Source organism: Juglans regia, chromosome 13, assembly GCF_001411555.2.
Source record: "Juglans regia cultivar Chandler chromosome 13, Walnut 2.0, whole genome shotgun sequence".
NCBI lineage: Eukaryota > Viridiplantae > Streptophyta > Magnoliopsida > Fagales > Juglandaceae > Juglans > Juglans regia.
In genome coordinates, this window is record NC_049913.1 from 28,606,163 (window position 1) to 28,678,251 (window position 72,089).

The window sequence follows — 72,089 nt, forward strand, 5'->3', positions numbered from 1 at the left end:
GCTTGGCCCAAATGGCCTTATGCCTTCCTGATACTTGGGCTTGGGCCAAGGCTATCATACCAAGTCTTGCACTCCTATGAGGCTTGTTTTAGAGCTTCTAAGAATTGGCCTATAAATGTCCTAAGGTTCTAAAGGTCTTAATAGAATCACTATTGACTTGCTTTTCTAATCCTTCAAGCTTAATAAGTTGGGACTAATACATTCACTTTTACTAAGTTAGATCTAATGGCCTTATGTCCTTTTCATTGGGCCTATTTTCTAGTGTCTTCCAAGATAGACTTAAAACTTTATATCTCCCAAGTTGGGCCAAAAGCTTTTTAACATCTTAACCTTAGCCCATCACTTCCTTAGTGCATTAGGGCCCTAAAGTCTTATTGTCTCTCATAATCCTTTATACCCAAAAAGTTTGGGCTCTTAATAAACCACTCTATGGGCCTTCTCCAAATTCATCAAATATTTAACCCAAATTACTTAGCCCATTAAGATGGAAAAATCTCTAATATGTCACTTGTCATTGTAACATTGGCCTCTTGGCACTTTTCCTCAAAATTAATAAAGCACTAAAAATTCTTCAAAATAATATTACTAACCAATCAAACTCCAAAATTTCCTTTTTCCTCAAAATCAATATTGCACTAGAATCTTCTAATAATTCTTCTAAACCCAAAATATATGGTCCTCTTACCAACTCAAATATCCAACTTGTTCTTATTCTCAAATAGCTCAACTTCTAATTAACTAGGATTAAGGCTACTAAGATCAAGACCTAAGGAGCTCTTTAGGCAGGGTGTTACAGTTGGCTGCCAAGTGAATCATGGAGGTGCAGCTCAAAAAGGTAATGCAAGGGAGGTGGTTGCCGAGTGAAGGGTTCTTGGATGCCTTTCAGTTTTTGGTGCTTTCTATGGGTGGTGAAGCTTGGTCAAATGCTCATGATGGTCATGGGGCCTCTTGGGGATTGGGTGGTGCTGGAGGTGGCGTGGGGTGGTGGCTCAGCCAGGGCAGGTGGGTGGTTGAAACTCAACCCAACCGATTCCCATTCAACTAGTGGTGCAATTCGATTTTGGTGAAGGACTTGGTTTTTGAAACCAAGTTCATCCAAAGCTTGTTCTGGGTTTAAAGGGGCTATAAGAGGTGTCTAAGGACCATATTACCCCTGAGAAAAAGGCACAAAAATATTAGACTTAAGGGCAAAACAGTCCATACACTCAAAGGACATACATATGTGCCCATCGGTGTAGTTTTGGGGTTTGATATATCATTTCCTCTAATGACATGTATGAGCATTTATCTAGAGTTTTAATATGGTCTAAAAGTGATGTAATTGAATAATAATAAAAAATTGTAGATCAAAAGGTTAAGGAAAGATTAAGAACGAAATTAAGTTTGAAAGCATGGTTTAAAGATCACTAATAATATTGGGTAAGTTGATTAATGGTCTTAATCAATTTTAAAACTTAATTTGGGTACTTAGGGTATGACATGGGCTTAAGGAAACCCATGGTATGTTGCATTGGACTTTCAATTGGAAGTGTAAAAATGGAAGACAAGACTTTTGGGCCTTGATGGGCTTAAAAGGGTCATGAGTGTGGGTCAAGGGCTTATGGGCTTGAGTGAGAGGGGACCTTGTTTTCCAGATTTTGAAAATTAAAAAGAGGCCTCAAGTCCACAAAAGTGGGACTTGAAAGGGCTTGTCTTGACCTAATTGGATCATGGGTCAATTCTACACCAAGTTTGGCCCAAATGCCTTAAGCCTTCCTTATACTTGGGCCAAGACTATCTACTAAGCCTTGAATTCCTAAGCGGCTTGGTTTAAGGCTTCTAAGGCTTGGCCCACAAATATTCTAAGGTCCTAAAGGCCTTACTAGAATTACTAATGGGCTTGCTTCTTTAACCCTTTGCTTAATGATACTAAGTGCCAAGGTCTAAACTAATCTCACTGTCAACATCAAACAAAATAATAAAAAAATATTTAAAGCCCAAAATCATAAGCTTAATTTAGAGTGTTTAAAGGTTAATCCTAATGGTTAATTAGGCGGGGTGTTGTTACTCATTCAAATTGAAAAAAAAAAAAAAAAACCCCGGTTTCATCCCAGAATCTGGGTTTTAAAAACCCGAGCCGAAACCCTATTCGAGTTTCGGCTTGGGTTTGAAACCCAAGTTCCCGGGCCAGAACCCAGATGAATAATCCTAAACAACGGACTCAAATCAGCTTTTGAAATCATATATGCAATTAGTGGATTTTTTTTAATAGAGACATTGCATCTCAAGACTGTAAACAGACTTAAATCCAATAAATACATATATGCAATCAAACCCAACAAGTGATGCGAGTTTGAAGAGGTAGAAGCTGCTGAACCAAGGAAGATAAAACAAAAATCTCTAAATATGCAACCATCCCCAAATTTGCACAAGAAATCTCTCCAAAAACATATCAAGATGCTCGAAAATCTTAGATTTGGTCAACTAAAAAGCTTTACATAGCTAAAGAGCTAGAGAATAGAGATTGAGATAAAAGTGCTTGAAGCATACACAAAACCCATTCGAAAAAGGAGAAGCAATGAGAAGTTTTCATAATGTTTATCACAGCCGGACAACAGAATGCTTAAACCGGAGAGAGCAAAATTGAAGCACAATAATGCAAACCGATGGGTGATGGAGTCGACGAGCAACAAATAAGTCAAAGGAAGATAGCACCAAATAAACTAGAGGGGTGGAAATGAAATAAGCTAAACCTCCGCAGTGGGGAAAAAAGTACCTAGAAGAGAGCGAAACCAATTAAAATTATTTACACGTGCACAATGCACTCCAAATGTAGCGGTATCACTGTAGCAGACTGAAAATATATAGATAAAATACAACATCCGTTGGATGACCTTTATGAACTAATTTCTATATATTTTACAAATAATTAGGTTTTACATCATCCATTGAAGATGCTCTAAGACATAGGATTAAACTTGAAGCCATTGCCAAGCCTTATCTTATCAGATCGATTTTACTTTATTGGACAGTAAGATTTATACAGAAAGACTCAATAAAAGTTAAGTTGGAAGACTTTAGGTACGGTTTGGATAGTGAGTTGAGATGAAAGTTGAATAAAATACTGTTAAAATATTATTTTTTAATATTATTATTGTTTTGAGATTTGAAAAAATTGATTGTTTATTATATTTTGTGTAGAAATTTAAAAAAATTATAATAATGAAATAAGATAAGATAAAACATTTCTTATATCCAAGCGGAGCCTTAATTTCAATGAGCCAGAAAAATACCCCTACATAGCTCCCATGCAAACACTGCTTCTTATCCAAAAAATATTAACAGTGATGGGAAAAGGGGATCCAGCTCATAAAGTGAGTAACGGGTTATGGTAGAAATGGGCCTATGCCTAGGCCCAACGTCACTACAAAGGAGGCTCACCGAGTCAATGTGACTATTGTCAGTTCAATAGTTTGGGACTTAAAAGGGGATGGGCATGTCCCAACCATCTTGTCCTCAGTAATGGCAGGGGTGGCCAACGGTGCAGTAGTCATTCAATGAGGTTCGTGCCGACTCAAAAATGACCCGAACTCATATGACTCAGTACAATACGAACTAATTAACAACCCTAATTAATTTTGTAATTGTTTTTGTTTTGCCAAGAACAAATTGGAGGCAAAGCTCAACGTTTCAACTGTTTTTTTATTTATTTTTTTTTTTTTATGGGAAATAGACCGCATTCATTTATGAAAGCGAAGTTACAGCTGTTACTGATACATATAGGAAAAAAATTCAAATTACAAGCCAAACTACACACGGTTAGGCTCCACCAGTACACAAATTCTTTTTTGGCTGGTATGATCTTAACTTCTATAAACTCTACAAACAAAATCTCTAAGAGACCACACTCTGCTTAAAGTAGAGATTTCAAACCCCACCCTCTAGAGGAGCATAGTACTTTCACTCTATGGACAAAATGTCTAAGAGACTATTTATTTTTTATTATTAACTTAAAACAAAGGAAATAACAAAAAACATAAATGTTAACTGGGAAAATAGCGAAACACAGCTTGGAAAGCTGTAGATCCGCATTTTCAACCTTAGAGGAAATAAAAAAAAGCAAGCACATGGATTATGGTGGCACGCGCCTCCCTAGAAGTACAGTGGATAGTCGAGTCTGAAGAGACAGATGGCCCTGGTCCCAGAAATGCCACGCGTGGCAGCGGTAGAGCTCTCCTTGCGGTAGCGCGTGGATGTCACGTGCACACTTTGGACCGCGCGTGTGGCTCAGATGCCACTCCATTTGACGAGATTTCTCGCCTGTATGAAGGATCAGCGCCTTGAAAATCTTGCGATAGGACACGTGATGGTCACTGGGATCTGGAGAACAACAGATCAGCATTTCGCTTTACTTTAAAAGAAAAAACACACATAACCAGAAAAAGAAAAGAAAAAACCAAAGATAAGAGGGAGGAGAGATGAGGGATGAGGGAGGGAGGAGCCAAATCTCTAATCCCCCATTCTGGTCTGGCTATTTTAAGGGGCTACTCTAGAAAGAAAAGAGAGAGGAGCGAGAGAGAGCGAGCAAAGAGGTTGGAGTTGACAACTTTTGGAACAATGGTGTAGAGATGTTCAAACAGAACTTTAATCCTTTATAGTCTTTTGTAGTCTTTTATTCCCAATCTCTGTTAGCCCGTATCGGAATTCTTTTCACACAGTTTTGAACATCTCTCGATCTACCATGTTAAACTTGGACAGATTATCACTTGATAATGAAATATGATCGCTATGATGATTGGTCTATGCGTATGGAGACTCAAGTTGATAAGTCAAAGAGAAGCGCGTGGAAGCGTGTCCAATAGGTGATCTGTGTTTAGCAACAATACAGTCTTGGCTAGTGCCCTTAGGATGACTAGCTTGGGGTTAGTGGCAAGTGGAGGAGCAATGGAAAGAATCATCTCATTTCTCACCAACTTTCATATATAATATAACCACAAGTACAAATGAAGGAAACATGGCAGAAGCTCACGCCAAGCTTGTTTCCATTCTTCTGTAATAAAAAAAAAAACAAAACAAAATTCCCACTATAAGATAAGATATAAATATAAACAGACCAGATATAAACATATATAATGCACAAAGAATTAACAAAATCTCCTATTCCTTTTGGACTAACTTAGCATCGGACGTTTCCCATGAGGGTCAAATCTAGGGGTAGCCGAACTGGTTGCCGTTGCGCTGTTGGTATTAGTGGTGGAGTCAGAAGTATGTGTATCTGATTCCCCGGAAGTTCCTACGGAGGAAGACATTCCAGGAGGCCTCCGGGATCTTCGGTACCGAGATCCCGGCACTCCTGGTCTCGAGGGTTCTTCCATATTGACATGTTTCTTTGATAGCATCACCACCACACGACGCATGGTGGGTCGTAGTTGCGGATCGCCTTGTGTGCATAGCAGCCCTAGTTGAATGCACATTGCTACTTGCTCTGTGGCTGCAGATGATGCTAACGTGGGGTCCATGAGCTCCAAGCTCCTACCTTTCTTAAAAAGCTTGTATGCCTGCAGCAATAACAGTTAACAAACAGCGATGGATCTCAGAAATTAAATAATTAAAAAAAGTTATTATTATTATTATTATTATTTGGATAAGCTTCAAAGAAAATGTTCCGTAAATTAAATTTTGAATGATTTTTCTCAGAACTTGCGTAACTAGAATGAGAAATCAAAGTTCCCCAACGAGATTTCTCCGGAAGATTCCTCCGCAGGAAAAGTTTAATATTTTCCTCGAAGAAAAGTACGAAAGACAGCCTATAAGTCGAAACGCATGACGTGGACAGGACGGCAATATAAAAAGGTCGCCCGCCAGGATGTGGACAGAAAGGCAAAACTTTTTTTTTTTTTTTTTTACTTTTTTTTAATTATTTTTTTAAACACTTTAAATATTTTTAAAAAATATAAAAAAATCATAAATTCATTTAAAACTACTTTCTTAATTATTAAGTAAAAAAAATTAAAAAAATAAAATTCAATTCGGTAAAAATTTTCGGTAGAAAGTTTATGTAGGAATAGTATTTTCCATACTTGAATCTTACTTACCCAGTCAAGTAGATTCTGTGCATCCACATTAAAGCTGAGCGAGGAGTTCCTCTGCCCGCTGATTAGCTCTAAAACCAGAACCCCGAAACTGAATACATCAGCCTTTACCGACAGATTTCCATGCATGACATACTCTGGAGCCATATATCCGCTATTTTCAAGAATTGGAAGTAAAGAGATAAAATTATAAAATAGTAAAATAAAATAAAAAACTTGAAGTTTCATACTACTTCTCTAGAAATAACAAGAGAAAGTGTTAGATTCACGAATGAATCATTTAAATAAATTTATAAACTGACGTATTATTTTTTGTAGATTCACAAAGTATTTTTCAAATAATAATAGGAAAATACTTTAGCTATAAAGTCATTATATAAAAATAAATTTACAAACTGACGTGACTTAATGTGGCACATCAAATTATAAAATTATTTTTATTATAAAATAGATCTAACAAATTCTATGAGATCACATCAGTTTGTGTGAGTTTACTTTATATAATTTTTTTTGTATCAGTAGCAGTTTTCATAATAATATATGCTAAGTTGCATAATAACATACTTGGTGCCGGCCACACGGGTGTTGACATGCGTTTCATCTTCTGGGAAGAGGCGGGCCATGCCAAAATCAGCAATCTTAGGAACCCACTTATCATCAAGTAAAACGTTGCTGGCCTTGATGTCTCGGTGGATGATGCAATTATGCGAGTCTTCATGAAGGTAAAGCAAGCCCCGTGCAATGCCTGCAATTATGTCGAACCTCCGCTTCCAATCAAGTTCCTCTCTTCTGTTGGATTCTGTATTTAAACATAATAATCACCATCAATATGAGTACAAAGCACTTTGGCCCGTTATTCAAGCATAGAAAAAATAAACTAAAGAACGATCACCATCGTACCAAAATTTTTATTGTTTAATCAACTAAGTGATTTGAACGCTATGGATTTAAAAATGGTGGGGTCTCTCTTCTAAGCCACCGCCTTTTTGCAACAAGATCGGTCAAGAGAGAACTGTACAATTCAAAAAGATTTGGTGGCTTAGAACAGAACAATTCAAATTATAGAAGTCAAAGTCGCAAGAGCCGTCTCCTTCAGAAGATTTAGAGCAAGATGAAAAAATCATATTCAAGGCATGAAAGAAGTGCAAATATATAATTTTTTAGGACAAACTCTTCTTGAAACCAAGATAAGAATATTGACTGGCCATCATCTCAAAATATTAAAACCCCATAAAAAGAGGGGAGCCACACTCTTTAGGACTTACGCTTCATGAACACAACCATTGTTTCAGGAAGATATATATTTTCTATCAAGAAAATCAGAGACACCCACATCATATGTTTACATATTTCACGAACGGAAGTATTGTCAAATTACTGCCATTCAAACATAATTTTGAAGATATAGTTACTTCTTTTAAAGAAAGTACAAGCTTTTTTGTTCCCTAACGGTTGATGCATAAACCTGTTAAAGTATTTAAATCACAAATGAATAAGCTAAAAATGACTAAGCTAATAGGGTTTTTAAGTAATAAATGGTTTTAAAGAAAGCATGGATATTTCTTTGAAAAACATTGACGCATAAACCAGTTAAATGTAACACTTTTGTAAGAGATGATATCACAGCATTACCAACCCAAGAAAAAAGGCTATACTACAACATATTTCTGTTCTACATTACAGGATCTTCAACGTTTTGAGCATGTCTCATTATGAACAGCTGTCTTTCGTTTCTTACATCAAACACTACTTATTGCCCAATTGGCACTGGAAATCCCCTTCTTAGTAGTATGCTCTTGTCCAACTTAGAACATGCCTTTATAAAGCTATATCAGAAAAAGAAAAGCATTTTGAAGCTATTTAGCCTCATGCTTGCCTGTAGCTTTCCATTTAATTAGAGGCTGCTATCATTTTTCTGCATTTCCATTTAATTAAAGACATTGATATCCTTTTTCTTACGGATTAAAAATTGATAGTGGCTTTTCTAATAAGGTTGAACATCTTGGATGATTATTATTGTTCTGTATGTTGCTTCCAGTAGCTGATACAACATAGCTTGGATAATTTTGAACAGATAAGTTATGCCTCCAGTCGTCATCAAATGTGTTTTTCTTTTTACTTAGTTGTGCCAAGAAATTTCTGGAGCTTTTTGCTCTAAAATTGGCATACTGTGCAAGAAAAGTTGGATTATTCTGTTTAGTATACCTGACAAGATTACGTTGACATGATACTTTGTAACACCCGTCCTATATTCAAATCATATATAGTGGGTAAATTCAAAAGGTAGTCATGAGTGCTAAGTCTCTCATTGTAGGTGAACTGGCTTTATAAACAATCATAGGGAAGCTTCAAATTGACTAGACTTTCAGGAGTTATAGTGCAGATAAGATTAGCGTTTTCCCCAAGTCATTAAATATGGTATGTAGCCACCCTATAAGGCCAACCATGTAATAATACTAGAGCACTGTGTATCATGACCTTGATGAGGACATTAGGAATTTATAGGGGGAGTTTGTAACACCCCCGTTCTGCATTGGAAAAAAGGGCTAACTCACAGAGGGTGTGGTTAAGTTATAAAGGTAGTCCTAGATGCTGTCTCATATTTGGCTAATTAATGGGTGAGACTGAGCTTTATATGTGATTTTAAGGGAACTTCAAATTGACTAGTCTTTTTGGAGTTATAGTGCAGATATGACTGGCATTTTCTCTAGGTTGTTACATACTTAAATGGTGAGTTAAGTTAAACATGATTCGTCACTTTATTTCTAAATTTGTTCAAGTAATATGGACAAGTTTTACAAGGAATCTACCCAAAATATTAAGCAAATACTTCCATGACCTACATAAAAAACTGTTCATCCTCAGATTCAGTTCCTGTTATTTAGACTAACATATCGCAGGCTATAGAGAGTAAAGCATTACACATAGAAGCAAATTTGCAGCATAAATTTTGTATGTGGGGAAAAAAGGTACAATACTTCATAAAGATTTTATCTTGGATCAAAGACCAGAAAAGTATCGAGCAATATAATTGGCAGAACAATAAATTACTATTACTATGCAGCTGTATTACCAGCAATGAACTTAGAACCTAAACATACGACATTTTTCATTGTGTTTCACTCTGTTACTAGATAGAAATCTCCTTAGTGAGTAAAAAAGAAAGAAGAAGAAGACGAAAAAGAAATCCAAGACAGGAAAGCAGCTCAGAGTAACAGAGAACTTACTGAATATAAATTTGTCGAGGCTCTCATTAGAGACATACTCATAAACGAGTAGCTTCTCCTCCCCATGAACGCAATACCCCAACAAATTCACAACATTCCGATGTTGAACACGTGCCAACAACTTAGCTTCATTCATAAATTCTTTCATCCCTTGGTTTGAGCTGTGTGAGAGCTTCTTCACGGCAATCTCCCTTCCATCATTCAACTTCCCCTATTCGAAAAACACCCCATTACTTGGAAGAATTTTCAATTACTCTTTTAGGTTACCAAGATACTAAAGAAACTTTCTCCCTTTGGAACAATGGTCTAGCAAAAAACATGGTAAAGCTTGGTAAATTATTATCTCTTGGAATGGAAACTCGAAAAAGAAAAAAAAATAGGATTGAACATTTAACAACTTAGCACACTATAGAAATACAGCAATGAGGTTAGTGGCTTTAACAAGTTAAAGTATGTTCATACCTGTAGATGATATTAGTGGTTCATTTTATCGTCTGAATGTGGTTCTAAAATGTTCATATACATGTATGATACTAGTGGTTATATATTCTATTCAAATTTCCCATATAATTTTTTCAGTCACCACTACTAATCCACTATTTATAGAAACTCACTCAACCGTGGAATTAGTTGCTCAGGAAATAGTGAAACACCAATTCGATTATGTGGTACCCAACTAAAAGAAAGGGAAAAAATGAACAAGACGCCAAACAAAACCTGTAAGTACAGTAAATCTGACTTTGCCCTTAAACTTTCTCATAAACCAAACAGACTTCAAACTTTTCCGGGAAGCTTAAATCACACATGGATCATAATCTTACCTTGTAAACGGGTCCAAATCCACCTTGGCCGAGCTTGTGAGTTGGGTGAAAATCTTTAGTGGCTGCAACTAAGGTCTCATATGGAAATAGCTTCTGCTCCTGTCGAGCAATCCTCTCCAAATCTTCTTCATTTTTTCTGTCTAATAGATCACAACAGAAGAAGAACATAGATCATTTCGTGATCAGGAACGTAGCAAATCAGAAACATATGCAAAAATAGGAACTGGGTTTTGCTATGTTGCCTTTGCTTGATTTGATTTTGAAGGGCTTGATGAGATGCTGAATGAAACTCTTCGACTTGTCCATGGCTTTCTGAGGTTTCAAATACTAGGCCATAGAAGAAAACTTCCTCGAGTGTATATCTGAGAAGTAGTTTATTTTCCTTTGGAACAGGTTCTTCGGATTTTGATAATTCGTGGGAATCTTTGTCCGTAAACAGGATGGGGATCAATGATGATGAACGATTGGTTTATGGCTTTCAACAAAAAGTATTTGAGTTATGGTGTGGGAACAGGGCAAAATCTGAAACGCAATGGGCGTGTTGACCCAGTGACACCCAATCTTGACTTTCGGTTTCTAATTCGAAACTCTTTTGTTTTTTTTTTTTTTTTTACAGCTTTTGCTACACAGCCATCTCTTTTCATCAGCAGCCGTTGTAATATTTCCACGTGCTTTCTAAACTCCAACAAGTACGTCTCAAAGCCAAGCAAAACCACCTGCTTTTCAATTATAAAAATTATTTAAATATTTCATATTTTATATAAAATAAAAGTTTAGTATTTTAAATGAAACTGAGAGAATTTTGTTTTTTTTTTTAAGTTGTTCGGATTTGGTCAATCTAATTAAAGAAATGATATTTACAGTCATAGAATATGCAAGCGTCACGTACTCTTTTTAAAAAATTAAGTAAAATGAGATCTACATAAAAAATTTAATTTTTTAATAATAGACCTTATTTTTTTTAAAAAAAAATACGCAACGTTTTCTCAATTTATAATTATATCTAGCATTACTCATCTAATTAATATCAACTTTTTTACATTTCTACATTTGTAGGGTTACGCTTAATACGACCAGTTTTCTTTTTTCGTTTTAAACATCCATCAAACACAAACACTTTCAAATTTATTATAATTTTTTTAAATTTTCAAAAAAAAAATTAATTCAATTTTTTGAAATCACAAAATAAAAATTATATTAAAAAGTTATATTCTAATAATATTTAACTTCATAATATTTTTTATTCAACTTTTTCTATCTGATTTTCAAGATCCAATAAATATTTAACTTAAACTATCTCATTACTATTCATAAGTAATTTTTATTTATTTATTTATTTTGAATCACAAGCAATTTTATTACTATTTATAAAATGATCATCTTATCTCATTTCCAGACATCTTATTCGATGAGATGGCAGAAAATAAGAGATTAAGTATTATTAAGAATATCTCAGATGATTTAAAAATAATAGTGAAATCATTTATGAATAATAATAATAATAATATATAATATATAATTTATAAATAATAATAATAATATAATATAATATAAAAATTTTAAATATCTGAAAATAATTGTGTTTTTAAACCGATCCTAAACATACAAATAAAGTAAATAAGAGCAACGAGAAGAATTTTACCGCAAGAAAGTTTCATACAGAGTTGTTTTCCTATTTTCTCACAAAAACTAAAGAAAGAAAGAAGAAGAAGAATAATAAAATCGCTCCTTTTATTTATTTATTTTTTTTTTAAAGTCTCACAAATTATTATTATTATTTCCAAGCATTTAATGAGGGTTGAATTTCCTCGCATATACTCCATTCTAATTCATCGAACGCTTGAAAGGATTCAATGAGGGCCGTCTCATATGGGGCAAGTTTTAAATGGCCAAACTATGGGTGCCACCGTTAGAGATGGTGACAAGTTGTCTTGCGTTGTAGACTCGTAGTTTAAAGAGAGTCCTTTCATTGTAACGATGTCCAATAATTTTAAAGGTAAAATATTAATAATTTTTATTGAGTTTAAATTATATTTAATGAATCACATTAGATAAATTTACGAACGATAAATTATTAAGGTTGATTAAGAGTTTTAATTAAGATCAATAACTAGATGAAAACTCAGATATTTGTTAGATACCTTAAACTCATTTTAAAATTTAAGATTGATCATTAGAATTTTTTTCATTGTAATCATGATTAATTGAAGTCCTCTCTATAATCTCAATCACTCTTAATCCTACATTAAATGAAGAACTATTTAATTGTTAAAGTATATATATTTTTTTATTTCAAACTCTGTTGAGCACTATCCGAGGCCAAATTGAAATCTACTCCACCCTCTCCCAATTTCTCTATATATCTCTTCCCTTCCCTCTCTTAATTCCCCAAGCTGCAACTCACTTTCTCACGTTGCCATTGAGTCCCTCCACCATGATTTTTCTTCCTCCACGACATAAAGCATAACCACCAGCAAGCATCAAGCATCAAGATGCAACTCACTTACTCACGTTGCCTGTGAGTCTCTCCCCCCACCTTGATTTTTCTTCTTCCCCGACATAAATCGTAACCCTAGCAAGCATCAAGCCGCAACACCTTAGCTTCGTACCCTCCACCGTGCACTACTGCAGCACCACCATCGAAAGGTTCCCACGTTATGGATACACAAAGACGAACCACCGGAGCCCCTCACCTCCACGTGTCACACGTGGTAGCTATGTGGACTAGCGATATCAAGCTCCCTCCCTCACATATTTTCTTTAGGCACAGTTTGGTTAGCTAATACAGTTGAAAACATCTCATCTGGAGTTATACCGTACAATAGTTTTAGCTATCCAAACACAGTATTTCATCTCTTACGTTTTGAAACATCCACTTAAATGAACAATAAATAAACAGTATAAAACTGTGAAAATTGACATAAATAGTGAGTGAACAGTGCTCAAACTGACATAAATAGTACATGAACAGTATATGAACAATGAAAACTGATGTGAACATTACATGAACAATGCACAACAGGTACTTTATAAAACAATGGGATCCACACCTTTTCAAATCCTAAAAATTAAAAACTATTTCATCTCATCTCACTATCCAAACACATATTTTTTTTACAAACTATTTCATCTCATCTTAACTCAAAAATTTTATTACTATTCAAAATATCTCATTTCGTTTTATATATACTGTATATTCAAACGAGGCCTAACTCTCTCTACCTAAGTTCTCTCTACCCCTCCTTGAAATAGTTAGTTAAAATAACCCATGCCTGTTAGTCTTGACGGTATGGTTTATTATTTGAAATATTCTTGGGTTTATTAATTTAGGGCTCGTTTGTTTTCAGAGATGAGATGAGATGAGATGAGATGAGATGAGTTGAGTTGAGATTAAAGTTAAAAAGTTGAATAAAATATTGTTAGAATATATTTTTTAATATTATTGTTGTTTTGGAATTTGAAAAAGTTGAATTGTTTATTTTATTTTGTGTGGAGATTTGGGGATTTGGGAAAGTTGTAATCAGTCACGTTCCAAAAATATTAGATCAACGTTATCTCGATAAGTAGCTTGATAATAAATTAAGATTAATACACGTTAGCTAGTTATATATATATTATTATTAAAGTCAATTTTTTGGAAGCTAATGTTTATGTACCATGCATGTCATGATATTTGTAAGAACGACATTCATCATGTTTCATTCCGCATATTATAGTTATGTATGTATGATGCATCTCATGCAGCTTACGTGCATAAGACATGTAAACTATCTTATGTTCAAGTGGAAGATAAAATCAAATCAGTTTAATCAGATGACCATACAAATGAATGGTACCAATGCAGTTTTAGGGTGGATGTGCAAGTCATAGACTCAAACGTAATCCACCATAGTATACCAGAATACTACTCAATGACTCTCCTTGTGGCCAGAGGACGTGGGGCCGGTACACAATCTCGCAAAAAAAGTTAAGTCTGTTGTCCAGTCAGATTAGTTAGATGAATCAGATCATTTAGTTAATTCAGATAAATCAATCATACATAACATAAGTATCAGTATGAAAAATCATGATTTTAAGTTCTTAACATAAAATATTTTATGAAAAAAAAATTATGTTAAGTATGTTTAAGTTATGATGAGTTTCTTACTAGATCATCAATTCATTTTAGTTTATTTTTATGTTTCTAAACCACCTTAGGTCAGAATATTTATGAAGATAGAATTGCAGGATGAGACTTAGTTCAAGGAGGTGTGACAATGGCCTAGATCATATAAAAAGATTTTAAGTTATAATTTTTTATGTTACAGACTTTGAAAAATTTTAATAAATACTTATGCACATTCTCTCATTTATGATTTTAATATTTTACCACAAAATGACTCTATTTATTATAATGAATTTTTATAGTTAGCGCTTCCTTTAAAATATATATATAAATATATTATTAAGTCAAGTTAAGTAATAACACTTTAGCTCTTGTGATTTAAAAAAAAAAAAATGATATATTTCTTACCTGTGGAGAGCGAGATGTTACATACGTGTTTGTTGCCGAAACTCAGCTTGCATGATGGCCACACGTGCAGTGAAGGTGTTGCGGCCTCTAGTGATCATTTAAGAGCCCGTTTGGAACTTAGAAGATAGTAACGTCAACTCAGTTTAATTTAATTTTAAATTAAATTTATATTTAAATTTTAAATTTTTAAATTATTAAATATCATTCAATTTAAAATATTTTTACATTTAAATTTATAATTTTTTTCAACTTAATATCTTTTTATATGTAAGATTTATAATTTTTTTAACTTTTTATAAATATATATAAATTTATTTTAAATAAATTTTATAAAATTGATTTCACCATCACAGTTTATTATTATTTATAATGAATTTCAACTCAACGTGCAAACGGGAGTTAACGAAACTGGGCGACGTGTGGATCCCACTCAAAGGCATTGTCGCTCGTGAATCTCATATATATTTATCGATCGTTTGGGCCAATTCTTCTTTGTACGGATTGACCAACAATTGGAAAATGACCCAGAAACGCGCGCATGTTGTTCGGTCACCGGAAAGCAACAAACTGAGCACACCTAGATTGAAGAGATCAGGCAAAGCGCAAAAAACATAAAAGAACAGTTTTTCTACGTACAACCGATGCGAGTTACCGTTGAGGAACCGGTTAATATTTTAAAAATAAGAGAAGAAAAAAAAAAAGAGACAAAAATAACAAAGGGAAATACAAAATAAGAAAATCAAAAATCAAGAATGTCGTCGTCGTCGTGGGTCTGCACTGGTATTCATTGTCGTGGGTAGCTGATCGCGAGCAGTCGAATTTGCACCAGTGGTCGTCGTCGTGGGTAGTCGAAGCTGTTGAAAGTGGTTGTCGTGGGTAGCTTGAACCGGTGGTTGTTGTTTGCAACTGCAACCCCTCTCTCTCTCTCTCTAAAATATGCTATCATTTGCAAGCTGAACAACTGATTGTTGCTGTTTACGAAACAAAAAAATTGTCGCTCTCCACTGGGCAACACCTCATCAGAGTAAGGTGCATCTTCCGTCAAACACCGTCTACACAGTATACCCACTCTCAAACTTCAGAAATTGCTGCACACACAAATCTCATGGTCACCCACCATTTCACCACCATTTCAGATAACATATCCTGATCTCCATAAATCCCTTCATCAAAAATAAAAACCAGAACAAAAAATAAAGAAAATGTTTATACTTCCAAATATCTCTTTTGGTTGTTTAGGAAAAGAATATGAAGGGGAAGGAAAAAGCTGGTTAAGTTGGCTTTGAGGAAGAAAAAATTATTTGCAGTCCAGATATTATTTTTATAGTTCTCTCAAATTATAATATTTTTTTTATACTTCAACTTGACTCTATTCTTGCAGAGATCTATTCCAGACGCAGACGCAAACACAGATGATGCAAGAAAAAAAGATAGTTTTAATAGCGAAGAGATGAAAAGACGAGAGAAAAACGTCTAAAACAATGTGAAGACAAGTTTTTAATTCAATCAGAAGCTTTAAATGCAACAGATAAAATGTAAAGAAAAGTCAACCGGCCATGTGGGACGTGGTGCCCCCACGGTTCCCCTGGCCAGTTGTAAATAGACATTTTCATAAAAAAATATATGAACATGGTACGTACATAAAAGAGTGAAAGGAAGTGTGTAGAATTTAGAAATTATTAAAATATTATTTTTTAATATTATTATTATTTTAAAATTTATAAATATTAAATTATTTATTATATTTTATATTAAAATTTAAAAAAATTATGATAATTAAATAAAATAAATTGAAATGAGTGGGAAATCCAAACTGATCCGAAGCTATAGATAGTTTCGATCTCTTTAGGGAGCGGGCAACCCCTCAAAATGTTTTGTAGTATTTTCCTTTATTGGGTGGTGCTCCATAAATAATGTCATTGCAACTTCTAGTGATAAAACGTAGTTTTATTAAGTTGTAGTTTAGTATCAAATGAGAACAAAAAGGTCAAATTATTGTGTGTCGCTAAACTGATCTTGGCCGGAGGAACTGGCGGCTTGGGACACGTGTTTAAGCAAGCCTCACTAGACATTCATAGAACGCGGGATCGATCGAGAAACGTACATGAAATTGTTTCGGAACAAAGTATTTGCACAATGGCGGTGACAAAAATCAATAACCAGCTGGCCTACCTGTCACGAGAGTACGTAAACTTGGAGCTGCAATTTTTAAAGCTGCGCGGTAGCTGTTGGGCGTTCTTCCATACCCATCCAGAGTGTTCTCCCATGTCCATGATCAAGAGTTACTGCATGCCATTGTCCATCCATGTTCGCTGCTGGTCAACACTTGCTGGTGGAACCTCCCTCATTATCAAGATTTCTGGTTGCTTGTCTTCGAAAGCCTTACCAATAAAAAGAGGTCATTTGCAGTGCAATGGTGAGAGCCATAACACAAGAAGAGCTCGATGAAGAAGAGCTAAGGCAGAGTGAGAGAGAAAGAAAGAGTGCATGTTTTGTGTAGCTTTTAGACCACCAAAATTTTCAATAAGCGGTATCAGAGCTTTTTTTTTTTTAGTATTTCAGCATATACGCTCAAATTTTTCAATTTGAGCATACCAAAGTCCTTTTCTCATCGAGATAAGAAGAATGATGCAAATCAAAAGCTGAATCGACGCTGAAAGCACTCCCATGCGCCACTTAAAGCACCAAGAGTAATCCTACTCGCGTCACGTGGCTACACACGCCATCTGGAGGTTGAAGACAAGTGGGCTTCACTCTCCCCACGTGCCATCATGCGCACCAGCTAGATCAAAGACACACAAAGGTCATGCGCCCCCACGCGCCTAGATGCTGATTGTATTTAGATATTAAACTGATGAATTGAATTGAAATGTTTAATATTATTATTTTAAGATTTAAAAAAGTAGAATTGTTTATTATATTTTATATTAAGATTTGAAAAAATTATAATAATGAGTTGAGATAAATTATATGATATTTAGTAACTAAACGAAGCTCCACACACAGTGACTCCAGCGTGTGAAGTACACGCACTAGTGCACTCTCTAAGCACGGCAGAGGCAGAAGGTGCATGACGTGCACGTGCCAAACTCCTGCATGCATTACGCGTGCCGTGAGAATTAGAAATGGAAGATTTCCTTTTTAGACGGAATATTATATGACAGAGAGAGTTTGCAAATTTGCAAACCGGTCCCTGAAATTTCAAAAATAAATTCGGAAGAGCCCCTGAAAAATTTGGAATTTTTCAGTTAACCCCATCTTAATGTTTTCCCACGTTTCGAACACAACTGTGCAATCCTTTTTACACGATTCTGCCTTGAAGATCCCTTACTTCCATTTTGAACTTATAATCAATCTAAGACCTCATTTGATTACACAGAAGAGATGAGAAGAAAAATCTATAAATAGTAATAAAATAATTAGAATTAAGATGTTTTATGAAAATTTGAAAAATAATAGATAAAAAGTTAAATAAAAAAAATTATAAAATTAAAATATGGTTAGAAATAATTTTTTAATATAATTTTTATTTTTGCGATTTGAAAAGTTGATTTTTTTTTTTATTTTTGTATTTTGTGTTTTGTTTGAAAATTTAAAAAATTTGTAATGATTAGGTAATGATTAGATGAAAAAGTTAAAAATTTGAAAATTTGAAATTGAACAATATTTGTGTTTGAATGGTGTTTCGATGTTGATGAGATGAGATAAAATGAGATGAGATGAAATTGTTTGAAAAGTTTGTGAAACCAAACCAAGCCTTTCCATGGAGGATTCAACATCTGACGCCATGATACAGATGACTACCTCAAACTACAATCTTTGGAAACCTCGAATGAATGATCTCTTGAACTATAAAGATATGTCCGAGTCCTTGGAAAATAAAGGGACGAAGCCAAATGAAGTTACGGATCAAGCATGGCAAAAAATGTACAAGAAGATTATTGGCTAGATCAAACAACGGATCGACCATAGTGTCTTCCACCATGTAGCTCAAGAGACGGATGCATATGTTTTCTAGAAGAAGCTGGAGGATATGTATCAAGCCAAGACTGCTCGAAACATGACCCTCTTGATGAGACGACTTATTAACCTGACAAGGTTCATTTGTGAGTGCTACTACAAAAGATGTCGAAGTTTTGTAGTTGCTGTTGACATAGAAATCGAGTCGGTCATTTAGGGATTGCAAGTTAGGTTTAGAGTCAACAAATTAATGTTTTGTGTGTGCTTAAAATTGCTTTAATAATTTACTTCTATAGTGGATTTATAGGCAGTGGTTGAGCATTTGAGTAGTTTTAGATTTTAAAGAAGTTCTTCAAACAAGTTTTCACTTCGTCAACAAATATATGGAATTGCTTATTTTCTTGCTTTATTTGTTCTGGTGTTTATTAGTTTGTGATTGCTTGACAATATTTCTGTTTATTTTTGGTTAACTTTTAAATTCCTTTTGTGTTCAGATAAAATACCTAATCATCCTCTCTTGGGTGCAACTGGGATCCATACCATTTGTCTTTTTCAAAACTTAAAGTGTTTATTCAAGTTTGAAGGTCGAGCAAGAAAGATACTCAAAATCTGTTTCATAGAATTTATTGATATTCTTATAGATCTCTCATATAGTATTAAATATCTAATAATTATTAAGAAATCTATTTAATATATCTATCTTTTCTCCAGTATAAATTCTAATATAAAAATAAAAAATCAAATGATCAAAATTAATTTATGATTGCAAACCAACCATAGCAAATGGGATTTTCCGCTAGAACAATGAGCACATCCTGGTATTTTGAGCAAGGGTTTTAATGTTGGGTTTGGCCTGTGTTTCCCCCTTCAACTCAAGTCCTAAAATGAAAACCTGTTTTCGAAGCTTTTGAGCAATTCTAACTCTTAATGTCAAAAATCGCACAACACAATAGTGGTTTAGGTCTCGATTAAGCAGTCCGAAGCCCATGGTAGCCGTTTGGGACTTCGATACGGTGCCCGCACATACATCCATAACAGCAAATAGAAAAATAATACTAGAAATATAAATAGAGATGAAGTCGCATAGATTTACGTAGTTCGACATAGGGCCTACGTTCACGGGTCATTTGGAGGGCAAGCCCATTATAATAGAAGTATTTTACAGTTTCTCATAATCTCTTGTTTCTCTCTATACAATAGAGGTTGGAGACCCATTTTCTGGAGAAAATAATATATCTAGAGCTCTCGTTCTGAGATTGAAGATGATCCCTCATTCCAGTCAAAGTCCCTTCTTTCATCCGATTAGATCCCTTTTATTAAGGTCCCCTGAGTAGTTGGTCAGAAGTTTAACTCTATGTCAAATTTTTCATTACGTGTCTGGTTTGCTTTCCTCTTCTGTTTCATTTTTTCCTTCAGTTCTCTCTTTTTCTCGGACACCTTAGTTTTCTTTTCTGTCTTGTCCTCTTCTTCCAATGTCCCACTTCTGACTAGCCATATCACATATTACATATGTATTTTACATATACTTTAAATAAGTTGATGGAGATCACTTAACTAGTATTTGGCCATTTTGCATTTATACGATACATAAACTATCTAAATCATTGGTTAATGTTTTAGTAGCTTTAGGGCGTGTTTGGGTTGAGTTGGTGCATTCTTGGGATTCTAGTGAAAAATATAACTTATAGTTTTAGGACTTATAGTTAGGGGTGTAACTGGTTCGATTTGATCTGGTTTTGGACAAAATTTGGAATCAAACTGGTATGCACCAGTTTGGCATTTTCAATAACCAATTTTGCAATACTTTTGGTTTTACTGGTTCTGATCCAGTTCCGTAAATTTTTCAGTTTTAATATACTATATACTATATTATATAATATATATAATAGTATATTATAGTATATAATACTAAAGTGATAATATATTGTAGTATATTATAATATATATTATAATTGTATTATAGACTATAGTGATATAAAATTTTAAAATTTAATATTACATTCATTTGTAATTTATCATATAATACAAAACTGTTTTATATATAATTATATATTATATACAATACAAAAAATTATAATATATATATAAACCGGTCTGGTTCAGTTAAATCCGGTTTTAGAAAAAGAAAAAGGGGAACTGGACCATGAGTGGTTTTAAGAAAAAAAAAATCGATACTGGACCGAACCAAAATTGGTACCTGACCAAACCCTCCAGTTCAATCCGGTCCGGTTTTTTTTTTTACACCCTTACTAGTAGCTTATAGCTTAAGTAATAAGTTCTACTATTAAAAAGTTATTTACTGTTTGTAACTATATGTTTAAAGCACTTTCAAACAGTTATATTTGTTTGAAAACAGTTTTAAAAAGTATTTTCTAAGGTAAAAATGAAGATTATTTAATTTTTTAATGATTATAACCACATTCTTGAAAGTTTAAAAGTTGTAATTATCTAAAAGTTGTATAAGTATTTTCACCCTTTGATAGTCTTTTTAAAATTCATTTTGATACTTTTCCTCAAACTTACGTTTTAGTTTATTTGAGATTAAAAACTACATTAATATCCAAACAACTTAATTTTTCTATTAAAGAGCTTTTATGTTATTTAAACACTTTTTAAGATGACGCAACTCCAAACAAACCCTTAGGGATCTTAACAAGTGCTTATACAACTTTAAAATGTCTTTAATGATAAAATTAGGTTGTTTTAAGGTTACATATTAAATAAATTTTTAATCTCAAATAATCTAAAAAGTGTGTTTGAGGAAAAACATCCATCAAACTTATTTTTTCGGATAATTCAAAATGTAGTTAAAATTTTAAATGTTGTTAATTGACAAAAATACTCGTACAACTTTCAAATAATTATAATTTTGCCCTTTCTTATCAGATGCACGACAGTACAACTTTCAAATGACCTTTTATGTAATTTCTATCTCAAAAAGAATATTTTTTTATATTGTTTTCAAACAAATGTAACATGTTCGAAAGTGATTCAAGCGTATCATTACCAAACAATAAATAACTTTCTAATAATAAAATGTATTACTTAATCTTTACAACTATAAGCCTTAACCTAAAAAACTATATTACCTACTACAATCCTAAACATGCACTTAGTATAAGAGAAATGTTTTAGCCACAAGATATTTTCATAAAAATAATCTCACAAACTGATGCGGCTTGATGCGATACGTCATATATTATAATTTTATTATAAAGTAGAATTAATGCATTAAATTTATAAGTTTAATTTTATAAAATTGCTTCTCTTAATATAAACGTATTCGAATAAAGATTTAATTACAAGAGCAAGTTACAAGAAGAATAAAAAGATGATGAAAGGAAAAGGAGATCGACTTTTAAACATTATTTGGTCAGCTTTATGGTATACATCATGCTTTTACAAGAATGATGCAATTAGTTTAATTATTATAATTATTTTTGTTTTGCTAAAGGCAATTAGTTTAATTATTATAATTATTTTTGTTTGGCCGCCAATCCATTGCACACTATTCATGATTAGATAAGAGATAATCGCATAAATTAAGTTGTGGAAACATTCAACGTCATTTCTCTCTCCTATTCCATCATTTCCATGTCTTAATCCTAGGCGTTGGTGTGAAAATCTCTCCCTCAGTTTTACTTGTACAGTTGCGGGGAATAAAAGTTTTCTTTGGACATGTAAATCTGTTAAAATTAGTCTCTTAGTAAATCTGATTGAGATATGTGGTGATTTTATATAATATTAGTATTTAAGTGCGGATCTTGACTCTATATTCTAGTTCATTTAATTAATTATTACACGTATTTAATCTATTTATTGAAGAAGAGTTTGATACAAATACGAGAGAGACTGTTAAGACAAAATCTTACAAATACGAGAGAGACTGTTAAGACAAAATCTAAATGATTAAAATTTATTTATTTTTATTAATTTAAACTTCTAGAATAAATAATAATTTTATATATACATTAATAATGAATTTCTCGTAAACATCGTTTGAGTAGTGAAGAGAGATCTCGTTTAGATAATAAGATGAGATGATATGATTTTAGATAGAAATTGAAAGTTAAATAAAATATTGTTAGAATATTATTTTTTAATATTATTATTATTTTTAAATTTGAAAAAGTTGAATTATTTATTATACTTTGTTTAAAATTTAAAAAAGTTGTAATGATAAAATTAGATAAAATGAATTGAGATGAGTTAAAGTGAGTTTTGAATCCAAACCACCGTTTTCAATATGTACATCTTAGCTTCTGTCTTTTCATTAGTCCACCACTTGTCTACTCTCTTTTAATGTTATAAAACAATGATTGTCGCTCTTATTTATCATTGTGAAATTATCACTTATTCAAAAATATTAAATTAATGAGAAAATATAAATTTTATTATTTATTTTATATCTTAACATTTTCCCTCACATGTGGATCAGAATCTCCCTCAATGGATAGCTCATATGTAGAATATTTAATTAAATAAGTTAGAGTGTAGAGTCAAAGTTTGAATTCAAGATTTTTACTCTGATATCATGTAAAATCATCATTTATTCTAAAATTTTAAACTAAAAAAAAAAAAAAATTTATTTATTTATTTTAAATTTTAACAATCGTGTACTTACCGCACCGATAGGGATAATAATTTTGATTTATAGATCGGGTTCATGATATGTGGTGTGATAGGCCCATTTGGTTAAACAAGTCAAATTCATTAATGGTAAATATTATTAATCACTAATTAAACTAGTCTTACAAAACTTTTCTTTCAAAACAAAATTCAAAGATTTGCTTTGTACCTTCTTCCATCCGCACGGTTCGGTGCACCTTTATTTCTGGAAAAGAAAGAGCTAACTTAGCCAGCTGATGACCTACCCATATTGACTTCTGTGTAGTTGAATATGGCACTCCAATTTGGTCTTCCAGTAAGCAATCTTCTACTATTATCAATCAAATGTCCATAATCTGTCCAAAGTTCTCGACTCTTGGTTGCTTTTATCACCATCTCCTTCATATCAACTCTGAACATAGTTCCATTGCCCTTCTCAATGCAAGAGCTTCAACTATGATAGGTTTAAGGAGGTGACTAGTATTCGTGCATGAAGATGCCAAAATATCCTCGGTTGCATCCCATTTGCTTTCACTTCGATAGTTTTTTATTTTTATTTTTCCATTCATCAATTGTATCTCAATCCTTCCTGAATGTTGGTGATCTTTTTATGAGTATGAGCTGAAATAAATTCCTCTAGTGCTTTACTTGCAGCTTGAATCACTATTGTTGGCCGCTCACTATAAAAAAAATTGTTTATCTATAACTAGTTATTTCTTGTAAAAATGACTATTTTTTATTAAAATGAGTCTATTTTCATCACAAAGAGTCATTCTCGTCACAAATAATCTATTATAAATACTCGTTTTTCTTGTAATAGTGGATCCTCAAAATTATTTTTAAATATTAGAGCATTTCTTTTAATCCAAATCATTCTCATTATATATACCACCAAATCTGCCTACTCAGACTTCTACTTCAATTTTAATTAATTTCTTCCATAGTTCCGAGAAGTCTATGATCTCTAGGTTGTATTTTCAACCCATTTCGACATTGTTTCGTTTGGTTCCTAAACTCATATCAACTCATCATTACAACTTTTTAAAATTTTAATACAAAATAAAATAAACAATTCAACTTTTTCAAATCTCAAAATAATAATAATATTAAAAAAATAATATTTTAACAATATTTTATTAACTCAACTCAATTCAATTCAATTCAACATCCAAACACAGCCTAATAATATAGATTGGTTGAAATGATCTAAAGGATTGTTTTGACCCGATTACCACAATTTTGTATCTTATAGACATAAATTATATCGATTATCAAGCACATTCACGTCTAAATTTATGACAAAATCAATATCTATAACTATGATTAGAATTTTAAACTAATTTCTCTTTGTATATAATTAAGTTTATAGTAAAATCCAATTAAACATGTTTAGGCAAATAAATGTAACAATAAAAATGCTACATTGAGATCCCAAAAAAGTTTGTTCCTGATATCAAGTTTGCTAAGGTTGTGGCTGCCCTCAAAGCTATAATTTTGTATAAAAAATTAAGTATACGCACCATAATTCTTGAAGAAGATGCACTCAATGTGAGACAAGGGACTGGAGCACAACATGTTTGATCATTCAAGACATCAAACCGGAGCTCAAGAACAAGCCAAACTGGTCTGTCATGCATGTCTCTAGAAATTTCAATTGTGTTACTCACTGCTTAGCTAAGAATGCATTAAAACTTTATGATGAAATCATTTCTTTGGAAGGAGTCCCTCCTTGTATCCAACATTTGTTAAGCTAAAGTTGAATAAAATTGTTTATTCTTCTTCTTAAAAAAAAAAATGTTTTTAAAATTCAATTGGTAAGAATATGATTTTATTTTATAAGGTTATATGGATGAATATTATTGATTTAATTAGTTACTGTATAATTAATCTATTTATTAATTATGTCTAATTAATTCATTTGCTTTGCCCTTCGATCAATCGATAACGCTAGATCTTAACATTTTTAAAACATTGTTATAAGTTTGTCAATACATTTTTTTAATTGCTTGTAATTGCCTTAAAAAAAAGTTAATTGCATTTTTTTTTTTTTTTTTGCGTAAATTTAATAGAATGAACGTGTAGGAAATGTCAGTTTAGCCTTTAATTGCATGCCGTGTAGAAAGAGGTAATAAAAAGCGTTATCGGGTTCCCATGACACGGGCCACATGACTCCTCCAAGTGCGTGCCCAAGTCTTCTCCATGCAGCCAAGAGATTGGGCCCTACCGCCGACAAAGCAGTAGGTGGTATCTTGAAGTCGTGCTGCCAGGTATGGCTTTAGTAATGTTAGGTGCACCTTATCTCCTTTTTTATGCTCTCAAATAGATAAGTCTTAAGTTGTGTTTGGATATTGAAGTGAGTTGAGTTGAATTGAGTTGAATTGATAAAATATTGTTAGAATATTATTTTTTAATATTATTATTATTTTAAAATTTGAAAAAGTTGAATTATTTATTATATTTTGTATTGAGATTTGAAAAAGTTGTAATGATGAGTTGAGATGAGTTTGGGATCCAAACGGGCTTCGTTTGATTATTTAATTCCTCTCAACTCATCTCAATTTATTATTATAATTTTTTTTAAATTTTAATATAAAATATAATAAACAATTCAATTTTTTAAAATTTTAAAATAATAATAATATTAAAAAATAATATTCTAACAATATTTTATCATCTCAACTCAACTCAATTCAACTCACTTCAACATCCAAACACAATTTTAAGTTTCTTTGTTGAATAATTAGAATTAGATGATTTGAATGTTAAATTGAGATGAGATGAGTTAAATTTTTTTATATATAGTAATAAATTAAGATAGTGAATTAAGTTTTATAGAATTTATTTTAAATAAATTTAAATGTATTTATAAGAAGTTAAAAAAAGTTATAGATCTCACATGTAAAGAAGTATTGAGTTGAAACATGTTACAAGTCTCACGTATAAAGAAATTTTAAGTTGAGATGAATTTAAGAATTTGAGAGTTGAATATTTAGATATTAAACTTAATTTACAATTAGACTGAATTGAATTACTCTCATATTTCAAATAGGAACTTATACAAACACTTTATAAAAAAGTACTCTCACTACTAAAAAATAATTTTTTTTATACATTTTTAGATGAGATCTATTTTTTTATAATAACTTATTTAAAATTTGAACACATCATTCCCCCTCCTGAGAGCACGGGTTGTCCTGTGGCATCAACATGTTCGCCCAAGGCCATTGGGCCGAGCTGACCGATCCCTTATTTTGAACCGGTTTTCATCCCTTGATTTTGAAGTCATAGATTCACAAAAGATTTTTACTACAAGTTGTATGATATATTAAATTATTTTATATTTATAATACAAGTTATTTTATAAATCTAGTTACAGTCTACTGATGTAATTATAACTATTAACTTATAATATGTAATGTATGTAAGTTATACCATTCTGGCGGTATGTATCTCCCTAAGGATTTCATTTGTTTTTGCAGATAAAATAAATTTAGTTGAGATTAAAATTAAAATAAAATAAAATATTATTAAAATATATTTTTAACACTATTTTTATTTTAAAATTTAAAAAAATTGAATTGTTTATTTTATTTTATATAGAAATTTGAAAAAATTGTAATAATTAGATAAGATGAGAATATGTGAGTCAAGACGAGTTGTGAAAACAAACGAGATTTTGATCACCTTCCTTCTCCACAGATTTGCAAAAGTGGGTAAAGCATCTCTACAAATAGATTTCCAGATATTACTATGCAAGTTCCCACTTGAAGATCCCCAGCATGTTTAGTCTTCATATCCTTGTGTAGGTGACATGCACTTTTCACTATAAACACTCCATTGGTTGTATAATGCCATACCATTTTATTCTCTCTGCCACCAAGACTAATTGGGATAGGCATCTAAAAGATCTGCCACATACTTATACTCACCACTAGTCAGCCTTTGAGATTGGATCAAATGAGAGCGAGGTTGAGGGAGCCATTTATCTTCCCATATCTGACTTGCTGTCCATTGCCAATTCTCCACACTAACCCATTCTTCAAGAGTTGGTGTCCTGCAAGCAAACTCCTTCAAGCAAAAAAAGACCTAGGTCCTAGCTTAGCATCAAGAAAACCAACATTTGGGAAGTATTTTTGCTTGAAAACCTGAGCAAGGAGAGAGTCAAGGTTCTTTAAGATGAGTCAACTTTGTTTTGACAGCATTGCCACATTGAAGCATCTAAAATCTCTAAATTCCAAGCCCACTCTTTCCTTCGATTGTCCCATTTGGTTCCACTTGACCCATTAAATCTTCGAATGATCTTCATTATAATCCTACCAAAACTTTTTTAAAAGTTTGTTATGCCTTTGTGTAATTGAATGAGGAAGTAGAAAAATCTCCATAGTATATGTTGGAATGGCTTGGAGGATAACTTTCAATAGAATGTTAATTATAACAAACTGGAAAATTATAAGTTAACTTATATTATAAAATGTTATATCATAAGATTTTTTTAATCAAAACCTTTTGGTTAAATAGTTAGAATTTATTGTAAGATTCATTATTTTTTTTTACATTATTCAAAAGAAAATAATTTAATTCTTTGTTTAGAAACTAAACTCAAGCTTAACTCAGTTCATTTATTTTCATTCGAGTTCAAGTTGAATTTGATCAATATTAATGATTAGCGAGTTGATTTCGAATAAGGAATTTGAGTTTTATTCAAATTTGAACCAAACTCTTAAGTAAATTTGAGTTAAATTTGGGTACCTTTATTCAAATTCAGTTCAATTTGTTTACTATCTAAGGTAGTGTTTGGTTGTTGAATCAAACTCAACTATTCTCAAACAAATTATTGATGAGAGCCACTATTTCCTCAACTTTACATAAAAAAATTAAATTCATCTCAACCTAAAAAAATTAGACCCATCTTAATGGGATCCACAAAACAAAGCTAGAGTTTCCTTTTTATTTTCCTTTTAATAATTAGAATATTTTCTTTTAATTTAATTAAAAAAATTTTAAGTTCTTCAAAAAGTTTAAGTAACCTAACCATTCACAGAAACAGTTTTCAAATTTAAATTTATAAAAGATAATGTATGAGAAAACTACAATAGATATATCTCCTCCTCCTCCTCCTCTTCTTCATTTTTTTTTTTTTTAATTTTTGGGATATCTTCAAATCAGTCTTGGAGTAAAGCCTAAATTGTTAAGGTGTAAATTTACACAACGGACCAGGATGGAAGAAAGAGTCATTCCCAACCCACGATGGTGACTTGGGCCACGATGATACAATCAAATAGCTCACGATAGCGGTTTGGGCACGATACTTGTACATATATCCATGAGAACAAACAGAAAATAAATATAAGAAATTTAAATAGAGAGTGAGACACACATGTTTACGTGGTTCTACGTAAAAGCCTATATCCACTGTCTTTTGGGCGTGAAATCCACTATGATATTGGTTTTACAATCTCTCATTACCTTACATATGTGACATCCCGGACTTAACCAAGTCTTCATATTTTATTAATAGGTTATGCATAGTTGTTGGGCTATGCAAGGTGATGGAGGATGCTTGGAGATATTTTTATATTCTTAGACTTTGGTGCATTAGGCATGAAAGCCCATAAGAAAGCCCACAAGGCCCATGTATTTTGGCCTCAGCATAGGTTTAGGGTTTAGAAACCCTAGAGGACATTAGGGCACACACCCAACCCATCACTTAGTGCCACTTGACAACTGCTCGTGTCATACACTAGGTGCGATGAACCTGCACGTGATATGGGGAAAAAGGGATGAGAGACTTTAGGGTTTGATAACCTAAGAGCCCCACATGCCTATCAAGAGACTTCTCACCTACCTTCTGCCACTTGTCACGCATGCAGAAGGCCTAGTTTGATGAGAAACACCTTTTTGACACTTGTCACTAGTCTAGAAGACTTCTAGAGGAAGGAAATGATGAAACACATGGGGAAGTGGCGCCTAGGGGAAATTAAAAGGCAAAGGCACAACACACTAGAGATGAAGCTTCGATTTCAAAGGGGAATTGCCAAGTGTCACTCATGCATGACTATCTAGAAGCATGAGATGATTGTGAAAAGGAAGAGTGGCATTGGGAAAAGGTGCAAATCTAGCCCATAGGTTTCAGCCAGCCCACTCTCCCTCAAGTGAATGCCACTTGTCAATTGCTTGTCAAACCATGGAAGGATTTGATAGGGAAAGTGACCTACACACCTATTGTGGCTTCTAGAAGAATTTTGTGAAGGAAAAAACATGAGATGGACGACTAGGACAAGGGGAATTGTGCGTGCCACCCACTAAGAACCAATCACACATTGCCCAAGACCTTGGTAGAAGAAGAGAACTTCTTGGGAAGATGGAGAGCATTTCGGCAACCACACATTTCACTTGCCACTTGGCAAGCATGCACACTTGTAGTGATTCAAGGTTGATTGGGGTTTGAAGATTGACTCTTTTGCCACTAGATTCATTGAACCTAGACACATAAAGAATGGCACAAAAGGGAATTAGAGTTTCAGATTGGAGAGCCACACGCCACTTATCCAAGAAGACCTTAGTCTTCCAACACAATCCTATCATGAGGGAGATGAAGGGACATTTTGGCCAAGGAGCCAAGTGGCATCCATGCACCAAGGCTCTTGATATTCCAAGAAAGGGAGATGCCTATAGGAAGATGGGAATCAAAATGTGAAAAGTCTTTTGGTCATTTTCATATTCCTCTTGGTGATACACGGCTACACTATTCTCTCCGACTTTCCATCACTCTCTCTAACCAAGCATTTTCCACGCACCTACCTTCTTCCTCCAACCACCATTTCTAACTCACCAAGGAGTACCAACACCACCCAAGGAGGAGGAGCACATGAGATAAGAACCATTTACTGGTTTCTCTCTCACACACACACAACCAAAGAGAGAGAGTTTTGGACTTCAAGGATTTCTCATGACCACGAACAACACATACATGCACTCAAGTACTATATGACTATGTTGCCATGTTGTCGATTTATGGGAAATTTTGGAAAGATCCATGTTGAGTATGGGTGTAATCAGTCCGGTCCGGGAGCTCATAGACCGAAAATTTTGGCCCGTCCTTTTTGCTGAACCAGACCGTTAGCTATCGGTCCGGTCAGTTCATTCGGTCCATGAACATTTTTTCCTTTTTTTTCTTTTTTTGACAGAAAAATTAATACAAAAAAATTAATTAAATTAGTAAAATTTAAATTAAGTGATCTATTTAACATTTTATGTATGGTTAATGAATATTAAATAATTTCATTGTATATATAGTCAATAGTGATCCCTTAGATGAAAATTACATAATTAACTTATACAACTACTATATAAAATAACACTTTATATATATATGATATTTAATATATATATATATATACACATACATTCGATCGATTTCAGTCCGGCGGACGATAGTCTTACGGCCCTGATGTTGAGTAAGGTTTAAATGCTTTATCACCAACCACATGTCAAGTGGGGGTCAAATACTTGGATAAAGTATGGATAAAGTACTCGACTATGACCCTTGTTCAGTGGGGTTGAAACAATGTCTTAATCATGTTTATCATTAAAGTTCAAATTAGATTAATCCTCTGCTTATAAAGTGTTTTGAGTTGTTTATTGCTTTCTAAGTTTCATTGTTGTCACTTGCTGAGCCATGGACTTGCATCTCCATTGTAAAGTTGAGTTCTACGTACTTGGTTGAGGACATTGAGAAGGAGCTATTTTGAGGCCACTACATTATTTCACAGTTTCTTCGGCTACTCTACCGAGAACTTTACCACCATACCAAATCTCACCCCTTCAAGCTGCTCCCCTCTCAATTTTCATATCCATCTAGCGAACCCACTTTCTTTTTTCTCTAGCCCATGGCCCTCCAATCTCTTACCAAACCTTCAACCTGAAATATTGACAAATCCCAACTCCCACGAGTCCACTCTTTACAAGAACCCATGAGCTTTTCCTTCTACCAAACTCCGTTTTCACCCCCAAAGCCCATCTCATCCTCTGCAGCCGCTCAATTCCATACCCACTTCCATCCCTCAGCCCAATCCCTACCACATTTAGATGACCATAACCATGTCCAAATAATAAGCAAAGCAATAACTTTCAGAATGTCTCGTCAGATTTAAAGATTGAGCGGTTGTTAATTGAGGATGTCAAGTCATCGAACTACTCTTTTTGAATCTCAACTCGGTGGAAGCCTAATTCCACCAAATTTGCAGTTTTTTTCTCAAGTAGCAGAGGATGTATTGGATATTGTGTCATCATAATTGCATCTTAATTGGCAATTAACATTTGGCTGAGGTCTTCACAAGTTGGTTTGGATGGTGTTGACAATGCTGAGGGCTATTGGCTTGAGTAGGGTAATGCTACTAAACCAAATTTTGTGATTTTAATGATCATATATTAATGTCTTCTTGCCGATTTCTTGGAGAGAGTTGTCTTGCGCCCCTAGTATTCTCTATCTACCCATTTGTGTTTGTTTTGAGTATAAGTACCCTTTCGTTGAAGGTAGTTCGAGTATAGATACATTTTCATACTTTGTATCATATTACTTCACTTAATTTCCTTTTTAGTATTGGGTTTTGACGGTATTCTCATGCACTTCTGGGACCTAAGACTCTTAAAGAACCTTTTCCATTATTTGGTTATGTATGAAAATATCACTATAAAAAATTGTTTATTTGTGATCGGTTATTTCTTGCGAAAATGACTATTTCCTGTCAAAAGTAGTCTGTTTTTATTATAAATAGTCATTATCGTAATAAATAATCTGTCACAAATGTAATGGACAGATTTACAATTTGGATATTCACTTAATTTTGTTAGGTACAAGTGCTTTTCAAGAAAAAAATTTATATTCTCTCTTATAGTACGAGATTTATAAAGAGGACCGAGAGTTTAGGTTTTGGTTTTGGAGCTTGGTGAGGTCATTTTGTGGTTAAAAGCTTCTCAACACTCTTCTTATCCTTAGTGTTTATGATTTATTTAACCTTAAAGTTTTTTTTTTTATTTTAATATTAAGTTCATTCTTTTGCTGTTTAATGTAAGAAACATTATTGTTTTAATTGTAAAACTATTGCTCATAATTTAAATCATTTTGGTTATCTTTTGGTGTGGTTGTGTTGTAGTTTTGCACAACTACATATTTACTTACATTTTGTTTGTTAGTTTTGATTTGTGTGTCGTTACATGGTTGTAATTTGGTTTGTACAAAAAAGTTGGGGGGTTAGTTAATGTTGGTTGTCTTTCCATAGATGGAAGTATGGAAGACATAATTAATAAAAAAAAATTAATGCTATGTTTGGTTGTAATCTACGTGGCTATTATGCTATGTGTTTGATTTGTTTAATGTGGTTGGTTGGTACCAATACGATAATTGTGTTGCTATCTATATATGAGTAGTGCTACATATACTTACAACTTTTACTTACACTTTTACTTACAAGACTCATTTTGTCAGTTTTGTTTTTAAATTCAAAATTTGAATTTCAAATTTCATAATTTCCATCATATCAATAACTGACATGTGGAGAAGTAAGTTTTTTTGTAAATTTTTCTCAAGTACGAATAGCATTTTTCATCTATACATATATGGTCTTGCCGTGGTTGGTATGATGATTTGGTAAAAATGTCTGTTGCAATGTGTATGTGGTTGCTTTGTACTGGTATATAATAATGTGTTGCCTCTTTCTTTAGTGGTTGCATTAAGTTCAAGAGGCTATGCATTTGCCTTTTGAATTAGGGATGTGAAATGGACAGTTCAGCATTTTCATGTGGATGTATATGTGCTACTAACAAAGTGAATCCATTTCCCTCCATCAATTGCCCTATTATAGGCTTATAGCATCTGCATGCAGGAGGAAATAACCCAACTGCCCTTTTTGTTTTTGGTATCTCATCTTTTTCGCACTTGATTTGGTTGGTTTCTACCTACCAAGAGTTGTTTTTGCTTAAAGCAAAATGCATTGTGAAAGCAAACTTTGCTTCTTATTCTCAATACATTATTTTATGTATGTTTTGTCAGTGTCTTACATCCAACTCAGATAAGATATATAGATGGAAAAAAATAAATAAATTTCAAGAAAAGTTGATGATAGCACTGGCTTTATATGCAGTGGGAAAATGAAAATACACTCAGCTTTATATACATACAAATGGATATATGCAATGCAAGTATACAAGGTAACTCAGCTATGCCCCTCGATGATGATAAACAAGCCTCATATGGAAAGATGAGAGGGAGAATAAAGGGGTTGCTTACTCCTTTTCCTTCTCCCAAAAGATTTGAAGAAAAAAATAATGAGAAAAAGAGTGGCCTAGCTCTAAACTGTCTAGATAAACTAATGCTATGTACCTGGCACTGACATCTTTTGTTGGATCTCTCCAGCTTTGCTAGCCAAGCCTTTCCTCACAACATACAAATGACAGGGTGGATTTTTTAACATCAGTAGCCTACACACAAACAAGTACCCATCACCCTCCTTTCCCTCAAAAGGTGGGTGATGGGCACTCCCCACAAAAATTTGGGTTTACTTTGGACACAAAAACTGGGAAAAGATAAAAAAGAAAAAAAGGCAGACTTAAGAGTTGTAGTCCACCTACGACACCATCATGTATACCATACCAGGAACCTCCCTTCTTGGGAGACTTGCACTGAATTTTGGCTGGGAATGCTAAGGTGCATTAATGCCATGTATCATTAAGCAGCCCAAGGTTGGCGCTTCTTTGTCCTGATTTGCAGGTGTCAATGAACTCCAAAAAGGGAAAGCTGTATTTACCAAGTGCACAAAATTATCAACAACTGATATTCCAAAATTGATTTTTGGAGGAAACGAGCAAAAGTCACAGCATGGTACCTGTAATCTTCATGGTGTATAGTTAAGCTCAAAGTCAATACAAAGCACCATCCCCCATCTTCTTGAAGCGGAGTTCCACACTCCTAAGGTCTCGAAGATGTTCTAGAATATCTTGGAGAAGATCTAGCCCCTTATCTCCTTTGCTCAAGGAGCCGACACAATGCTTTAGAAACTCCCTATCTGCCTCAAGTGCTTGTAGCCTCTCATACACGTGATCTACCTCCTCTTCAATAGCAAGCTTCTTCTCCAATTCAAACTTGCTGTCCAATGATTTTTGCGATGCAACAGGACTAAACCCTTGCTCATGTCCGTTTGCCAAAGCATCTTCACCATCTGTAACAATTGAATCAAAAAGGGGAAGAAGCCTCTTTGGCTTTGACCATTTGATTCTTGTCTCTTGATGATGCTTTCCATTCATTTCTTTTGAATGACCATTTTCAACAACATTTGCTTCACTGTCAGAACCTGAGTTATTATGGTATCCATTTCCATTCTCTTGGAAGGAATGCTCATACGGTTTGACATCCTCAAAATGTTGTTCCTCCTCATCACTCAATATGAAAAGCTTCTCTTCCAATTCCTTGAGCTGCTGTAGAATTGATAGCCTCTCTTCCTCAAAGTTCAACAGGGACTCCTCCAAGTATAGAACCGCATTGGTAGGAGTGTTTAGGCTGCTACTTTCTTGATTGCCATAGAAACTATCTTCTTCCTTTGCTTCGTGGTTCAAATCAACAGATAGTGCATCACTATCATCCACATTACTACAAGAAGCAGAGCTTCTTGTACTACTACCTCTTCTCCTTGACATAATCATTTTTTCTCTGGCCTCATAATCCTGGACCTTTTTACGATATATTTCCAGCTCCTTTTCCAGCTCTTGCTTCTCCTTTTCCCTTTTCATCATAAGATCATTCAAAAGCTGCAAAGCTTCCTGGTCATACTCAGATTGCTCATCCATCATTCTCTGATATTGCAATGCTTCCATTTGCATTGCTGCTTTCTCTTCCTGAAGCCTATTTATCATTGCCATTGTCTGGTTGGCTGCCACTGCAGAAGAACTTCTTTCTTCTTCTAGTTCCCCATATAAAGCATACAAAGCCTTCCTTTCAGCTTTCAACGCTGATTTTAATTTCTCAATGGTCAGTTCACCACCTTCTATCTCACTAATGACACTTCCATCCAATGACTCTTCTGTTCCTGATTCTTTACTCCCAAGCATTAATAATCTATGGTGCAAGTGATGCAAACTATCCACAGAAGTAGGCGTATCAGGAACTTTTTCTTCCTCAATCTCATTAAGCTTCGAACATAAAGATACATCCATGTTTATGTCTTGCTTAGTAGTTTCAACTGAACAGGTTTTGAAGTCGAAAATCACTTCTTCAGCTAACTGGGAACCTAACATAAGAATACCACATTATCAAATACAAACCGTAACTAATCCAATTTCTAAAGTTGGTTCTACAAGAAATTTAAGCTTACCATTATCATCATCGGCATGATATATGACTGAGCTGGTGGAAAGATCTGCCACTTGTCCGGGTTCATATGATGGAAGAACCTCTTGGGGTAAAGCCTCATCAAGTGGTTCCTGATCAGGAATCTCTGTCCCTATTGAGATCTCTGCATCGAATTCGCTGCTCTGCACTTGAAGTCCTTCTTCAGAAGCTGCGTGTGATGGAAAACATTAGAACTATCTCTATACACTGAAAACAGATAATTAAATGCAGTTGAAATGAAATTAAACAAATAGGAGTACCTAGATGAGCATCTGAATCCATTTCTCTTGCAGTTTCTGTTGTTGGTTGATCCTCATGATCGTCATCATCTGATGGCGTTTGAGTTGCTTGAGTAATAGCAACTTGTTCATACTCTTCGCTCCACAAATCCAGTAAATTTCCTTGTGTACACAATACGGAGTTACTCTCAGTCTTAACCATAACTACGGATTCGAGTGCTGCAAACTTAGGCTCCTCCATGCTCTTATGGGCTGAAAGTAATGCCACAGTCTCTCCTGCACTGTGCCAATTCTCCACCACCGGTTCAGAGTGTTCCTCAACATGCATATCAAAATCCAAAATAACATCTTGATTCTCACAATTACCTTGATCTTCCACCTGATATCTGGGTTGAAATTCGTCTTCGGTGGCAGCAGAGCCAATCAATTCTACCGGAATCAATCTACAATCTTCACGATCAATGAAAAACTCGAGATGCTGAGGCCGAATTTCATTGGACGTGTCGGTGTCCTTACTGAAAGTGACATGAGCCGCGGTCTGATCACAAGAACGATCATCCAAGGAAACCTTAAAATTCTCTTCCTTTATGGGTTCTCGCTCTTTTTCTATAAACATGTCCGATCTGTCGTCTTCGTCTGCTCCCGATTCCTTGCAGCCAAAGTCACATACAGAACATTTATCCTCAGCCTCTCTTTTTTCGGAACCGCCATCAGTGATAACTTCAGAAATGATCTGAATTTCCCTCTTTTCACCAATACTCTGATCATGTTCACAAATATTAGTTCCGGAATCTGATCTGCTTTGATCCGAAGGATCGCCTTCATTAGTTTGCGTATCAACGGGTGTTTCCGCAATCATGTTCTGTTTCTTGGAGTAATCGAAATCCTCCCAAGAAGGCTTAATCAATATACAAGGAGAGTAGAATTTGCTGCCCAAGCTCACATCACAGCAAGAGCACTTCAAATTCTCCTCCCCATTTTCGCCACCACTCTGAATGAAACCAATCTTATTCATCCATGGAAAGAAAGCAAACCTCTTTGACAATTCTGAACAGTCAGGTTGCGATGGAGATGAGCAACCCTCGCACATATCTTGCGATTGGACAAGTTTCCGATGATTCGAGCAGTAACCCAGTTTGGAAATCTCGGAGGCATGAGCTTCACAAACAAGATCTCTATAAGAAGTTTTACTCTTTCCAGGCTCCAATATATGATCAAGCCTAGAACACCATAAGCAGGGCCTCTTAAGGCCAAAGTAATCTGCGAATTTCAGGATCAGGTAAGAGAAAAGAGAATTAAGGAGAAGAAGGACGATCAGAATCCATTCTAGGATGGCATAGATGAGAAAAATTGTGATTCTGTTGGTGTTTCTGTGCAACATGGTTGCAAACTTGTTGGTTGCCATTGTTGTTGCTCTGTTCTTGGAATGTACGGAGAGAGGAGAATATCAGAAGGGAGAGAGAGAGAGAGAGAGAGAGAGAGAGAGAGAGAGAGTGAATAAGATAAAAAAGAGAAGCGTTTGAAACAAGATGTGGAACTGTTCTAACAGAGAGAGAGAGAGAGAGAGCAGAAGAAATGTAGATTGGGGAGTGGTTTTATTTAGACGGATAAAGTGAAAAAATTCTATACATTATATTATTATTTTATTTTTATTTTATTAAATATAATTTGACATATTTATTATTATTAAATAATAAAATTTTTTTTTATTATTTAATAACAATAAATGTGTTATATATCACTTAATATTATTAAAATAAAATAAAAATATAATGTATAGCATTTTTCGATGAAGTGGACGACCAAAGGAGACTATAATCGTTTAGGGTGCTGCCGACTTGCCGAGGAACTGGGGGACCTTGTCGAAAGTCGATCAGGGGATAGAGTTAACATTGTATCCAAACACCCAGTCTTGGTTTCTCCTCCTGCCATGCCATGCCAGCTCCACTCCATCCCCCCAACAAAAAAATGGGGGTGGGATGGCCTACCATTACCATATACCAATGAGTTTGTGGGCCATTCTCAAAGTAAAATGTGGGGCCCCCTTTTAAAAGATACAGATACATAGATGCTTGAGATAATGATGCAAGTTTATATTCCATGTTGGACTGCTCATCTGTTCGCTTTAAAAACTCCCCTTCTCAAGAAGATTATACAATAGCCATTTTAATGGCTTGGCAGGGTTACATTTTGAAGGTATGAATTAAATGGTTTCAGGTTCTTCACATGTGATGCCAATGCCTATTTAGGATTTGATTGGATAAAAAAACGATTTTATCTCATTATTATAATTTTTTAAAATTTTCACATAAAATATAATAAATAATTTAATTTTTTTAAATTAAAAAAATAATATTATTAAAAAATAATATTTTATTCAACTCATCTAAAATTATTTTATCTCATCTCATTATTTAAACGAAAAGAAAACACTACTAAAAAAACCCCACAATTGATAGAATTTCTTCTTTTTTTTTTAATTTTTTTACATATTTTTTTACTAAGGAAAACTATATATATATATATATATATTAAAAAAATAAAAAAGAATCAGTTCAATCCTCTAACAAATGAGGGTCCACCTACATAGGGTTGGATTTAGGGCTGGGGCTGCACCGACCCATTGCCTTTCCACTTGTCATTTTTCAAATTTCAAATATCCTAATTATTGTTTTCATGAATGAAGTCCAGCAATTTCTTCTACCAAATAGAGTTTAGCTTTTGAAAAAAAATATATATATATATATATATATATTATATAGTACATGTACTAACTTACATATGTAATTGAGTGTCACCATATTTATGTAGCCCCCATCCCATCCTTTTGAGAGGAATCTTGCTTTTGCTTTTCTCAAGTTTGTAGATTTATAAATTTTTCGTATTTGTCCCACCAGTTTCTAACTCTGATTCCATTCCGGGTTACTTAATTCATTTAAAAAATATATTTTTTTTAAAAGAAGATGGTATCCCATTTTTATTCATAACCTTTGTAAGGGGTTTTCCATCCTAGTGGGGTTGAGAATAGTAACTAAGAGAACAAGAATTAAAAGCTCAGTCTAGAACAAATAAAGTCTCCAACTCGACTCATGGGTAGACTTCTCTGGACGTAACCTACATAAGAGATCGCGATGTAAGGGATGAGATTCATCGACCTAGAGACCTCTCAAATAGTATCCAATTGTTGAGTGTCTGCCCAGGTGGTGGGCATAATATGCGAGGGACCCCCGATTCTCTGACAGAAGAGACATCAACGGACCACTAAAGACACAAGCAGGGAGAGGAAAATCGAAAAATCACGTCGCATTAATGGTACCACTATCCTAATTACACGCCACATTAATGACATCGTCGCAAAGCCATGCCATATCAAAAGACTCTGATAAAGGGAACAGTACGAATGACATGTACTCCATGGGGGCAGACACGATCTGTCCTCCCAGACTTATAGTATAAATATCAAGTCTCAGATACGAGAAAACTATTTTTAATCCCTATATTCTCTTATTTATTTACAAACTTTCAAGAGAATTTACTAACTTTGATATCAGAAACTCTCTAGCCCGCTCTCTCCGAACTACCTATTTTCCATCTTTTGTAAGTCTAAATTCTGAATATCTGAGTTGCCCAAGACTTGATCTAAATGTGTGTGAAACACGATATTAACAACCTTCATTTTTAATAAAATAATAATAATAATAATAATAATAATAATAATAATAAAAAGACCCTTAGAGATTACAAAAACTCCAAAACCAAACCTAAAAAAAAAGCTCTATCTCAGTACACTTATTTTGGCCTCTTTTCCTCTCTTCTACTTTTGCTACAGTAGCCACCGATCGAAGAGATTTTTAAACAACTTTTTTTTTACTGTAATTTTGTATGATTAATGGCAGTAAGATTCTTTTTAAAAAAAAAAAAAAAATTAAGGAACCTTTCGAACAATGAGATGAAAGTTTTTAAGGGCTAAAAACCCGAATTTAATTTAAAGCAACACTATCTTTAGTGATGGACATGAAAGCTTAGCCTTCTTTCAAAAGCTTATTTAGAATTTATGTCACGTTTTGGCTTTCACTTTATGTTTCTTTAAGCTTGAAAATTGTTGACCAAGAGAATAATCTCCTTCACACAAAAATCCAAATTAAAATTTGCCTAAAAAAAAAAAAGAAAATGGCCCTTAGATATCTAATAATTTATCTTTCAATTTTGCAAAGCATTAATTTTTTTAGAATTTTTTGAAGATAAATTAATTAGATATTGATACAATCTCAATCATCGAAGAATAATGCTACTTTGTCCACTCATTTTGACTGTTCATATATTTATTTATTTTTTATTTTTTTAATACTTACTGATTAAGAAAATTACTATTAATGTATTGATATTTTTTTAATTTTTAAAAATATTAAAAAAATATGAAAATCAAAAAAATAAAAATTATGAATTTTGCCTATGGCCAGCGATCATTGTTGGGAGGCAACCTAGCATTACCCATCATTGAATGGTCTAAAGGGTTTTTTTTTTTCGCCCCACATAAGCTCCTAATTTCCAAGCTTGACAATTTCAAATTTGACGCCTATGAACACATCATAAATTATTATTTTTTTTCTTTTCTTTTCTTTTTCAAAAAGAAAAAGTATTATTGTTTGTGCCTTCCTTCTACTCAATTAGACAGGGTCCACACCACAATTATGCATTAAAAAAAAAAAAAAGAGGGAAAAAAAAAACAATGTGGACAACAGGGCATGGCGTGGTTACAAAGACATGATCATCCTACAAAACCAACTATAAATTAAACATAAAGTATATTTGGCTAATCGTGTACAATAATCATACCATGGACCCTATTTTCATTTTCAATGATAACCATTGAAACCTTGATTTTAAGCATCCATTTAAAAATAGGAAAAATAAAGAGAATTAAAGAAATGGACCATATTTGTTCTCTCATTTTTTTTTTTTTTTTTTTAATGTGTGTTTTAAGGGGCGGCCGTTAAATGTAATGGCTAAATTCTCCATTTAAAGATACCATATTATATAAATATATATATTTCTATAAAAGGAGTGTAGGGATAAAGCATCAAATCAGATCTTATTTCAGTTGGGATAAGCTTGAGTTAGTTGAACAGTCCACATCTATGGAAATCAACCATCCGTACCGCCAAAGAAAGGATAAAATAGACTATCTAAATCACCATTGTCTTCTACAAAATAAATAAATAAATAGTCCTATGAATTTTTTGTTTTTGCAAGATTATTTTTTGGTGCTCGAATGAGAGTGAAACCTACATAAATATGACGATAAAACATCAACTAAGAAGTTTGATGTATAAAAAAATGCGATCGAGAACAAGTGCAATTGGATTCTAAGCGAAATATTATTATTCTTCATATTGACATAATTAATTGGAGTAATTCTATATACAATCATGAAATGCATAAATACCGTGTAATCGTTTTGAAAAATAGTGAAATTTTTTATTAAAAAATTAATTTTTTTATGTGAGTCCCATATTTTATTCATTTTTTTCAAAACGATTACGCAACGATTATACAATTTATAGTTGTAAATATCTTTTCTCAATTAATTATATCAATTAATGTGTTTATTTTAAAGTGACTTTAGTTTGTTTGGATAGTGAGATGAGATGAGATGAGATAATTTTAGATGAGTTGAATAAAATATTGTTATAACATTATTTTTTAATATTATTATTTTTTTAAGATTTGAAAAAACTTGAATTGTTTATTATATTTTATATAATAATTTAAGAATATTATAATGATGAGATGAGATAATATGGGTTGAAAGTGTTTTTGAATTCAAACGGAGTCTGCTTAGTTTGGATACCAAAATCATCTTATCTTATCATTACAATTTTATAATTTTCACAAATTTTCACATAAAATACAATAAACATTTCAACTTTTTCAAATCTCAAAATAATAATAATATTAAAAAAAATATTCTAACAATATTTTAACTTTCATATAAAATCATCTCATTTCATCTCGATATCCAAATCCCACCTAAATTAATACCTCATAACATTATTTAAAAATATTTGTCGTATCATTAAAAATAATAAAATCTATAATGTTGAATAATGGGGTTGGACATGTGCAAGGCTTTGTAACACGGATGGTAAAACATCATGATGTCTCTGGCAACACTTCTTCCATTCCCATTATTTTTATCTACATGATCTCCAGCTTCCAACTACTTAGAAAACAGGAACATGTACACTACTTGATATTCATCTGTTTTGTTGAATTTAAAATTTAGTGATTTAGAGAATGTACTGATACAAGTTTTTGTTAAGTATTGTTTTTTTTTTTTTATACCATTTTTTTTATTGGGCAAGATATATTTTATTAAAAAAAAGTGTGGACGAGTGTGAAAAGTCCAAATAATTATAATTAATAGTGTCTAAGATAATATTTAAAAGATTAATTACATTTTACCCCTTCGAACTTTTACTCAATTCACAATGTGCTTCCGAAACTAATAATTGCATCAAAGTGGACCCTTTAACTTTCAAAACTTCTCAATCCCCTCATTTTGTCTACCAACAGTGTCAAATCTAACGAAAATTCAATATAAAGATGTAATTTTTATTTAATTTATTACCATTTACCATATAAAATATAACATAATATATGCTATCAATTAATAATAAATCATTAATCATTAACCATATATAAAATAATTTTATACCTAAGTTGCAAGCAAGTATGAATAATCTATGTACATAATGAAATTATTTGATATTCATTAACCATATATAAATTAATAAAAAAAAAATTTAATGATTTATTATTTATTACTAATTGATAACATATATTATTTTATATTTTATATAGTCAATGATAATAAATTAGATAAAAATTATATCTATGAGTAGCACGTATAGTGAATTTTCATTAGATTTAACGCTGCTGGTAGACGGAAGGGAGAGATTGGGAAGATTTGAAAGTTTGAGGTTCCACTTTGATGCAATTATTAGTTTCGGAAACATATTATGAATTGAATTAAAGTTCAAAAGGACAGAATATAATTAAGTCATATTTAAAATATGAATTGATAATGGATGAAATAGTCTTTGAAACCAAAAGGTACCATAAACAAACCTAAAACTAATGATCTAAAGATTAACAAATATATATATATATATATATATATATATGTTAAATACTTTAGTTACAAAAAATTTCATAAAAATTAACTCACAAGTAGACATAGTGGCACGTTAAATTGTAAAATTATTTTTATTATAAAGTAAATTTAATAGATTACATGCAATCACGTTAATTTATAAATTTATTTTTATAAAAAAAATTTGTAGCTGACTTACATTAAGAGCACTCTTATTGGATTAGCCAAAGTTAAATGACAGTTTTAATAAATGTAGGAGAAATTTGACTTTTGACTATTCTATTCACATAAATCTCTACATTGGAATAACTATTTTTTCATTATATAATAATAAAATAATGAATAACTAATGAATAACTAATAATTTCAAAAATATTTAATTTTTTTGATTATTAATTTATTTAATTTTATCATATTTTACTATTCTACTTATTATATATTAATTAATAATCATGTTCTTATTAAATTAATATATCACTAAATCAAATTAATATATTAATTGTGATAAAATATGTGATAGAAAGAAAGTGAGAGAGAAATAATTAATAAAATATATATTTGATATATGTACAGTAACCTTTAAATTTTAAAAAAAAATTTTAAAGTCACTATAGCCAAATTCTAAATATTTAAAATTTGACTAATTTAATGTTAATATATTTTATTTTTTAATAATTAAATACTCATTAAATTTAACTTTTAATTAATTCAATAAAAATACTCTAACAGGGTGTGAAAAATAATGGTATACGAGGAACCTAGTAGAAATCATAAAGCTAGTAAATATAACATATAATAGGTAGGGAAAAGGGGGGAAAAAAAAAACAAACCTAAATGGGTGTGCGCTAGTAATGATGTGGTTTGAGAGCCTTTTCTCTTTTCTGCCTCCTCTCTCATGCACTCATCAACCTTCTCCTTTTTGCCTGATCCTCTACCCTCAAGCTGTCTCACCTCATCTTGGGCTCACTAATTTTACCTTTTTTTGTTTTGTACGATTCACGTCCTTCTTTTCTTTTTTTTTTAACTTACTTTGGCAACCACTTGCAGAGACGAAGCATGGGAGGTAGGGCCCTTTACTTTACCCCAAGCCATGTAAAATGTATGGAAACGTACAGTGTTTTGACAAATTTTCATTGATGTATGGTCCCTAGCTCCCATCGACAAGGCCCCTAGCAAGTATGGCTGGCTTCTTCTTTGTCGGCATGTACTATTATTATATGAGCAACGATATGCAATAGTTTTTACAACGTTTTTCATAATATATTATGTATACTGAGGTTATTTTTATAAAATAGTATTACTTTTATATGATATTTTATAATAATATCTCTCATTTTAAAATATGATTGTAAAATTTATTGTGAAAAATATTGTGTGTTTATCATTTTTCCTATTATATTGCTAGTGCTGATATGCCATGGTAGCCTAATTCTATTGATAGCCTTCACTTGTGGTGGAAGAAAATCGTAATTACAACCAATCACCTTAGGGTTACAAAAATCCCAAAACCCATACAGCAAAAATCTTAACTATAAGACCAACATACAAATATCCCATAAATTAAGAAAAAAACCACAAGAAAACCAATACAAAACAAGAGACAAAAAACAACCTGCATGGAAACGTCAGTGCACAGTAATAAAATAAAATGCCAAAATAAAACAAATGCAGCTAATCACTTACCTCATTGTGATATCCGCTTATACGACAATCCAATTCTGTCCATGCGAATAAGGCCTCTTAACTTACTAGGCAGTGAATATTTGCTATCATTCCAATTCATATTTAAACCCATAGCACCTTACTTTGCAAGAAAGTCAGTCACTGCATTTTCTTCTCGAAAGATATGACTAATTTTATATTCTATGCATCCAAGACAAGTCTGAATATCTTCTCAAAAGTCCTTAAGATATCAAATATTACACTTTGTTCTAGTAACTCATCTAACAAGAACTTTGAGAGTTTGTCTCGATATGAACTCGATAAAAATCAAGCTGACAACACCTCTTAACCCTTCCCGGTAAACTTCTCATCTCAACAAAATTATTAGAATCCTCACGCAAAAAAACTGAGTAAACTTCTCATCTCACTCATGTTTAAGTATGTGTCGATAAAAAAGTGATCAATTTTAATTATTTATATAGGAGGATAAGTTGTTTAATAATGTTTTAAATAAATTTAGAAGAGTTCAGAGAGAGAAAAATAGTCATTTATTAATACTTTCGCCGCACATTCTTTTACTTTTGCTGTTGTGTTTGGACGTTGAAGTGAGTTGAGTTGAGTTGAGTTGAGATGATAAAATATTGTTAGAATACTATTTTTTAATATTATTATTATTTTAGAATTTGAAAAATTTGAATTATTTATTATATTTTGTATTGGAATTTGAAAAAATTATAATGATAAATTGAGATGAGTTGAGATGAGTTTGAGATCCAAACGAAGCCTAAGTGTACATTTGGATTTGGGTGTGGACAAGCAGACGGTACCTCGCACCGCGCGCAGTTGTAGGGTGCTAGATGCTTCTTGTTGGTGCACTTGACACTTGGCACAAAGATCAGATTTCGGAGTGAACTTGACCATTATTTTTTAAATGATTAGGATTCAAGATCTAATTACTATATCATACAAACACAATTGAGGAGAAAAAGTTTTTACACTTTTCTTCTCAATTTTACGTTCTCTTCCATTGTTCTCTATTAGTGATCATTATAATTCTTTGCCAAAACCATAAATCTTTTGATATTCTGATTTGATTTCGTTAAGTGCAATTCATCAACATAATTTTTTGGTTGATCCACTTTTACCACTTAATCCAAATTGGAAATTTGTATGATTGAAGCAAAAGTCTAATTTCACTTCCTTTCAATTTTCCTAACATATATTATTTATTACATTTAGGAGAGATGTCTTATAACCTATTCTAGCTACCAAATAGATGATCTGTATGAAGATTAAAAGAGGCATGATTCAACAGCTGCAGGATGCAAATTCTGGTAACTCAAACGATTCTATTAAAGAGCTCCAAAAAGAGGTCAATGACATATTGGAAGGGGAGGAAATGAAATGGAGATAGAGGACCAAGCAAATGTGGCTTAGAGATGGTGATAGGAACTCATGTTTTTTTCATAAATGTGCATCCCAAGGAGGCAGACCAACACTATAAAGAAGCTTTTAGATGATATGGGCAAAGTGGTAAGGAAAATGGAAGACATTAGCAGCCTGTTCCAGTCTTTCTTTCAAGATTTATTTAATACATCCAATCCAACTATGATTGAGGAACCAATTGATAATCTTGAACCTCAAGTCACAGAGGAGATGAATTGCATTCTGAGGAAAGCTTTTCCAGCTGAGGAAATTAAAGATGCTGTGTTTGATATGAACCCCTTAGCTCTCCAGGCCCTGATCACTTTTCGGCTGGTTTTATTAGGACAATTGGGAAGTGGTTGGAACTAATCTGGTCTCTGCAGTTAAGGAGGTATTAGTTTCCAGAACAGATTTCAAGTCTATAAATGAAACCTTTATAGCTTTGATCCCTAAAAAGAAGAATCCCATATTGGTATCTGAGTATAGACCAATTAGTCTATGCAATGTCCTTTACAAGGTGAAGTTCTTACAAATCAACTTAAACAGATTCTCCCAAAAATTATCAATCCATCACAGAGTGCCTTTGTCCCTGGTAGGCTCATTTTTTACAACATCGTTGTAGCTTATGAAGTTATGCACTCTATGCAAAATAGAATGAGGGGTAAGAAGGAAGGTTACATAAATTTGAAGTTGGAGATGAGTAAGGCTTATGACAGGATTGAATGGAGATTTCTATAAGCTGTTCTAACCAAGATGGGGTTTGAAAAAGTGTGGATTGAGTTGATGATGCAATGTGTGACCACAATTCAATATTAAATTCTGATTAAGGGGTGTCCTCAGCAAGCTTTTTATCCTTCTAGGGGGTTGAGACAAAGGGATCCTCTATCCCCTTATCTTTTTCTCTCATGTACAGAAGTGCTAAAGAACATACTGGACAAAGCAGAAGGAAAGGGTCTCATCTCAGGTTTTCCTTTTGCAAGAGGCTCCTTACTAATCAACTATCTATTTTTTGCAAATGATTGCCTACCTTTTTGTAAGGCTAATGTTCTTGAATGTAACAAACTCTTCAAGTTGCTAAATTTATATGAAACAACTTCAAGCCAAAGGTTGAACTTAGACAAGACTTCCATGTTTTTTAACAACAACACAGGAGTAGACATCAAAGACACTATCCTCCATTCTATTTGATTAAGGGAAGCAAGGCGCTATGAGAAGTACTTGGACCTACCTGCTTATGTAGGCAAGAACAAACTGGCAGCCTTTATACATATTCTGGAAAGTATTAGATCTCGGATGCAAAATTGGACTATGAAGTTTTTGTCACGAGCTGGGAAGGAGGTGCTTCTCAAATCCAGAGCAAGCAATTCCAACATACTGTATGAGCATTTTTAAATTACCAAAAGCTATTTTGAAAGCCATTAACAGATTAATGCAACAATTTTGGTGAGGTTCAAGGGGTGACAAGTCCAAAACACACTAGTTACCTTGGAAACAACTTGGGAAAACAAAGAAGGAAGGGGGACTAGGCTACAGAGATTTTGAGAATTTCAACTTAGCACTATTAGATAAGCAAGGGTGGAGATTGGTGCAGCAGCCTCACAGTTTAGCAACTCGAGTACTCAAGGCAAAAGACTACCACAGGTCCAACTTCTTACATAGCAAGATGGGTAGCAACCCTTCATATCTCTGGATGAGCTTTATGGTAGCAAGGTCTGCTCTAGTAGCAACCCTCTGGAGAGATTGTCAAAATTTGGCATGATAAGTGGTTACCAAAACCAAGCTCATTTAGAGTTCAGTCTGCAAGAAGAGGGTTGGATGAAAATGCACTGGTGAGCTACCTAATTAACAAGCACAGTTGTTCATGGAAGACTGCATTGATTACTATTAACTTTGAGCCTTAGGAAGCTATGCTAATTTGTAGAATTCCTTTGAGTATTCATAGTGCCCCTGACAAGCTTATTTGGAGATGCACTAAGGATGAGAAATTTTTTGTTAAGAGTGCTTACTCTCTTATTAATGAGGTCAAAGGTAGGGCAATGAGGCAGACTTCAACTGTTTCTTATAAGCAGGAACTATGGACTAAAATCTAGAAATTTGAAGTGCCTAATGCAACAAAGATGCTGCTTTGGAGAGCATGTCATGAGTCTCTGCCCACTAAATATAATCTGTTCAAAAAGAAAACTGTGAACTTCCCTTTCTGTCTAGTGTGTTTGACTGAGGTTGGAACTGTCACATATGCTCTTTGGTCCAATATATCAGTGCAAGATGTATGGGGGTTTGCTCCAAAAGACTACATAAATTTAAGCTGACAGAATTCTCTTTTTTAGAATCTTATCCAATATGTTTACTGTCTTGGATGTAGAGACTATGGATGAGGTTACGGCAACAGTTAATCAAGTTTGGAAAAGAAGGAATAAGCTGGTATTTGAGGAAAGTTTTTGGTCCCTAGAAACAATAGTCAAGTTGGCTCAGCACTGATCACAACACGAGAATGCTAATGGAAAGCCCCTCCCTTAAACTTCATCAAAGCAAACTGGGATGCAACTGTGGATAAGGTTCATTGTAGAATTGGTATTGGAGTTGTGCTCAGAGACTCGAGTGGACATATTATTGCAAGCCTAAGGTCTCAGAGGGATTCTTTCCCAAATGCTCATCTAGCAGAGACAATTGCAGCCCTCAAAGCTGTAATCCTATGTCCACAACTTGGCCTAACACACATTATTCTGGAAGGTGATGCCCAATAGGTGGTCAAGGATATCCAAAGCAGTCACGAGATTTGGACCTCGGCTGGCATGATTGTTAGAGACATGAAGGAGCTACTAACTAAGATGTCTAGTTGGTTGGTCAATTTTATTCCTAGAACTTGAAATTCTTTGGCTCATAATCTTGCAAGGGATGCATTGAAACTCTTTGAGGAGAGCATTACTTTGGTGGGTCTTCCTCATTGTATTCATTCTATTTGATTATTTATGAATAAGAGATCTTATTTTATATAAAAATATATAAAACTTTTTTCTTTTGCCAATCTTTGCTAGATTTTCCCAATAATTATTAAGACATCACGAGATTTTTCTATGGGTGCTTTTGTAAATTCAATCTAGCCCCCCATTCGTTATGCCGTGGTTCTTTATCTACTTTTAGTTCTGCTATTCCTTTTCTGTGAATCCTATGGCAGATGTTATAGCAATTGATTGAGCAACGCGGGCCAATGCATAGAAAGACTAATTCCAAGATAAGAAATGAATGAGTGGGTCTTCTTGTCCCCTGAATTTGATTTACGACAAAGGAGGATTTTTCTTGGTCAGATAGATGCCAACTTCTTCTATTGAATTCTTCCATATCTATATTCTATAGTGCTCCATATGCATTAAACAAAGGAAAAGCTTCACTAATAATGCAAAATGTAATTTTCACGACCCTCTCAACAATCAGATAAACGAATTCGCTCTCTTTTTATTTTTATTTTTATTTACTAGGGCCAATGAGGAACCTCGAGATCTATAAGAAACCTCATTTGATTAGATATGCTAGATTGAAAAATGGGACACCTTTGGTATTGAGTGCTGAGGCGTATGAGGAATCATGAAATGTAACAAACGCATGCAAACAAACATTGCTCAACACTGAGGATAAGGAAGCTGCTCAGCTCATGGATATCTCTATCTCTTTGATTCCAGTATTAATTAAAGAAAAAAGGAATTCGCTTTAAATTTAAAAAAAAAAAAAAAAAAAGAGTTAAAGCAACTCCAAAGTAAATCATAAAATCTCAATCGTATCGACTAATTATTACATATTCGGCTATTCACTCGCTCACTTTTACAACCCATACACGTAGCTTCTTGCCCAAAACCCTCTCCTGTGGTTCAAACATCCTACCCAAACTGCTGCACTCATTTCCAAATGCAAAAAAATCAACTTCACCGACTACATTACAATTTTGGGAAGTTCAAAAACATTGTTTTTACAGCAGACCAGTTGTTCCAAATGGGTTATTAGTTGGTGGGCGAGTAACTGGATTCACAGGAAATGCACCAAATGCAGCATCACCAAAAGGATTAGTTGGGGCCATCATCAAGTGTTGTTGTGGCTGTGGCTGTGGCTGGAAGGTAGGTTGGTATGGACCAAAGGGGTTGGCCTGCTGTTGAGCCATCGCTGCCATCTGAACTGCAGGGGGTGGAGCAACACTACTTGACAGAGCAAATGGGTCTTGTACCTCAAATGGATTTGGAGCTGGTGCTCCATAAACAGGCTGCTGCGCAGCTCTATATGCTCCTTCATCATACAAACTGTTCAAAGTGAGGGAGTCCAATCCACCAGCCTGACATTCATTGACCAAACTTAAATAATTAAACCCATATACCAAAAAGAAAAACCTTTCTTCCATACTTATAAAAAAAAAAAAAAAACATTTCTTCCATGAGATTTGGTCTCAGATGCATGAAATTGAAGAATGGCCTACCCACTAGTGAGATTATATTGCAATTAATCAGACTTGAAGACGATAAGAAATGCTTAAACTAGTGGCGCCTTGTGGAAAAGTGCTCCTCCGCCAAATGTCATGTGCAAGCACTTTCATCAACTTACATTCTCCTAAATCCTCACAAACTAAAAACAACTAAGAAACATATCCAGTGTCTTTTGATCACAAATAAGCAAATAAAAAACCATGAAGGTGAGTCCAAAATCCTTTAACCATGTCCAATATAGTGCGCGCGTGCGTGCACATCTTCAATATATGCTGTAAATGGCTAAAATGACCACAAAACGTGTGGAGAACAAATAAGGACACAGAATAAGGGCCTACCAATTGCCTTTCATTAACTGATGAAATGTTACTACTTGGAGTGGTGACCAGGGCAAGTTCCCATCCAGTAGCATCAAAATCTTTTGCTTGTACGGCATTAGAATCAAATGTTGGGGCAGCACCTGCAAATATGAGAACACTCACTAGGTAAACAAAAATCCATCTAAAATGGCTTAATTAGCATTACTGGAAAGCAACAAAAGAAGAAAACGTGACCAGAATCTGATGGAACTATTGCTAGAGCCAAAGCATTTCTGTCTTCAATTGCAGATGCATCAGCAGTGTTATAACCCAATCCCTGAGTCAACCAAAAAAGAAAAAAGGTGTTAAGAAATTAAATAAATTCTGCAAAAAACATAAACTGAGTTGATGAAACTCAGAACATAATGATTTACCAGTAGATCACCAGTTTCCAGGGTGTTTTGAGGAAGAGTAGGAGGAGGAGGAGGAGGAGGAGCAGTAATCTCAACATTAGGTACAGCAGCATTATCTGAAGGTGGTGGCTCAGGTTCATCATTGGACATTTTTGTCTCTTCAGAAGGGCCTTCATCTGGTCTGTATGTCAATTGAAGCTGACCATAATGACCACATATTAGTTCAGTAGCACAGCTTCACAAAAGCATTATTCCATCTCTAGGTTGATTAGTGCCAATGAACCGGTAAAAAGATCCAAAGGGAACAAAACAGAGACTGGTTTACAAATTTCATAAATGAGTATACTAATCAATAAAAAAAATCATTTCACTTAACTAAGCAATGGATATATGTTCTTGCTCATTATAAAACAATGACTCACCAAAGGCTCAGTTGGAACAGGAAACACCCGGGGTGCCTCTCTTATGTACTCTTCCATTGTTGTAAGAAAGGATTGCGGAGGCTGGAAAACATAAGCATTAAGCAATTAGGTGGGATAAAAAATTAGACTTGAGGAAATAGCCTAAAGTTGACTACACACCAAGATGTTCTAATAGCATCAATACCTCTCTAAGAACAGGAAACTGGAAATTCCTAGCAAGTTCCAATCCTTTGCAAACTTCGTAGAACTCAGAAAGGCCGAAGGCCTGCAGCAATAACCAAGGTCTGTTAAGTGAAACACCATAAAAGTGAACTGTAGGACCTTTTTTTTATTATTATTGGCACCGGGTGTCCGGAACAGCGTCCCGACTAATCGCAGGGGTGCACAGGCCCTCAACAAGGAGTTTCCCACAAGTGCACCTCGGGTAATTCAAGGGAAAAATCCCCCAGTCCATGGCCCCTAGAGATTGTTTGCACCCAAGGGGATTTGAACCTTAGACCTTGGGGGAGCATGCCCCCAAGCCCAAGGCCTTCACCACTTGAGCATACCCCCAAGTCCGATGGCCCCTGTAGGACCTTTTTTTTTATCGTTTAAAAGTGAACTGTAAGACCTTATAGCATTCATATCTAGTAATTGTATGAAAAAAATAGAGCAGTAAATAGCTATCAACAAATAACTAATACTTGGCATCATTTTTGGAAATGGATAATGTCACCTGCTGGCCAGCTCGTTTATAGACATCAAGGGCTTTGACAGCTTCATGTCTTGGCATCTCAAAAAACTGCAATGAGATCAGATTATTGGCAGTATGGAAAATATAGACAACAAATGACATTTTTTCCTAATTAGCAAGACTCCCATAAATAATAATCAATTCACCTTATCAACAAGATTGATGATCCCATCATTGATAGCACAGTAAATTTTAAAACTCTCTTTCAGTACCTGATTATAGCACATATAAAAATTGTAAAGAACAAGTTCAAATAAAGTTCTTTATGAGTTAAGCACTTAAAATGATATTATTCTTTTCTTGACAGGAAAAAATGATAGATCAGAGGGCAAGGGACAGGAAGTGAAATATGGGAGTCAGCTTTTATTTTCCTTCTGTCCTCCATCAATTTCTGACCAAGGCACACTACAGCATATCCCTGCCCCCACAACAAAAAAGAAACAAAAAAATAGACAAAGGTAGAGAGAAACAAAAAGGGAGGACATTCAAAGCATCTCAACAAGTAACCAAAAATTTCACAGAAATTTCTAATTTCTAAATCATTTGAATTTTTTTTTTATCAATAAAATCATTTGAATTTATGTATCATCAACTGAAAAAACTGGAACTGCTGAATCATTTTTGGTCGTCATGCATAACACCATTCGGCAAGCTCAACATAATGAAATGGGAGTCAACTATTTATAAGGAGACTCATTTAAGATCTCTAAAATAATTTCACCATTCATGACTCAAAATATTCAAAAGAAGAAACGTAGAAATATTCTTTAATTTAAATGCACAACTAATTGTAGTAATAAATTACAGAAAACAGCAATGCCACACATACCAGAGCCAGAGCATATTGTATAACATAATTGCCAACAGCTGCTCCTTCTGGCTGTAAAAGTGAAAAATAAGTCAATTTTTTGCCCATATTAATATGCTATGCATAATTAAAAATATCTAAAGGAAAAGTGTGTAAAAAATATGAAAACAGAACATCAAAGGGGCATAACAAGTACCCGGCAACCAATAAGACGATACAGCAGCTGCTGCAAAGCTGGCAATTGCCCCAACAGTTCTTCACTGTCCAAATCCCTGGTTCTGCTGTAGCCCTGCTGGTAAAAGAAGAGGAAAAGGAGGGACGAAGAGGGGTGGGTTTGGGTGGGGTGAGAATTTCATAATTTCATGAATCTGAAGCAATGAGAGATTCACACCCATATAGTTTGAGAAAACAAATATGCTGGCAAGACTATTAAATATCAATCAAGACACTGGACATCCAACAGAACTCTCTATAGAACTTCTGGTAGGCATCAATGGCATAGACTGTCTCTATCAGTTGAATATAATCCTTAGAGGCTTCATTCACATAACTTCTTTCAGGGTGGAAAAAACTAGGGGTACAAATTAAAATTTGCCAAACAAAGTTTCTTCGGCTTGGATTTTTAGGAAACAAACCCTACAAGATCCAGAAGCATGAATAAAAAAAAATATTTTCTAAAAACAAAATGAGCTTAGTAGCCTTAGCAACTATCATAAAATACTAATAAATTATTGGGAGTTCAAATAACCTAACAGATAAATTAGAGGTACAGGCATTCAGAAAAAGGGGAAAAGAAAGAAAGAAAAGAATTCCAGAGTTAGGAACTTCAAATCCTATATCATCTTTAATTTTATTTGCATACTGCCCCTTGTCTGTTCTTTCAAGGCAAGCAATGATATTAGGACTGCTTTTATTTTATTCTAAATTCCGCATCTTAGAAAAAAGGAAATACATATCAAGTAAAATACCTTGTCCTGCCCTTGGGAAGGTCTTGGTAGACGTTCAGCTTCAATATCATACTTAATAACCCTGAAACATTCAAGTCGTTCCTCCAAAAACAATGCATATGTGCGTACCCAGGCCGAGCAATCCCAAGCTGAGAGAAAAGATAAAAGAGATATTAGTAGTAGCGAACTAAAGCAACGATAGTTCAAGTACATCGGTTAGAGCCAGTATTAACAACCATTTTTTTTTTATTTTATTTTATCAGTAAACCAGTGTTAACAACCAATAGAGAGAATAAAAGAGGAAGAGAAAAGGGTGAAGGACTAACCAATAGGGCTTGAATCATCCTTGAAATTAGAAATCTGGAGTATTCGCCCTCTCTGTGAAAAGTTCAGAAGTTCTTCTCTGAAAGTAGGATCACCCTCCCTTAATAGCCTATGGATGACTACCAGTGTTTTTAATGCCACCTGTTAAGGATTCAACGTATTCAAAAGCGTCAAAAGAACATTATACAACTTGGACACAAGACACCACAATAGATGAAAAGCGTACCCCACTCATAAAAAACTATTACATCAGTATTTACCTCCATCAAAACAGTCCCAAATGCAAGAACAGAAGAAGAAATACCCTATTTAATAACAATATAAAGAGGGCAAAGAAACATTTTCCAGTACTAATGACTCTCCATGTCCTTCAATACATAGTATGCATTAACCCATAAATTCTAGCTTTTCGTACATTGAATTGCAACACCTCTTTGACACAAGATGTGCAGTAACTTAATCCTAGAAGAGCCAAAATATGACATACATGTAGAAGCCCATGCCATTAGGAAAACATTGGATGTATGGAAGAAGATGAAAAGGCAATATAGCTGCAAGTTTTTTATTCTATTTGTCATTCAAAAAATCCTATTTAAGAATGAAAGGCCATACAATGTCTTCTAATAAGCCTTAAAAACTTAGCTGGAATGAAAGATTATTGAAGAAAGAAAGGCAAATATCAACAAAGCCCACGTGTTTGCAGCAACACATTAGGATCGGGAACACAACACAAAAGGGACTAGATCTGTAATACCTTGATCGAGCATAGGAGAGAGGGCGGTAAATGAGATCCCACATTACTTGGGAGGGAGAAGTTAATGGGGTTTATAATGATTCCAAGAAACTATGATTTAATGGGGTATAGGTCCAAATATGGCTTGGGCTTTCTATGGGTCATTACAAAAGGTGTCATAACTAATCCCTATTCAAAGTGTGCGACTTGAGTCCTGTCACCTACAATAGAATGGCTTGACAAGGACATTGGGGATGGGGAGAGATGAGAAATATCAAATTGAGTATAGGAGAGAAAGGGAGATGAATGGGGTCCCATTTTAGTTGGAAGGGAGAATTTTTTTTTTATAAGTAGCCGGAAGGGAGAAATTCTTGCAATTTATAAGGATTTCAAAGAACTCCAAGTGAAACCTTGACTAATCTTTTTGAAGTACAGGTCCATATATGGGTTAGACTTTCCCTGGATAAGTACAAAATCTCACACAAAAAAATAAAAAAACAACATACAATAGTATAGATAAAATGTTGCCTAAAAAGATCTAATCCTTAAGATCTCTCTCTCTCTCTCTCTCTCTGTGTTTTTTTTCTAATTTAAGTAGAGAAGAGCAAGGCATGAAAAGAAGGGGGGGGGGAGAGACCCCCAAGTGTGGAAGACTATCTAGGTGATCCAATAATAGCACCCTATCGATTGAGCAGTGTGGATAGACTCGCATTAAACCTAATCTAAGGGTTAGACACAGGAGGTCCGTAAGAACTCCCTCAAGATAGACCAAACCATAGTCAACCCTACTAAGGGCATATACTAGTAAGAAATTGACGGGTATGGATAATGGGCATTGGCCTCTTCGCATTAGCATCATGCCCATGTATATCTCTATTCATAAACCTTAGACCTCACATTCCACAACTTGCAAACTTAGAGCCTATGTACATGTCATAAAAGAGGGTTCATCACCCTAAAGAAGTAGAAATTTATGAAATTTGGATTAAATCTTCATGGTTAAAATTTGGCAAGAATTAATCATTTGGATAATGAGTTCTGATTGGCAACAAACCGTAAGTGGTTTTCATTGCCAAGAAAAAGGAAAAGGCTATATGGTTGCAAAAATATTTCTAAGGGACACCCAACATTGATAGGACACAATCTACTCACCTTAAGTTCAAAAAGGGACTGAATATTTCTAGTTTCCATGTGCCCCCGGTATTGGTCTGTCCATACTCAAAATCAGCAACCTCTCCACTTCAATAACTTGGGTTGAGGGCACATAGATTAAGATTAGATTTCAGCCGTGCAGCTTGTGCTTAAACTTGTTCCTTTTGCAACCCCAGCAAACTTCTCCCAGCCACGATATCCTTATTTTTTGGAAAAAAAAGGCTTGACTAGGATATGATCAAATGGACAAAGGAAGCAATAAATTAGAAGAATTTTGAGTACCAATGTTATTTAGAGTTATTTAAATTATTAAAAAAAATGTTATTTAAATGTCATTTAGAGTAATAACTAGATGGAGGGGAGCAATTTGAGGTATGCCTCCTTAGTTATACTCAATCTAAGGTATACCCAATACAATTAATAACTAGTTAGTTATACTCAGTCTGAGGTATTACCATCTGCCCTCTCTTAACTCCACGATTTCCTCATTATGCCATTTCGTTGTAAGTGGCACAATTCAAGTCCATGCTAGTGACTAAGGATTGCCTCTTAAACCTTTTGTAATGACCTAAGGAAATTATAAACCACACGTGCGCTTATATTCCAAATGGGCTAGTTAGGGTTCTAATTGAAGTCCCTTATATCATTATCAATTGCAATAACTTCTTACTCTCAATACCCACCACATTAGTGCATATAGATGCATAAAGTCGCCAGAAACAACATAAAAATCATTATAACAATCCAGTTCAAAAGATTTACCTAGCTTTATAGGAAACATGGTCCATAGGAAAATAATGAACACAATCGCATAACTTCTTGGGTTCCTAATGGCCTTGAAGTAGACTCCACAGATGTAAGTTAAGATGAAACTGGAAGTTTGCACAATCCTATTTAGATCAAGACAACTCTGATCTAAATAAATGTAAATGAGAGATAAAAACACAATTTCTAAGCAACTTAGAGGCACTAATGTAAAACGACAGATATACAACCAATAACAAGCACGTCACACACATAGGCAAAAAACACTGGATGGAAAGGTAAACAACAATGTATGGATCAAACCACCAAACTCAGTAAATATTAAAAACGCCTCAAAACCGTATTTAATAAAATGAAAAAAACTAGAAGGACTAAACAAGTCGGCATAGCAATCGAAAACCACAAGCAGTAAAATCGACACATATATACCGTCCAGTTACGAGTCTTCGCCAATCGCCGGGAAAGCGCACGAATGCAGTAAGCAACATCGGCACGGGGCCGAATCGCCGAAGTGGCAACGAAAATCTCTGAAACAGAAGAGAAAATGACAATCACGTAGTGTCCCCCAAAATTGAAAATTCCGCTGAGAAGTAATAAAAATGGGATCTGTGAAGGGGGAAGTCGGAAACGATTACTCACTCCTGAGGTGTCTATCTTTGGGTGGGCACTCCACGTGGTTCGTAGCTTTGACTATGGCCACATCCAACTCCTAAATTTTAGGGAAAAAATTTTAATATTCGAAAACTCAAAATAAACGAATCGAATCGATGAAGGATTGTGGTAGAAAATCGAAAGAATATCGATTGAAATAATTAATAATAGAAAGAAGAAGACGAAGAAAAAGACCGCGTAATCGCTGTTGACATGGGCGAGGCCGACTTTGGTGGAGTCTTTGATTGCGCCATAGGCTTTTCTCCAAGTCTGTAGCGTCCCCATTTTTACCGCTCAGATCTCTCTCTCTCTCTCCAAGAATTGCGTTACGTGGTTTCCACACCTCGATTCTCTCTTTCTCTCTCTCTCTCTCTCTCAAAAGAGAGGAATAGATCAAAGGGACAGCCTGCAAGCAAAGATGGATTGGCTATGGCTATTCTTCTCTCTCCTCTCTGTATTTTCTATTTTTCTTTCCGATGGTTGAGAAAGAATCATTCCCAACCATTTTGACGTTCGCTTCTCCCTTCCCTCTTTGACGGCTTTTTTTTTTTCTTTTTTGCCTAATAATAAGAACCTTTCTGATTCCGTATTTTAGTTATAATAATAAATTATTTTCGATACTAATTAAAGAGTTATAATTAAAGAGTTATTACTTGAAGAATGATATTAATTTTATAAATTATTTTATAAAAATATTCATTATTTAAAATATAATTATATAAAAAATTATAAAAAAATTATCTGAGGCAGGTATGTTATGCTACTTTGTATGTAACTATGTTAAAATTCAATTTTTCTTGTGTTGATCGGTTTCGACGGATTGCATTGTTTAAAATTCAATGTTAAATTTTGACCTGATGAACCGTCTTTATTCGGATTGGAAAAATCGGATCTTGCAGACCGATCGGATCCAACCCTTTATGCGCAGCCCTAATTATCTCTATATTTTTTATTCTCTGTCAATGCCACAGTTCTCGAGTACAAAAGTTATGTGGTAGTTTGTAACGGTTTTCTAATGGTAGTTTTTGACGGTTTTTCGATGACTTTTGGTGACTATTTTGAGTTTTATTATGTATAAACAAGTTTGCGTACTAATCTGGTACTAATACTGTTGTCTTCATATTCTAAATTCAAATTAGCACCGTTTTCAATAAAGTTTACTTTCTAACCAATCATATTGAATGGGTGTATATATTAATGTGCAGAATCGCTTATAACTAGATTTTTTCGACTGTTTTAGGCCGGTTTGATGCACAAATCATCTTATTTAATTTTATCTCATTTTATTATTATAATTTTTTTTAATTTTTACATAAAATATAATAAATAATTTAATTTTTTTAAATTTTTAAATAATAATAATATTAAAAAATAATATTCAAACAATATTTTATTTAACTCATATAAAACAATTTCATCTTATTTCATTATCAATCCTTAAGTTGACATTCGATAAATCACATTTTATAAATATAATTAAAAATAATAAAAAGATAATATTAATTTATTATCTTTTTTTTAATAGCTCCTTTCATTTCCCGCAAATAAATAGGAGGTGGAACATTTTTTAGTAGGCAATTTATAATATTGTTTGAAGAAAAATGATTTAGTCATAAATTTTTTTTATAAAAATAAACTTATAAATTAATGTGATTTAATATAATACATCATATTATAAATTTATTTTTATTATAAAGTAAATCTAATGTATTATATGAAGCATATTACTTTGTGAAAATATTTCATCTCATCTCATCTCATCTCATCATTATAATTTTTTTAAATTTCTACATAAAATATAGTAAACAATTCAATTTTTTCAAATACTAAAACAATAATAATATTAAAAAATAATATTTTAACAATATTTTATTCAATTTTTAACTTTCATCTCAACTCATATCATTTCATATTAACTCACTATCCAAACGGCACATAAGTTTCAACCTTCCTTTGGGTGGTAATATATATATGCACTACCTTAGTTATTCATTATGGGATATGCATGTCTCGTATAATGAGTTGAAGTTGATCCAAATCAAACCCATAACATTAGGTTAAAAATTCTACGATTCATTAATATATTAGAAAATTATAATCAAATATGGAATTCCCTTAGAGAGGATATTCTTGAACAGGTAGAATTGTTTTAGTTAAACAATGATGAGAAATGGGAAAAAATGTCCTCATAGTGGTGGGTGACAATCTATACTCAATCCATGAATCCAGCTTTAATGGGTGAAGTGCCAATGCAGATGCTTGCTTGTTGTGCCAATTTAATTTCATGGCACCCACCAAAGAGACAGACTTGCAACTCGGTATATATTTTCAGTCTCTTTCATATCTACTCATAAGAGTGGTATACTTGAAGAATATTGCACAATGGTAGGATCCGTACCTTAAAAAAAAGGTATGTGTTTTCCGGAATATTTTATGCGTTTGGCTGACTGGTATGGCAGCCTGTCTTTTATTTTTTTTTAGGTAAAAATATACATTTGTATTCATACCAAGTATTAGCTTTTGAGTCAGATTTTAGGAAATCGAGTCTCTAAGATTAAGCTTGCAAAAATAAAGAACGAAAAAATTCGGAGAGAGCGATCTTGGGGCTGGAGAGTCTCCGAATGCTAAAGTCGGTAGAGTATTTTAGAAGTTTATAAATAATAAGAGAGTCTAGAAAGCTTTTTCATACCTGAAAATTGCTATTTATACTGAGAGTCTGGGGGACAGATCGTGCCTATCCCTGTGAAGTCTATGTCCTTTTTATTGTTCCTTTTATCAGTCTTTTAAATGTCGCGTGCCTCTGCGACAACACCATTAATGCGGCGTGACTTCCTGTTGGCTTTATTCTGCAGCCATATTGATCGTCCGTCGATATTCCCTTATCAGAAAATCAAAGGTTCTCCATCTTTCTCGTTCTGCTCTATACGAGTCTCCATGAGTAGGATGCGATCGAGTGGTGTCAGGCATGTCCGTCCCATTAGTCATCATTGCTTATTTTTCCTTACAGACGAGTTGTTTCGCAGGCAAGTTTGGGCCCAGAATTGGGTATCGAGGTGAAGCTTATTACTCTCGGGCGAACGCCTAATGAACTTATGAGTGAGGGAGAAATCCCCTTACACTAAGAAATCACACATTACAAAGTTTATCTTTCTCCGAACAACTAGAGATAAATTCAGGAGCCTCTTCTATCCACACTTTTTCAACATCTAATTGTAAAATTATTTTTATTAAAATATGTGATACGGTATTTATGCTTCTATAGCTCTATGTACAAATTACACTTGCCACTCACTTCTACCATGTAGGAATTTCTTTATATCTTCAATGATGCTCCCATAATAAGAGAAATCTTTCATTTACATCATTTACTGCATTGATTATAACTTGTGCATCCCCATCTAAAATCATCTTGCGGAAACTCAAATCTCTACAAATTTTCATAGCTTTCCATGAGCATAACTTTTCTTTCTAAAACAGTTTTATGGAATTTTGGCGTGCACCCCTAGCATTTACACTGTAGCGGAATGGCAGCCTGTCTTGGACAGTTTTATGAACTTTTCTTTCTAACCGAATAAAAAGACAACCATAGGTCTGCGTATACACAGTATATAAAAAAGTAAAGAGAAATACTTCTCCTCATTTCAACTTTTATTATTCTCTTATCATCTTATGATGTGATATTAAATAATTAGAAAATAAAATATAATAAATAATCTTCAATCATTTAATGTATTATATTTTACTTTCTAATCATTTAATGTCACATCATAAGATGATGAGAGGATAATAAAAATTGAGATGATAAATAGATTTTTTTAAAAGTAAAAAGTTATTTAACGTGCTTTGTAAAGAGATAAAAAAAAATTCAAAATCTCAGTTCTTAATTTTTATAAAATTGATATCTAAAATTTAAAAAATTTGTAATTAGATACCCATCAATTTTTTGATATGTTTGGCTTGGGATGAGACACAATTCTCATCTCATCTTATCATTATAACTTTCTCAAATTTATACATAAAATATAATAAATAATTAATTTTTTTCAAATCTCAATTCAATTTTTTTAAATTTTAAAACAATAATAATATTTTAAACTTTTATTTAAAATAAAAAATTCACATTTCACTCTCCAAATAATAAGATGTCATATGTCTGTCTTTGATTGGCCGCCATGTGGTATCAATATTCTCAATCGAAGGTTGACACGTGATATACTAATATAGATATATTAATGTCACGTGTCAATCATACCATTACCTTTTTTAAGGAAAATTAATGTAGATATTTAGTTGTAAGTTTTTTAAAATTTATGTATTAAAAATTGAAAAGTAGTCTTCCCAAAAATATGAAAATTCAAATACTGATTTTGTAATTGATCGCCCAATAAAATTCATTCATCCTTGAGCAAAGCATTTTTTTTTAAGGGAAAAAAATAAAAAATAAAAAAATAAAAAAAAGTAGGTTACAAAGTAAAATTCTCGAGTTATAGAACCCAAAACCAGTATCCATTTACCAAGGTTAACCATCTTGTCAAAATTGGACCCCAAAATGTCTGATTTGCTGGAGAATTGGGTCCCAATCAAAGCGTGCAAACTAGGAAAGTGCTATTTACACAAAGGAAAACACTACTATGCCCACTTTATTTGACACTTCTATTTGACTGTTGATTAATTTTTTTTTTTTTACTTAATGATTAAGGAAGTGATTTTAAATATATTGGTGTATTTTTTTTATTTTTTAAATATATTTAAATATGTTAAAAAATGTGAGAAGAAAAAAAAGAAAAAAAAAAGTTTTTACGCTGGACGATATGCCCAGCGGTCAAATTGGGGCGGCAGAGTAGCCGCACCCTTACACAAACAAGAGAGAGAGAAGGGGGAGGGGGGTTTCTAATTTCTATGAGCGATACTACATACAGTTTTTAAATAGAGACTATATTATAAACCTAATTAATTTTATCTTTAAATTTTTTTAAAATTACAATAATATTCTTATCAAAATAATACTTTTTTTCATTTAATAAAGGGCTTACACATACAATCCTCAAATGAGAACTGCAAATAAAATTTCTCTATTTCTAATCACTAATCATACTATAACATGGCTGAATAAATAGTTCTTTTTTGAGACTTCATATTTAAAACGGACAAAAATTAAAATAATAATAATAATAATAATAATAAAAAAGAAATCACAACTAATTTAGAAAGCAAGAAAGTGAAGAGCAATCCACGTGAAAAAATTATTTCCATTTCCATTAAAAGTTTGGCACATTTGTATCTTGAGATGAAATGAAAAATTTATGAATAGTAGTAAAAATAATTTATTAATAATAATAAATTAGTTTGAATTAAGATATTTTATGATATTTTGGAAAAGAGAAATGCTACTTTTGATCTTCACACCATACACTATGTGATTTGTTATTTTTGTTATTATATTTTAACACATATATATTTGATGTCATTTATTGGAAATGAGAGAAAAAGTTGAATAAAAATATTATAAAGTTAAAATAATATTTTTATTTTGAGATTTAAAAAAGTTGAATTAGTTTTTTATATTTTGTTTAGAAGTTTGGAAAAGTTGAAATTAATAAATAATCATTAGATGAAAAAGTTAAAATTAAAAATTAAAAAATATATATATATATATTTTAATAATATTTAGATTTATATTTTATTTTATGTTAAGATAACATAACATGAGAATGGATGAGATGAGACCATCGATCTCATCATCTAAACGGGACCTAGGAAAAGCAACACCAATCTTAAACCCATTCCAATGATTTGGTTTGGGATCGAGACCTTCATACCAAATCATAATTACTTCATATTCTTTTTCTTTTTTTTTTTTATTGTTTTTTTTTTAAAGTCAGAAGGTAATTCCTTTATTGATATCAATACAACTCAATCATCACAATATTTTTCCTTCGGTATATAATTAGTAATTTTTACTGAACCATCCTCTATCCACACCCTCTCATCAGAAAAAGTAAGTTCTAGCTTAACTAGCTTGTGTTATATTGTTGCTTCTCTATGCACAAATTTTACGCTTGGGTCGGTGTTATCACTTAACATTTGGTGAATCACGCTTGAATCTGTGGCACCGCATAATGTATTATTACGTATAGTGAAACACGCTTGAGTCCATGTTATCACATATCATATGGTGAACCAAGCTTAAATCCATGGCACCCCATATCGTATCATAACATGTAGTGAAACATACTTGAGTCCATATTATCACATATCATATGGTAAACCACGCATGAGTTTGTGGCACAACATAACATAAACTGTGGTGAAACACGCTTGAGTCTGTGTCACCTCATATTGTATGGTGAACCACGCTTGAATCCGTGGCACCGCTTAACACATCATAACATGTGGTGAAACATGCTTGGGTCTTAGTCACCTCAAAACATATTAGCTTATATGTGGTGGACCATGCTTGAATCTGTGGCTTGCACATCCACCCATAACATGAGACTAATTTTAAAGTTCACTTGTCATTCATTTGTTTTCTACTAGCTTTCATGATGCATGAGAATATGTTTGACTTCATGAATTTACCTAGCATGACATATTAATATGAGTTTTACACCACATAGCATAACATAGGCATGACATAACATGATCTAAACATTACATGAATATTACATGGCATACATGATCTAAATATTACATGAACATTACATGGCATACATGTGATTTTCATAACATCTCATCCATCTAACAATCCATACCAGCATAACATCATAAGCATACCATCGAAATTCATCGCGATTCTTGGAAAGAGGCCTAACCTTGACTTGGCTCGTAGCATAGCGTAGGTAACATCACATTTTTCATGCACAATCAGGATAATTATAGCACACATATAATTATGATCATGCTACTTACCTCTTAGCGTTGCTTCCACAATATCACGTTGTAGCTCGTAACCTATAAGAGGCACTAATCGTCACTAACGTTTCTAGAAAAAAGTGTCATAACATGCTAATTACTTAAAATCATACCATAAAGATAATTTAATACATAATTCAGTTATACTAAGATTAATAGATAGTAATATTATTTAAAACTTATAAAAGATTCCTTGATTTTTTATTTAAAGTATAACATAATAATGTTATTAAAAATCAGACTAAATAGACAATGACACTATTAACTAAAATAATAGGCCCAATAGTATGCTTTAAGTCCCTTAAATATTTTCTATAAGAATTTAAGTCTATGGGCTCATATTTATTTAAGACTTCGGCCTAACTTAAATTCCAATCCAGCCCCAATTAAAGAAAACAACCCACTTAAAATCACTAAAACAGTCTGTAAAATACAACCAGCTCAATTTAAACATTAAGCCCACATGAAGTCGGCCGTCCTTGGCTTGCTAGTAGTTTCTAGAATACTCAGTGGTGGTTCAACATCCTTTAAGGTGGCTGACGATGGCAGCATGAGGTGGCTGACTTGGTATGAAGAGGGAGTGCTATGGTGGCTTTTGTGAAAGTAGTTTGTCGATTCTTTTGTTTTGTAGTTCTGGTTTGAGGTGTAGGAGAAACTTGATGTCACTGGGGGTTTTGGCCGAAGGATATCATGAGTTTGATGAAAAGGGAAAAGAGAGGATTTTATGGGAGGGTTTTTGAAGTGTGAATTGGTTTCCAATTAGGAAACTATTCAAACCAATGTTTTGAATTGTACCGTTTCAGAATAGTCGATATATGAATAAATTATATATATAAATATATATAAATTATATTCTAAAATAATAGTCTATATATTAATAAAATATATATAAATACATACATATATATAAATTATAAATAGTCTAGTCTGAATTGGGGGTCAAAAAATGAGCTTGTAGTTTGAAAAAATGAAAAAAAAAAATTAAAGGCCAAAATATCGGTCGGTACGGGCTGAAATAGAGGTCTGTACAGGCCGAAATATAAGCCAGTATTTGGGCCAGTTTAAAATATATGTAATACCTATACCAGACCAGTGGCCGGTACAACATATTTCGATCGTACCGGCCGATACGGTACAGTATTTAAAACAGTAATTCAAACTAGGAAATCAAAAGGGAGGTATATATGGGCGTGTATAGAGGAAAATTCCAATAAAATAAAATCACTATTTCAAAATATATCTTAAAAATAATAAAAATACTAATAATAATAATAATAAACCCTAATTTTGGACTCGTATGTTACATTTTATGATACTTCTCTGGTCATCAAATTGTTTTTCAAACAGCAGTGAGTTCGTTCTTAACCAGATCTTCCTCATAATACAAGCTACCAACTCCACTTCCTCCACTTTCAAATATGAGTTCAGTTTTTTCCATAGGACCACAAAATCAAATTATGAGCTACTCCACTTATGCACAGGGCTATCAATCTCTGCCCAGACATCTGAGGCTGCAGGGCAGCTCCAAAATGCATGCATGGTTGTTTCTATCTCCCTCTCGCAAATTGGGCCTTATTAGTATCAATGATCTGCTTCTTGAACAAGTTTTGTTTGGTTGGGAGTAAATCATGACCTGCCTTCCACAGGAAGTGTTGCACCACACTATGTACATTTAGCCCCCATATCAGTCTCCACACAGTTTTTGCAATACTCCCTGTCCACTATCATCCTTTTCATTATTTCATGTTCTTAATGATAAGCACTCTTCACTGAGAACTTACCATCATTTGATCTTCTCTACACCATTTTGTCCACTGTACCCTACTTACTTAGAGTAATACTACATATGACTTCAGCTTCATTTTCAATAAAAGTATCAAAAACCAATTCTTTTTTCCATATCCCTATTTTAGATTCAATGAGCTGTTGTACCTTTGATTCACTAGGTAAATTTTTAATGGGAGATTGCACATAGTGAGAAATTTGAGTTGGCAACCACTTATCCTTCCAAATTTTAATTCTACTTCCATCCTCCACTCTCCATAACAACCCCTCTTTCACTAAGTCTAGAGAGGACCACAAGCTTGAGGGAAGGACCACAACCCAACTTTGCATCTACCAGCCCTATATTTTTAAAATACTTCTCTCTCATTATCTTTGCCACCAGTGAACCAGGTTGGTTCAGAATCCTCCAGCACTGCTTTGCAAGCATTGCCTTATTGAAACATTCAAGATCTCGGAATCCCAACCCTCCATTCTTTTTTTATTCCCCCATTTTAAACTAGCTTCTCCATTGAATTTTCTTCTCATCATGCTTACGTCCCCACCAAAGTCTTGTCCAAAAGGGATGATATCTCCTCGCACAGCCTTCTTGGTAAAATGAAAAAACTCCTAGTAAATGTAGGTATTGCGTGAGCAACAACCTTTAGCAAGATCTCCTTCCCTGCCTATGCTAGAAAGGAGTTCTTCCAGCTACTGATTTTGGACCAGACCCTCTCCTTTAGGTTTCTAAATGTATTATATATTGATCTACTCACCATGGCTGGAAGGCCAATATATCTTTCATAGCTTCCACATATAGATACCCTCGATGCACTTTGGATCTGTGACCTAGTTAATCCATTAGTATTTGAACTAAAAAAGATGGTAGTCTTTTGCATGTTTAAGCATTGACCCGAGGTCTCTTCATACACTCAATAAATCTTTGATCTTTAGCCATTCAGCTAACTTAGCCATTCCAAATATTATACAATCATCGGTAAAAAGTAAATGATTTATCCTTATTCCTCCTCTTGATACTGCAACTCCCCTTATGTCCCCCCTTCTATCAGCTAAGTTAATCAAGGAACTAAGCCCTTGTGCACAAAGGATAAATAAGTAAGGGGAGATAAGATCCCTTTGTCTTATTCCTCTTGTTAGTTTGATAATCTTACCAGGCTCCCCCTTAACAAGGATTGAATATGTCACTGTTGTCACACTTCATAATCAAGGAGATCCATCTATCTCCAAATCTCAGCTTCTCATCACAGACTCCAAGTATTTCCACTCTATCCTATCATAGGCCTTTGACATGTCCAGCTTGAGAGCCATACTTCTATACCTTCCTCTTTGTCTTGTCTTCATCGTGTGCAATGTTTCATAAGCTATCATAACATTATTAGTTATGAATCTTCCAAGTATAAGGGCACTTTGATTGCTGGAAATAATAGTAGGGAACACTTTCTTCAGCCTGTTAGCAAGTATCTTTGAAGCAAGTTTATATAGCACGTTACATAGACTGATTGACCTGAATTCACTAGCAACAAAAGAGTTTTTAACTTTAGGAATAAGGGCTAAATAAGTACAATTAATACAGTTTTCCAGACCCCTCTTCCCATTTAGGAAAGTTAATATAGGCTTACTTACCTCCTCCCCCACAATGCTCCAATATGCTTGATAAAAATAAGCTCTACACTCATCAAGGCTTGGGGATTTCAAGGAACTCATTTGCTTCAAAGCTTCCTCCATTTCAATCCTTGTGAACCCTTTTTGTAGCTCCGCATTCATTTGACTAGTGACTCTCGGTTCATCCTCTTTAAGGCAATCCTCTATAGCTTCCATTATGGAGTGTGATAAGCAAAATAAATTATTAAAATAATCATAGAAAACACCATCTATCTCTTTTTGATCAGTCACCACACTACCCTAGGAGTTCTTTAATTCCTTAACTTGATTTTTCCTCCTTCTAACTAGCACATGAGGGGAAGAACTTGGTATTTTTGTCCCCCAACTGATTCCAAGTTCTCTTTACTCTCTGTCTCCATTTTAAATGTTCTTGCTCTAGACAACCCAGCTCTCCTTGCAGATTCTTGATTAACTCAGTATTATGGGAACCCTCACTCTCTTGTTCAACCTTCAGTCTTTCAATTTTTTGCTTCAAAACTATCTCAGCCTCCTTATCTCTACCCAAACTCCAAATCTCCCTTACAGCTATTCAACTTTCCCTGCACCTTCTTTAATGGATTTTGTTCTGCTACACATATATCCCAAGCCTCTTCTATCACTAGTCCTCCTTCCTCATCCCTTATCCATTTTGCTTCAAATCTGAATATGCTCATTTTCTTTCTTTTCACTAGATTTTCTTGTCTTAGATCTAGTAGCAGTGCCTTGTGGTCTGATTGGGTTATTGTTAACACTTCAGCTTCTCTATCTCGGGAAGTTTTAGACCATTGAGAATTGACAACAACTTTGTCTAGCTTCTCCTTTGTAAAAGTGTTATATGCATGCTTATTATTCCAAGTATACTTATTTTCCTTCCACCCCAAGTTAAAAATGTGTTTGCTTCTAGCACTTTCTTGAATTCTTCCATCTGAGCCTCTGGTCTAGGTTTCCTCTCCACCTTTTGATCTTGATACAATATCTCATTAAAATCACCAATTATGCACCATGGTTTTCTCTGTTGATGGATTTAATAAAGATAAGACCAGCCCACTTCAACGCATCCCGAGAATGGATCTTTCTTTCCTTCCGGGTTGCGCCGTTTTTGGGCATTAACAGTGGATCTTCGGGTAGTCAAAGGCTGACCCACACTCTGTCACAGGAGGGATAAAGCAACCTTTAGGCCTACATTTCCCTCTGGCGCTGCAAAGTATGGGTTCAACGCCATCCTAACCCAAACTTACCCTTCCCTGTTATGTTAACGAGCAGGAGCGAGTCCAGTCCCAAATTGCCCAAACAACCTACCTCCTCATGAAAAATGATAAGTGAGCAGGTGGCTCAACTTCCTCATCCGAGAGAGCGGGACTTGCCCCTCCGGTAGCCCAAAAGCTTACCCCGATCTTATCACGGTGAAGGAGCGGACCAGCAACATCGCTGTCCGAATTACCTCTCTCATAGAATACTAGAGAGAAATGTAGGTCTAAAGGTTGCATTATCCCTCCTGTGGTGGAATGCGGGTCAGTCTTCAACTACCCAAAGGCAAATACTTACATTCCTTGAAACATCAACGGGCAGGAGCAGGTCCAATCCCAAACTACCCGAACAACCTACCTCCTCGTGTGATCAGAAGGTGCGGGTTGAGCCAGAGGTCGCCTCGTCCCTCCCGCAAAAGAGAGCTGGTTCATCCTCCGGGCTGCCTAAATACCTACCTCGACCCCCATCGTGGTGAAGAGCGGACCAGCCCCTCGATTGTTTGAAGAAGTTACCTCATCGGGGGACTAAAAGGGTGGGTTGGCTTGAGACATCCTGACCTCTCCCCGATGGAGTACTGGCAGCAACAACACAGTAAGCCCTTCGACAGCCCGAATGCTACACCGAGAAATTAGGACAACAACGACACGGTAAAAAGCGGACCAGCCACATCACTGCCTAACTACTTACCTCCCCACAAGGCGAAAGGGATGAGTGTAATGTCTAACGCTACTCTATCCCTCTCACGAAGGAGTGCGGGTCAACCTTCGTCTACCAGAATCTCCACCAACAAAATCCCCATCAATAAAATTTTCATCGACAACTTACCTCCCTGCGAGGCAAAAGGAATGAGTGTAATGCCTAAGGCTGCTCTATCTCTCTCACGAAGGAGTGTGGGTCAGCCTTCAGCTACCCAAAGACAGAATCTCCACCAACAGATCCTCCACCAACAAAATCACCATCAATAAAATCTCCATCAGTAACTTACCTCCCCGTGAGGCGAAATGGATGAGTCTAATGCCTAAGGCTGCTCTATCTATCTGACGGAGGAGTGCAGGTCAGCCTTCGGCTACCCGAAGACAATCTCCTCCAACGGAATCTCCATCAATTGAATTTCCATCAACGAAATCTCTACCAACAGAATCTCTAGCAACGTAATGTCATCTCCAGCAACAAAATGCCAAATGGATAGCGCCTCAGACCTTCACCGCATCCGGACCAGACAGCTCAAGTTTGCGAATTTCGCACTTATGATTGGAAAATATTTGTACTAACAGGTTTGACTTTTGCAGCATCTTTTATTTACCATCTCGTGAGGGTTAACAGGCGGGGCTAGCCTTAAGGCGGCCCTGCCTGTCTCACAGTGAAGTGCGGATTCAGTCTTTTGACCACCCGACATTACTTTCGAAACAGCATAGCGTGGTCATACATGTTCTACTTACCTTCCTGTGAGAGTCAACAAGTGGGTCCAGCCTTAAAGAGGCTTGGTCTGCCTCACAGCAAAGTGCGGGTTCAGTCTTTCAATTGCCAGACATTACTTTTGAGACAGCATCTCCACTAGGCAAACATCGGGTGTTCGCACTCTTGCCAAAACAGCTGCAAGCAGGATACCTTTGTGAACGAGCCTTCGGAGTTAACGTGCCTTTGAGCTCCACAATTGCCTGAAGTGGACCCAGAGGGTTGACGGGCTCCCTAATCACTTCATGCGGGTTATAATAGACATACTCTAACATTAACCGCAAATCATATCGGAAAAGCAAAGTTCACCAACATCATAAAAAAGAAAGACATAAGAAGAATAGACGCCTTTCGACAAGGCTTAAAGTGAATTCAGTCTTAGAAATTACTCGCCCCCTTTTACCATTTTTATTAAAGTTAACAGGCAGAAAAGGTCAGGGACTGCTAGACCTCTCAGGAGTCTGAATAGGCGAGCATGTCACTTGACTGTCCGGCCAACTTTCGTAAGCATCTCACGTGGTCAAGCCCATCTCCCGCCATAGCTAAGCTAGGTGCTCGCACCCTACGCGCGTGCGGTCGAGCCCATCTCCCTCCATAGCTGAGCTATGTGCTCACACCCTACCCGTTCCTTGCAGTCAAGTCCATCTCCCACCATAGCCGAGCTACATGCTCACACCCTGCGTGCTTCGTGCGGTAGAGCCTACCTCTCGTTTACCTCGCCAAAATGTGCTCGCACCCTACGCGCTCCAAGCGGTAGAGCCTACCTTCCTCTTACCTCGCCAGGACGGGCTTCAAGCTCACGCTCTGTGCAGTCAAGCCTACCTCCCGGTTACCTCGCCAGGACTGGCTTCGCGCTCGTGCTCCATACGGTCGAGCCTATCTCCTGGTTACCTCGCCAGGATGGGCTTCACACTCGCACTCTATGCAGTTGCACCTACCTCTCGCTTATATTGCCAAGACGGGCTTGGTGCTCGCGCTCCATGCGCTCGAGCCTACCTCTCGCTTATCTCGCCAAGACGGGCTTCGCGCTCGCACTCCACATGGTCGAGCACATCTCCCGCCTAATCCCTCACTCAGAAATCTTATTGTTTAACTCGAGAGGAACAAATGACCAGGGTTGGCTCCCGAAATTTATTTCTCTATGGAATGAGGCGGATCGGGTCGATTGCATATTTTACCTTTAAAGATTCTCAATGTCTTCTTCAGAACAAATTGCCCTTAAGAATCGAGGGCAACTATGAGGGGGTAATACAGACCAAGCCCAAAATAGTTCT

General features: G+C 34.3%; 3 protein-coding genes across 4 annotated transcripts; all 3 read right to left on the bottom strand.

Annotated features, from left to right (window-relative positions):
- Positions 1–4,926: 4,926 nt before the first annotated feature.
- Positions 4,927–10,681, bottom strand: LOC109003959 (putative receptor-like protein kinase At4g00960). The gene is made up of 6 exons (XM_018982304.2): positions 10,362–10,681; positions 10,120–10,259; positions 9,299–9,509; positions 6,636–6,870; positions 6,075–6,225; positions 4,927–5,537 (listed from the first exon to the last, which is right to left on the bottom strand). Exons 1-6 carry the CDS (start codon positions 10,423–10,425, stop codon positions 5,151–5,153), a joined length of 1,188 nt encoding a protein of 395 aa, XP_018837849.1. The 5' UTR covers positions 10,426–10,681; the 3' UTR covers positions 4,927–5,150.
- A 22,646-nt stretch (positions 10,682–33,327) lies between these two features.
- LOC109019941 (myosin-binding protein 3-like) lies at positions 33,328–37,374 on the bottom strand. Its single transcript, XM_019002333.2, has 4 exons — positions 35,843–37,374; positions 35,566–35,751; positions 34,084–35,481; positions 33,328–33,995 (listed from the first exon to the last, which is right to left on the bottom strand). Exons 1-3 carry the CDS (start codon positions 37,224–37,226, stop codon positions 34,118–34,120), a joined length of 2,934 nt encoding a protein of 977 aa, XP_018857878.2. The 5' UTR covers positions 37,227–37,374; the 3' UTR covers positions 33,328–33,995; positions 34,084–34,117.
- A 12,414-nt stretch (positions 37,375–49,788) lies between these two features.
- Positions 49,789–58,307, bottom strand: LOC108980589 (putative clathrin assembly protein At2g01600). 2 transcript variants are annotated; one of them, XM_018951557.2, is made up of 15 exons: positions 57,973–58,307; positions 57,766–57,835; positions 57,556–57,653; positions 54,479–54,617; positions 54,174–54,301; positions 53,402–53,494; positions 53,227–53,277; positions 52,544–52,609; positions 52,380–52,445; positions 51,849–51,929; positions 51,665–51,745; positions 51,264–51,440; positions 51,085–51,166; positions 50,869–50,990; positions 49,789–50,382 (listed from the first exon to the last, which is right to left on the bottom strand). In XM_018951557.2, exons 1-15 carry the CDS (start codon positions 58,060–58,062, stop codon positions 50,026–50,028), a joined length of 1,701 nt encoding a protein of 566 aa, XP_018807102.2. In that variant the 5' UTR covers positions 58,063–58,307; the 3' UTR covers positions 49,789–50,025. The 2 variants fall into 2 exon arrangements, with proteins under 2 accessions (XP_018807102.2, XP_018807101.2); XM_018951556.2 differs by having other exon boundaries at positions 53,402–53,497; positions 57,973–58,306.
- Positions 58,308–72,089: the final 13,782 nt, after the last annotated feature.

Bases quoted from the DNA above. Each gene is read 5' to 3' on its own strand.
- LOC109019941 (XM_019002333.2), bottom strand. From the start codon at position 37,226: ATGGCAACCAACAAGTTTGCAACCATGTTGCACAGAAACACCAACAGA. The intron at 35,752-35,842 runs GTACTCCTATTT...CATCACACGCAG, and splicing joins GGATTCAGATGCTCATCTAG to CTTCTGAAGAAGGACTTCAA. The intron at 35,482-35,565 runs GTAAGCTTAAAT...TTCTTATGTTAG, and splicing joins TCATGCCGATGATGATAATG to GTTCCCAGTTAGCTGAAGAA.
- LOC108980589 (XM_018951556.2), bottom strand. From the start codon at position 58,062: ATGGGGACGCTACAGACTTGGAGAAAAGCCTATGGCGCAATCAAAGAC. The intron at 51,746-51,848 runs GTATTGATGCTA...TATGTTTTCCAG, and splicing joins AGTTTCCTGTTCTTAGAGAG to CCTCCGCAATCCTTTCTTAC. The intron at 50,991-51,084 runs GTCACGTTTTCT...TCATATTTGCAG, and splicing joins AATAGTTCCATCAGATTCTG to GTGCTGCCCCAACATTTGAT.
- LOC109003959 (XM_018982304.2), bottom strand. From the start codon at position 10,425: ATGGACAAGTCGAAGAGTTTCATTCAGCATCTCATCAAGCCCTTCAAA. The intron at 6,226-6,635 runs GTATGTTATTAT...TCTTGAAAATAG, and splicing joins ACCCGTGTGGCCGGCACCAA to CGGATATATGGCTCCAGAGT. The intron at 5,538-6,074 runs GTAAGTAAGATT...TTATTGCTGCAG, and splicing joins CACAGAATCTACTTGACTGG to GCATACAAGCTTTTTAAGAA.